At 42.3% G+C, this 60,948-nt stretch overlaps 1 protein-coding gene and 1 long non-coding RNA gene across 2 annotated transcripts in view; one reads left to right on the forward strand and one right to left on the reverse strand.

Moving 5' to 3' along the window:
* LOC309515824 overlaps positions 1-10,022 on the reverse strand; it is a 13,537-nt gene extending 3,515 nt beyond the window's left edge. The window contains exon 1 of the long non-coding RNA XR_014212678.1: positions 9,798-10,022. This is a non-coding gene — a long non-coding RNA (uncharacterized lncRNA). The remainder of the gene's footprint in view (positions 1-9,797) is intronic.
* A 21,048-nt stretch (positions 10,023-31,070) lies between these two features.
* On the forward strand, positions 31,071-60,720 carry MACC1 (MET transcriptional regulator MACC1). The gene is made up of 5 exons (XM_082193911.1): positions 31,071-31,218; positions 41,487-41,594; positions 41,921-43,971; positions 50,238-50,426; positions 57,231-60,720. Exons 2-5 carry the CDS (start codon positions 41,495-41,497, stop codon positions 57,441-57,443), a joined length of 2,553 nt encoding a protein of 850 aa, XP_082050037.1. The 5' UTR covers positions 31,071-31,218; positions 41,487-41,494; the 3' UTR covers positions 57,444-60,720.
* The last annotated feature ends 228 nt before the right edge of the window (positions 60,721-60,948 follow it).

The raw sequence follows: 60,948 nt of genomic DNA on the forward strand, positions 1-60,948 counted from the left end.
GGGCCTTCTATGACTTGTTTCAAACTATACCATTGCTGCTGCTGCTGCTGCTGCTGCTGCTTATTTTTATTGTAAACTGCCTGAGGGCCTTTTGGAAAGGTGGGATAGAACTCTACAAAATAAACAAAAACCACATAATTTTTGTTTCAGGATAGAAAGCTGCTCTTTTTTCTGCACATATATGCGCAGAGAGAACCCCCCTCCCTCTCTCTCTCTCCCTCTCTCTCTAATTTCAAGTGGAAGAGCTGCCATCTGGCCTGCCTTTAAAAATATACTCTGGCCCCCATCCAAAGAAAGTTAGTCATGCTTAAATCCCATTGAAACCACTGGGAGAAGATATTTGCAGCTAACTTGAATCCCATCACTCTCAATAGAGCTCTCCACCCGCTTTTTCCAGCTCTGATGTTTGCTCTCTATTCTTCCATCATCCCACCCTGGCATTAAGGTAAGTTTAAAGACATTTAGTTTGCCTTCAGCAGAAGCTTGCTTTGGATTGCCAAGGTGCCACAAAGTGCTTCAGGGGTCCCTGCTTGGACTCGCTTCATTGTACAGATCCTGCTTCACCTCCAAGAAGCCGAAAATCCCTCTGAGATGCAGTCTTCCACTTCTCCTCAGCAGCTGAGATTCATCCAAACGTAATGCACACTCCCGGCAAATATTCTCATAACTGAAGACCACCAACCCCAGTATTTTATTTTATTTTTTAAAAACTCTACACAGGTATATTATGTAAGAATGTAATCAACATGATCACATTATGATTGCAAGATACAATGATTGTATTTATCACCATGTTACTATCTGGAATAGTTCATCATTGAAAATAGTTCAGTTCTACATACTGCACACTATTCTGCCCAAACATGTTTATCATCACTGGGCCATGGCAGCAGGTGGAGCTTTGAACTATATCTCTACATACAGTAAAAGTACTGCATTTCCTCCTTGTGGTTTTAGCACCTTTTCAACTCAAAATTCAGAACAGGCCTTTGTAAGTTGCACTTCTGGAGTTTTACATGTGAAGCAGCTGCATATGATATTATTATTGGCAATAGTATGGTGGGTAGGAGAAAGAACAGGCCACAGTGATGTCTTGAGCCCCCTTGCCTAATACGAGGCTGGATTACATAACCAGCAAACCTTATATATAATCCTGTTAGATTTACGTGTGTTTTAGTTTATGGATATTTTTATACCTGGGACACGGGTGGCGCTGTGGGTTAGACCAGTGTTCCCCAACCTTGGGCCTCCAGCTGTTTTTGGACTACAACTCCCATCATCCCTCGCTAGCAAGACCAGTGGTCAAGGATGATGGGAATTGTAGTCCAAAAACAGCTGGAGGCCCAAGGTTGGGGAACACTGGGTTAGACCACAGAGCCTAGGACTTGCTGATCAGAAGGTCGGCGGTTTGAATCCCTGCGACGGGGTGAGCTTCCGTTGCTCGGTCCCTGCTCCTGCCAACCTAGCAGTTCGAAAGCATGTCAAAATGCAAGTAGATAAATAAGTACCGCTCCGGTGGGAAGGTAAATGGCGTTTCCGTGCGCTGCTCTGGATAGCCAGAAGCGGCTTAGTCATGCTGTACGCCGGCTCCCTTGGCCAATAAAGCGAGATGAGCGCCACAACCCCAGAATTGGTCATGACTGGACCAAATGGTCAGGGGTCCCTTTACCTTTACCTATATTTATACCTATGACAGATTCATGTTGACACACCTTATTAGAGAAGCATAGAATTGTACAGTTGGAAAGGACTACAACTACTAGCCCAACTCCCTGTAATGTAGGAATCTTTTGCCCATGGGTCTCAAACCCATGACCCTACGATTAAGAGTCTCATGCTCTACCAACTGTACAGGTTTAACATCAGATTTAAATTGCATCCACATCTCTTCCCCACCCATACTTTTCAGATTCGCCCTCCATTCCTTTAATTCTGTTCCTCTTACCAGTCTTCTCCATTTGATTTCCTATTGAGGTGCAATAGCTGCTTGAGCTGCTGCAGTTACCAATACTGTTCTGAGCCAGGCAAAAGGAGGAGAGCGCAATCTGTGTCTGTCCCTTCCTAAGTAACCCCCCTGCTCAGCCCCACTCAGTCTACAAGAGGGTACATGGCTGTACCAGCCAGTGCAGCTCCCAAGAGACCTCTGGCAGGGCAGCAAGCTCGAGGGCATTAGCGCTGCCTTGTTAAATTGTCTCTGAGCTTTACAATCAGATTGAAAGCAGCATGGGCAGAGATAACCTACTTTTAAAACAAGGGACAGTGGAGGAAAAAGTATACAGGAGCAGAAAGGAATAGAAAGTCTAGGATTAGTGGAGCTAGAAACAAACCTAAGGGAAGGATAAGAGGGAGAGAGCAGAGAATGACACTTCTCCAGTTATCTAGTTATTTCATAGCATGATTTAGATATAGTTTCATCATTGTGCACAGTACTTTACGGAGCACAATGGACTTGTCCCTGCCTGGAAGAGCTTACTGTCTATAACATTGAGCACAGAAGAAAAACAGAGGAAAAGAAGGGAAGTGGAGGCAGGGGGAAGCAGGGAAGCAATATGTGGTTCTTTCAGTTACATGCGTTAAGGCTTAGGGATTTAGAGGGCCTGAGACTCAAAGGTGTTGTGTCATAGGCAGTGCCTTTTTCGGGGGGGGGGGGTGCAGGGGTACGAATACCCCTAAGCATTTTGTGAATATTTGTGTTTTTGTCCATTTACTGTATTTATTTTCCCCTATTTGAACTATAAAATGGTGATTTTCCCGAGTCAAAATGAGAGTACCCCTAAAAAAAATTTAAAAGGGAAAAAGCACTGGTCATAGGTGTCGCCAAAAAGGTGAATTTGGAGGAGGGATTGTAAGTAAGGGTGGCACCACACAGGTGTTACTTTGTTTGGATATGGGAAGGTACTGTTGCTACTTCCACGCCATCATTTCCATCCCATTGTCGTTTGCCTAACACCTACCATATAACACCACATAACACATAACAGACCACATAACACCGGTCTTGAAAGACCTACATTGGCTCCCAGTATGTTTCCGAGCACAATTCAAAGTGTTGGTGCTGATCTTTAAAGCCCTAAATGGCCTCCAGTCCAGTATATCTGAAGGAGCGTCTCCACCCCCATCATTCTACCTGGACACTGAGGTCCAGTGAGAAGCCTAATTACAGGGAACCAGGCAGAGGGCCTTCTTGGTAGTGGCACCCACCTGTGGAACGCCCTCCCACCAGATGTCAAAGAGAACAACAACTACGAAACTTTTAGAAGACATCTGAAGGCAGCCCTGTTTAGGGAAGCTTTTAATGTTTGATGTATTACTGTATTTTAATATTTGATTGGAAGCCTCCCAGAGTGGCTGGGGAAGCCCAGCCAGATGGGCGGGGTATAAGTAATAAATAATAATAATAATAATAATAATAATTATTATTATTATTATTATTATTATTATTATTATATTATTATTATTATTATTATTATTATTATTATTATTATTATTATTATTACATACTTGGTGCCTGTAAGGTGCTCTCATTATGTAAAAGGTAAAGGTAAAGGACCCCTGGACAGTTCAGTCAAAGGTGACTATGGGGTGTGGCACTCATCTACAGGTAGCATGACAGCATCCCTTGGTAGATTGCCTCAAGGTGTACCCAGTTCTTCAGGTTTCTGAGCAATTTTAATAGGACATTGTAAGATCCTCATTGGCATATGGCTCAAACTGGAGTTGGTGGCCTGGATTGCTCCCGTTGTTGTGGAAATAGTGGATCTTAATATCACTCATCCTTTTTAGTGGGGCTACTTTTGCTTCATCCAAGTATGTCCACAGGGAACTCCATCCCTGAGTCAAACGCGACATTTTCCCAAATTGGGATAACAGGAAGGCAGTGCGGTATTTACGGGGGTGGAAAGAATCGAAACGTCCTTCATCCCTTGGTAGTTGATGTCTGGCTGAGCTAATTTACGTCCACAGCTTTTAATACAAATGATTCTGAAACAATTTTGATCAAGGGAAAGTACAAAATGTTCTGATGGGTAGTGGAAGAGAGATAAGGAATCCTTTGCTGACTCCTCTGCATCAACAGCCATTTGAAATCTCACACACTACAAAAGAGGAAAATGAAATCTTTTAAGGCCACTAGTTTGCAGTTGGCAAATGCCTTAGATAGATATGGCTTCAGTATGGGAAAATTGCATGTGGATCATGTACTCAGTCATGTGTGGTGAATGCATATTCATCTGTGCATGTTCTAGGGTGGTAAAAATAAAGAGAGATAGTGAAATGTTATAAGCGATCTTTCCCAACTGGGGGAGTGCAAATTAAAATGCAATTGAATGTAAGCAAAGGTAATGTGATGCACCACTGGGGCAATCATCATCATCATCATCATCATCATCCAGGAAGAGGATCTTGGGGTCATGAAGCACAGCTTGGTGAAAATACTGTGCAGCTGTTGTGAAAACAATGAATTCCACATTTGGGGATCGTTAAGAAGAGAAGCAGAAATAAAACTACCAATACCATAACACCTTTCTACCAATCTATGCTGTTGCCACTCATAGGATGCTGCTGTATACTGAGTCGGACCACTGATCAATCTAGAGCAGTCTTGTCTGCACTGACTGGGCAGCAGCATGCCAGCTGTCAGGAAGGATTCTTTCCCTAACCCTAACTGGAGATGCCAGGAATCAAACATAGAAAGAATGTGCTTTACCACTGAGCCACAGAAGTGCAAAGGTTACGACATTTGGCATACTGTTTACAGTTTCAATCGCCACATCTCGAAAATGGTATTGCAGAGGTGGAAGAAGGGCTGGAGCAACTCTCCTGTGAGGAAAAACTATAATGGCTGAGGCTCTTTAGCTTGGAAAAAAAAGGGTGAGTGATGGCAGACATAATAGAGGTTTATAAAATTATTCACGGGTGGAGAAATTGGATAGGAAGATTCATCCCTCTAGCATTTCATAATACTAGAACATTGGGTCATCCATTGAAGCTGAATGGTGGGATATTCAGGAGAGGAAAAGGTATTGCTTCACACAACACATAGTTAAACTATACAAGATGTAAGAATGCTTTATATGGAGAGCAGACAAATTCATGAAGGGCAAAGGTTATGGGGCTACTAATCATGATTGCTGGTGTTATGAGTGTTTGGAGGGGGCTAGATCCCCCTAAATGTGTTATGAGTTTATAAGTTGGAGATCCTCCCCCCCCCAATCCTTCGATTTAATAAATGATAGGAATAAATCAATGTTTGGAGTATTAAGGAAAGCTGCCAGACGCTGAATCTTGCAGTGCCATAAATACAGGCCAAACCTGGTTTCTGGGCTCAGGAGGTCACCTGGGAGAAGATGGGGCATCAGCAACAAACAAAGGGAACAGAGTACTGGGTCATTAAGAATGATTGGCAATGCAAACACTCCAGCTCTCAGTGAGAAGCAGAGGCAAAGGCCAATGGCAGCAGACAAAGGCCAGGCTTTGGGTTTGCACTTTGAATGACATAGCCTGGGGGGAGGGCCTTAGAGTTGATTAGCAGTGGGAAGGAAGGGCAGAACTCCATGGAAGCTGGGGAGGACAAGCTGGAACTAGACACATAAAGTGTCTTTTTGCTGTCCTTTGAATCCAATTCTTCCCTTAAGGAGGAAGCCAGATCCTCATAGGATGTGAATGCTGGAAATTCCTCCATTGTAGACTCAGGTTGTATACATGTGTAAATAAACCATATATTATAAAGACAATACAGTCTCCACTGTGCCTAATTTCTGAAGGAAACATGAAACCTGGGTAAGCGCCTGGAACCCATGGAATCTCACCACTCTGAGATAGGGGTGTGTGTGTAACAATATGTCATATCCAGCATCAGAGGCATTAAGCATCTGAATACAATTGCTGGGAAACAGAAGTGGGAGAGTGCTATTCTTTGGGCTTCTGATAGGCACCTGATCGGTCACTGTGAGGAAAAGGATTCTGGACAAGGTATTTGGATGCATTCAGCATGGCTCTTCCTATATTCCGACGCATGGTACTTCTGAGATGCTGTCATAGTGTACATACCATTTCATGACAGCGCATCTTAGAAGTTTGCTGCAAGGTACTAAATTTTTCTGGTACCACCAGGCAACTGGGGGTGCACGATGATGAAACAGACACATTGTGCTTTCATAAAAGTATCTGTATACAGTTGTACCTTGGAAGTTGAACAGAATCTGTTCTGGAAGTCCGTTCAACTTCCAAAACATTTGGAAACCAAAGCGTGGCTTCTGGTTGGCTGCAAGAAGCTCCCTCAGTGAATCGGAAGGCACAGAAGTCCCGTCGGATGTTCAGCTTCCAAAAATAGTTCACAAACCGGAACACTCACTTCCGAGGTTGCAGTGTTCGGGAGGCAAAACGTTTGAGAACTAAGCTGTTCGAAAACCAAGGTATCATAATATTTGTAGGGTACATACATGCCCCCTCCCAGCAAAGTAATTATCTATGAAAGACATTTGTGTGTGTGAAATAGTCTGCATGGCATGATGATGCAAGGATTGTATCTACATAGGGCACCACTATTATATGTGTTAACTCCCAGTGTGTTGCTGTTTATGTTTTCATTATCCTAATTTTGAATCTGTTGCTACAAGGCCAGAACATCTGCAGATGGGAAGGCTCAGGCATATGTACCTAGTATGACCACCTCTCACTTGCAGTAAAGAGGCTGGATGTTTCTTGTAAAGACAGGAGGTGAAATCATCTTGAACAAAATGTGATATCTATTTTTCAACAGGAGGGTATCCTTTCATAGTGACACTTAAAACCTTTAGGTGGCAGCCAAGGGCTATCGTTTTAACTTCCACATGCACTTTAATGCTCATGTTTTCAAAATGGACCTGCATTCAAAGGAGCCAGCAACTAACAATATACTTGTAAAATTGATTACTTTGTTATCCACGAAAGATACTCAAGACAGCAAGATAGTTAAGAAGGAAGGTGCAATCCATAAACATTTTCTGCTGGGCTGAAGTTGCCTTGTCCTGTCAGTCGCTATATAAAGCAGTGTAGAAAGCAAAGCCCTGACAAACCCCAGACACGGCTTTTGGAAACTGCATGGCCCAGCTATTATGTAGCAACCTCTGATTGGCTGAAACAGTAGCAACAATTAACAGGCTTGTCATGGACTTGCCGTTGTTCCCACTACAGTGGTACCCTGGGTTACAAACACTTCGGGTTACAGATTCCGCTAACTCAGAAGTAGTACCTCGGGTTAAGAACTTTACCTCAGGATGAGAACAGAAATCATTTGGTGGCAGCGGGAGGCCCCATTAGCTAAAGCGGTACCTCAGGTTAAGAACGGTTTCAGGTTAAGAACGGACCTCCGGAACGAATTAAGCCCGTAACCAGAGGTACCACTGTATTGGCTGAGCTCACAAGGGTTTCCTTCTATGATGTAGAAAAAGAAAAAGAAAACACCCTCTCTTTGTTGCTCCCCTCCCTCCCCTCATTCCAACATCCCAATTCATAAAATAAACATTTGAAAAAAAGAAAACAACAACAACAACTTGCCAGAAATTAAGAGAATGGATGGAAGACTGATGAAAGCACTTCCTTTGTTGAAACCTGGCCTTCCCCCAATCTCAGTGGGCTGGGAGGAACAGACAGACAGCCAATAGCCAAAGCATCTAATACGAAGTGACAGGAAGTACAAGAGACTACTTCACACAGCCCACAGTTTAAACTGTGAAGTGTGGTTACGGCAAGATGCAGCCATGGCCATAAACTTGGCACTGGCGAGGAAGAGGGGAGCGGGGGAGCGCACTGCCCCTGGCACCACAATCCTGGTGGGGTGCCATCATGGCTGCCATCGCGGCTGCCCCCCCACGCTGGGCGCCACGCCCCCACAGGCAGTGCACCACGCCCCCGGGACCGCACCAGCCATGCCCCCACCTGCTCTCTGCCCCTGGTGCCAGAGTATGAAGCTCCGCCACTGAAACTTGGGTGGCTTTCAAAGAGGGAAAGAAAAAGATCAAAGAGGCTATGCCTGTTGGTGGCTACCAGCCACAATGGCTATGTTCTAGCTCCACAGCTGGAGGCAGCAGGGGGCTGAATGCCAGTTAGGAAAGCGCTCTTGGGCTCAGGTCCTTGCAGGCTTCCCAGAGGCATCTGGTTGAGCTTCATTAACATGTGACCCCAAAATTCTGGTTCCCCCAAAAAACTGATGCCCAGGTTTAGTGCTAGTTTGGTGTTGTTTTGTGCCATGAACATGTTTTGTGCCACCGCCACCCCAAACCGAGTAATTGACAAAGCAAATCAGGGTCATAAGTAAATGGCCAAAAATCCAACCTTGTCCGATTGACTCCATACAGGTGCCAAAGTGGTATGCTGGTTTGGTGTCATTTTGTGCCTTAAACCCTGGTTGGCTAAGTCCCCTTAGCTTAAGTCCCTGCTTAGCCAACTTAACTCCCCATTTAGCCAGCCTTAGCTAGCTAATGCGCCCACGTAGCCCACTTAAGTTCCCACTTAAGTGCTCACTTATGGCCCCCGGGTTGAGTGTTAATTACTCAGTTTGGGGGATGGCACAGAAAGTGGGACTTGTGGCACAAAATGGCACCAAACTGGCCCATCATTTTGGTACTGGTTTGGAGCCAATCGGACAAGGTTGGGTTTGGGTAGATTTACTTGTGACCCGGTTTTGAGTGACAATTACTCAGTTTGGGCGCCAGCACAAAACATAGTTTGCGGCACAAAACTAGCACCAGATTTTTTGGTGGTGGTGGGACCTGGAATTTCTTTGTTAGAGAACAGGAGGACTGGAAGAGCCTTTCATTTGATCCAGGAAGGCACTTATTACGCTATTATGCAACAGCACTCTGGCTTAGTGGAGAGATCAGTCCACGTGTTTGTTTGTTTTTAAAATCATTTCATGCCCATATCTTCATTTCTCTCAGATCATGTAACTTACAATTATGCGATCAGCAATGACATATCTTGCCACCTCCATAAGCAGAGAATATAGAAGTGTATACAGAGGGCTTCATAGGTTCAGCATGTGGGAATTAGACTCTAGTTCCCATTTCCAGATATAGATGGAAATATGCGTTTGACCCTTTAATTAGTCCCCCCCAAAAAAACTAAATTTAGAATGATGAATAACTTTTCATTAGTGTACTTACAGTTGCAGATTAAGTATACAATGCAGGTTGGTGTTTCTTAAGTTGCTAAAAGCATCTTACCTAGATTATACTGTTACAGACAAACTAACTTTGAGGCAGACAGCACCACAACATAACATACCTGCTGTTCCAACTACTAAGACTATACAACAAACTGAACCAACGGAAATACCTGCCATAACTGCCTCAGGCGCATGACATCACAGAGTTCTACTGCTCTTGCAATTACAGTGATACCTCAGGTTAAGTACTTAATTTGTTCCGGAGGTCCATTCTTAACCTGAAACTGTTCTTAACCTGAAGCACCACTTTAGCTAATGGGGCCTCCTGCTGCTGCCGTGCCGCTGGAGCCCGATTTCTGTTCTTATCCTGAAGCAAAGTTCTTAACCTGAAGCACTATTTCTGGGTTAGCAGTGTAACCTGAAGCGTATGTAACCTGAAGCGTATGTCACCCAAGGTACCACTGTAACCCTTTGCATGTGCATTTTGGATGCTAACATCCCCCCACAAAAAACCCATATAAAATATAATGTTGGTAGGCAAGCTTTAGCCCTTTTCAGGTGTTCATAAATGAACATGCAGAGGGGCATCTGGGGCATTAATATAACACCATTCAGAGACTCAGATATGGCTTAAATAAACATACAGTGGTACCTCGGGTTAAGTACTTAATTCGTTCCGGAGGTCCGTACTTAACCTGAAATTGTTCTTAATCTGAAGCACCACTTTAGCTAATGGGGCTCCTGCTGCCGCTGTGCTGCTGCTGCACGATTTCTGTTCTCATCCTGAAGCAAAGTTCTTAACCTGAAGCACTATTTCTGGGTTAGCGGAGTCTGTAACCTGAAGTGTATGTAACCTGAAGCATATGTAACCCGAGGTACCATTGTATATGGGCTCTTCCCTAAACACTGTTCCAGTTGATGTCCATGGGTTGGAGGCAGACTGTCTACAGCAAGGAAGCATCCTGTTATCAGAGACTGGATGGATGGCAAGGGGTGGCAAGAGGAACTAGCTGGTGAACCCCCTAGGGGAGCCTCAGAGGAGGAAGGCTCAGAGCCTGGTGGGACATTGAATACAGGTCAGAGCTCAGCTCCGTGGCACCTCTTAGGTGGGCACTGTTGCCATTCTAGAAAATGAGCACTGAGTAAACCCCTTGAAATTAATGGGCCTGGCTGAGTTGGGTCCATTAATTTCAGTGGGTCTACAACCCTTTGTGTCCTGTTTCACTCTCCTTTACCAACATTCTCCTTTCTTGCCATGAGTTCCATTATTAACTGTCTTGTAGTTGTGCCACCTACATCTGGAAATAATCCCCCCAGCCCCTTTACCTCATGTTCAGTATTCTAGTATCAAGCGGATTTTAAAAGCATTCCTCATTGCCTCATGATCTAGTACCTAGCATATGAATTAGCGTCCTGAGCTTCAGAGACAAAACAGCATCTCCTCAGAAGTCTTTTGTCTCGAGCTGCCAGCTCAGTCCCTGATACTCATCTTATCCCTTTTCCTTGCTCTGCTCTGGGAAACGTACGGGTGTATCTCGCAGTTATGTAACGCGGGTCCTTGCTTTCTGCGCCTCTCTTGTCAAAGAATGTGCAAGCCAGCAGAAATGCGGAGGGTATCTTCCTTGTGGAAGAATTTGCAGACAGCATTCCTCCTGTTCAGAAGAATATTCAGTTTAAAGATCTTAGAGAATGCAAAAGGGGAATGAGGCAACTCACCACAGAAATAGCGCAGGTTCTGATAGCCCATCTGTAAAAACTCCCCCCACCCCAACATGTCAGATGTTGGACTTGAAGAGTTGGCGCAGAAAACAAAAGCTTCATTACCTCCAGATGAAGCAGATGCGGAGTCTTTTCTTAGACGATTACAAGAGTGTTTGGGCTCTGAAGCAATAATACATTAATAGTGGAAGTAAAGCGCTGAGGTGTCGTCATCCGAGCTGCTTTGATAAGGCTTTATAAAACCTCTGAGAAAGGCCCTCATTGTGCTTTCAAGTTTACAAACAAGACTGTTAAAAGGTAGATTGCACAACACAGGAAGGATGACTGTGATCCAGCGACTTTAAGGTTCTGGGAATTGTTCAGTGAATAGTGAAGTGGCTCATTTATATACAAAGCTTCTAAAAGATCATCAGGGATCAAAGCTCTGCCTCCCAAACCCCAGTGTGGCTGGAGGACAATGATGCAGCAAAAGGCTCTGGTTTAAATGTGTAGCCTCCGTATTTTTTAAAAATTAATATTAAATGCACACAGGAGTCATTTTCATTGGGACCATGATGCATGGGGAGTGGAGAATTAATCCTTCCTTCCTCAGCCATGAAAAATAGAGACTATGTTGGTTCCAAGAGCTTATCCACTGGCAAAGGTTCGATTAGGGATGGGCAAACATGTTCATTTTGGATTATCTTGGTTTTTCATATTTCCAATCTTAAATTCAGTTCTCCACATCAGTTTATTTATTTTATTTTTTTAAAAAAATGTCCTCATGAAAGTTCACCCACATTTTAGTTCAAATTCCTCATAATATTTTCACACACAAGTTTGCCTATAATACACATTTTTGCAAAATAATTTCGCCATATATATTGCATAGTCATACATTAATTTCACTAATATATGCCTTTATAGGCACATTTTACCTTAGTATATGCATTTTTGTGCACATTCCTTGGCTGGAGAAGTACATTGCAAAATTCAAAGAAGTGCAAATTTTGAAGAATGGCTGTTTCGGTCCATTTTGGAAAATGCAAATCAGGCAAGTTTACCTTAGTATAGGAAACAAAACAAATTTCTGCCCTGTTCCTAGGTTGCATTACATCATCAGGGACCATCACTAACCCTCATGTAACATGCTGGGGTGATATTGAAACACTGAAATGGCATTGCTTATAAATGCATAGTGGGTGGGTGGGGAAAATTTTCAGTGGGACCACAGTGCATGGGTTGGTTCAACCTCATGAAAAGTAGCATTAGGAAGGGGGGAAAACCCTGTCCATTGTCTGCCCTCAAAATGGCATCTCTGAATGCATGATACATCAGTCTGCTTGCAACAGGCCACTGTATTAATTTATTCCATTTATATCCCGCCCTTTCCTCCGAGGATGGTGTACATGGCCCCTCCTCCTCATTTAATTTCCCACAACAACCCTATGAGAAGGTTAGGTTGAGAAGCAGTGAGTTTCATTGCCAAGTGGGAATTTGAACCCAGGTCACTCTAACCACCTCACCACACTGGTTCTGCTTCCACACTTAACATGTAAACATGTAAATCAGCGGTTCTCAACCTGTGGGTCCCCAGATGTTGTTGGACTACAACTCCCATCACCCCTCAGCTCTGGCCTTGCTAGCTAGGCGTGAAGGGAGTTGTAGTTCAACAACATCTGGGGACCCACAGGTTGAGAAAGGCTGATGTAAATAAATGAACCTTTCATTCAGAGGATGAAATAATGTCAGATTTTATCCCTGCTGCTACAGTGATCTGGGCGAACAAATGGAAGCACCATATATGAATGTCAAGGAGAAGAAAAGTCAAAGATTGGTCGCCCCCCCTTCAAAAAAACAAACAAAAAAAAATCCAGAAGGAGCTATGTTTTCAAAATATAAGGGGTTTTTTTGTGTGTGGGAAAAAAACCCATCTTCTTTCTCCATGGGAGCAAACAGGTTGCTATGGAGACTGACTGGCGCAGAGGCAAAATATAGACAGATAGAATCTCCCCAGAGCAATGACTTGAGCACATGGCATACGTCAAGTATTCACACTGAAGAGGAACTAACCATAAATGCCTCCTTTTAGATAATTCTTGTCTCCAAGATATAAAAGAGTATAGTTTATGGACATCTATTATAAGAATAAGGCCTGGTATCTTTTAAGTCCCATTGGTGGCATGCTAAGAACCCAGGTTTTATATCTTTTGCTGATGGCTTTGTCAACATTTGAAGAACAGTTATTTATTATTACACAACAGGTAGTATTTACCAGGAGCTGATGCAGCAGTGATACTGCAGCAGTGATTCCTTCTCATGAGTGGTATGGTGGGAATCCACAGAAATTTTTCCGGGGCTGAAGGACACTGGTGGGGGGAAGTAAAATGCAGAAAGTGGAGAGCAGGTGAGTCTCTCTCTCTCTCTCTCTCTCTCTCTCTCTCTCTCTCTCACACACACACACACACACACACACCACCTACTCACAAACACTCAGGTTCCACAAATCTTAGAAACTTTCTTAAAAATGAAAGCTGGGAATCTGGGGGTTATGGTTCATTGGGGTGAGCTGTCTCTTTGCTCCCCACCAGGATTTCCAAGGGTGGTGCTTGATCACCTTTTGGTCACAACTATCAAGTCTGTTTGTTTTTAATCCACCATTTGGAAGTGGTAGTTAAAAGGTAGGGATGGGTGAATCTGTCAATTATTGGCTCTCCAAATTTCTATTTCCCCCCAAACTTAAATTCAGTTTTCCATATTCTCACATCTGTTTGTGATTTTTTTTTAAATCTTCATGAAAATTCACCAGCATTTTAGGATGAGTTTCTTTTAACGTACACATTTGTATGCAATTTTGCCATGTATACTCGTTTTTGTAGAGCAATAACCCCAAATATAATGCATTTTGGCACACATTATTCTAGGATATACACATTTTTCTACCAATTACTTCCTTGGAGAACTGCAGTGTAAAAGTATGGGACTTTCAAAGGATGGCTGTGCTGCTGCTGTACATATAGTTTCGGAAAGAGTGAGTTAGGAAGGTTTGCTTTAAGATGTGAACTGAACTGATTTATTCTTCCATTCCTGTTGAAAGATCCATAAAATCATAAAAATAAAGAGTTTTCTGTAATCCATGGAATGAAGTAATCTTGGGAGAGTTTGTTACTGATTGCTATGAGATTCAAAGATGGCCTGAATAATTTACCTCTCTAAAGTCCTTCTTGGGTGATGCATTTTTCTACTGAACTTTTTTCAAGCGGTTCATAAAAACTAGCTTGGCATGTGAATGAGTAAGAATACTGCAGTGATAGTATGAGATGTGAGGATCAGTAAGGAACGGGAAAGCACTGTAAATAGTAAAGATAAATGCACATCCTGGACTACTGTTCCAGTGATGCCCCCTAGAAATATAAAGCCACAAAAGGTCTAACCACAATTTAGCATACTTTGAACTTTTCTGACATGAAAAGTATCGATGATACTGAATCATTTCGAGAAACATTGCAGTAATATATTAACATATAAAGGCAGCAGGAGGTGATGTGAAGCCAGTAATTTTTAAAGGTTATATTGATGCCTACTAAAGTCTACCAGAATGACTAATGACTGCCATGATAATGGTATCTGATAGTTGTTAAATCGTACCAGTTTGGATGGAGAACCTGCAGCCCTCCAGATTTTGTTGGACTACAAATCCCATCATCTCTGACCATTAGCCACACTGACTGTGACTGATGGGAGTTTGAGTCCAACAACATCTAGAGGGACACATGTTCTCCATTCCCAGATTAGGGGACAGCTGGCCAAACCATTGAACAAGCAGGATTATTGGGTAAGGTAGCAGTGGGGACTCTCTAGACCACAACTTAATTGGGCCTGGACAGTTTTCTAATTTTATTTGGAGGCATCACTGATTATCTGAATTTGCAAAGCCCTGGGCCTTCAAGCAGTCACAGCTGATATTTGGTGCTTGCAAAGCCCAGTTCCTTGGCCTGTGTGGTTTACTTTCAAAATGCATGAGCAGTGAAAAATGTTTCACCTGACATCATGGACCCTTTCACCTGTCAAAATGGTGCACTCGAGTTGGTGGGGATCAGGATCCAGCCTACTGGTCAGATCCAGTTCTCCAGCCCTGGTGTAAGGCACTTATTTGGCAAGACAAATAAGGAGCCAGTGGTGCCAAAATGGTGAGGAGCTTACTTCAAGGCTGGTTCCAGATTTGAGGGGAACCTTGAGTGTCATCTTCTGGCTATTCTTCACATTGGTAGGCCCTGCCAAGCTGACTTTGCCTCAGCTGCAGCGAGACAATTAGCCTAGAAGGCATGAAGCCACCATTGCATTTCCCACAGTGTTCTGGAGCAATGCTAACTTGGTGGCATTGCAGGAGGTTAAAATGGTGGCTCCAAGCTAGCTGGCCCAGAGGGCTTAGGGCAACTCCAGATCTGAGGGGGGCAGGTTGTCAGGTATACATTGCTTCTTTTCAGCTAGGCCTTTGGTTGTGATGGTGGGAAGTAGAAAGGCTATTGAATAGGCAGAGAAGAAGGAGGGAGAATCTCAGCCATGGGAAAGAAGGAAAGAGACGGTCTTTGGGGACTGAGAACAGTGGGAACATGATTAGGACAGAGAGCTAATGGGTTGTATCCAATGTTAGTTATACCCATTGAAATTCATGGACACACAGCTAACTTAGGTTCACTCATTTCAATGGGTCTACTGTAAGTAGAACATAGTTGGCTGCAACCCACAGTCCTGTGCAAGGTACTACAATAGAAGGGTTCTAGTATAGTAATTAAACTCTAAAACGTTTCTAATGAGCCACCAGCATATCTTTTCTAAAGTTGTGGAAGTTATAATAATCAGTGGTGATAATTCATCTGGACAATGTGTCCAATTTTGGGGTACCACATCACAAAAAGCTTTCCCCCTTCCTTCCTTCCTTCCTTCCTTCCTTCCTTCCTTCCTTCCTTTCTTTCTTTCTTTCTTTCTTTCTTTCTTTCTTTCTTCTTTTTACAAAGCAGATATTATTTGGAGATAAGAAAGCCATGATAATGTGCTTAGAACAAAAGCCATAAAGAGCCTGGCCTGGATGTGTCCAGTCTGGAGAAAATAAGATGAAGCACTTACTTACTTACTTACTTTTTTATTTTATTTCCAGACTTCAAGCATTTGAAATGCTGACCAGAATTTGTAGCCACGATCCAGAGGTTCTGGGCACTGTGATGTACACAGAGAGTGACTGCCCATTCATCTCAATGGAGATAACATCCATCACACACACACACACACACACACACACACACACAGAGAGAGAGAGAGAGAGAGAGAGAGAGAGAGAAATCCATGTACTCATTTGCTACTTCTGTTGACAGAAAGGTGTGTGCCAAAGTTACTATTCAAGAACTCACTCAGCTGTGGCAAACGAGTTTAGTTTGTGGTAGCCAAAATTAAGGATGAACATCAGGTTGGACGTAAGCTTGTTAATTGTAATAAAAGCCTGGCAATGGAACAAGTTGTCTAGGGAAGTTGTGGAATTTATACCGCTGCAAATTTAATTAGAGAAAAGAGATTACCTAAGCAGAAGCAAGGATGATTTCAATGTAGAGCTTGCTTCCTCAAGAGAAGTGACCTACATGACCCATGCAATCCTTTCTCATTCTTAATGGCAGAGAATACACCTGCTTTGCCTGTGTGTTGGTAGTGACCCTAGATATGGATCCCTCTTGGCATCAGACACAGCAACCACATTTAGTGGGGATTTCAATGTCTATTTGGATTAGCTGTGTGCATTGAACTCCATTTCTAAATCAAGGCATTTGACTTTAATTTGAGGTGGAAAGTAAGGGAAATGGAGATCAAAGATGCCTTTAAAGCTTGAACAACTGGGCAGTCCTCATCTGGACCTCATCAAAAAATGCCTATTCTAGTTTCTGAACACATCAAGAAATGTACATCAAAAAAGTACACATGAACTATCTGTGCAACACCTATATTGTCCATTTATGGCTTCTTTCAGATATCAGTATTTCATCACAATAAATTAGCTGGCTGCTTTATATGTATATAAATAGACCTTGCCCTAGAAATGAAGAGAATCTTGTTACATTTTAAAGCCTCCTGAATTAGTTTTATTGTTCAGGGGTTTATTATTTGAGTTAGGGAATATGGAAACTAATTATATCTGTTATTAAGTGGGTATCTTTGGCGTTTTGTTTTTTAAAAAAGAGATAAATTTTAAGATGTCAGAAATGATTTTTCAAGTGAAGAATGCATAGTTGTTTTTTGGGAATCAGCAACTCATTATTTGCTATTTCACACTTCTGCCATTGTCCTTAACTATTATATCTATCTATCTACCTATCTATCAATCATCTATCTATCTACTATCTATCTACACACACACATACACACACACACACACACACACACAAAAATCCATGTGATGGGGTGAGCTCCCATTGCTCTGTCCCAGCTCCTGCCAAACTAGCAGTTTGAAAGCAAGCCAGTGCAAGTAGATAAATAGGTACCGCTTCAGCGGGAAGGTAAATGGTGTTCTTTTGCGCTCTGGTTTCCATCATGGTGCTCCGTTGCACCAGAAGCGGTTCAGTCATGATGCCCACATGACCTGGAAAGCTGTCTGTGGACAAACGCCAGCTCCCTCGGCCTGAAAGAGATGAGCACCACAACCCCATAATCGCCTTTGACTGGACCTAACTGTTCGGGGGTCCTTTACCTTTTACACACACACACACACACACACACACACACACACACAGAGAGAGAGAGAGAGAGAGAGAGAGAGAGAGAGAGAGAGATTAGGAGGAGGTGCTGGTTTGAGAATATGGTTGTAAACATGTCAACATAAGAAAACCCACTGGCTCATATCAAATGCCTATCTAGTCTGGCATCCCATTGCACAAAGTGACCAATGAGATGTCTTTGGAAGTCCAGAAGGAGAACCTGAGGGAAATCGGCTCTCCCTCTTGTGTTACCCAGCAATTGGCATTCAAATGTGTATTTGGGACACTGTGTGTATAACTTGTGCAAATCATTCGCAATGATCCTGAGCATGAATTCTACATCATCTTCAGCCCTGAGGATAAGATCTTCCATCTATTAATTTTGATGTGATTTTACTTCTTTACTAGTCAGCTTGAAATATAACTGGGGAATATGTCTGTGCTTGTTAACCTGCCAAATGGAAAGGATGACGTATGGTTTTATCATCAGCTTGTAAAAACAACAAAAGCTCACTTTTCAGTCAATTTTAGATGGCGATAAAGAGTTCTCAGGGTGCTCTACGTTTTGCATATGGAAATTCCCTTCACAAAGTTGTAAGCCAACGACTAAAAATTAAGGTCAAGTATGGGTTCAGCACTTTTGTTTCTAAGCACAGTCAGGCAGCGCTTCAAAATAAAAATGCTGAACCCAGACTTTTCCATTCTAGATTTCATGTTCTGCACTCAGTAAACCCAGTGGTTCTAGAAATAGAGCCTTGTGGATACATAGCAGCCCTTGACAGTACTATATAATTGCACCATATCTGAGGTGTTTTTTTAAAAAAAAAATATAGCATAGAGCAATGGTTTAAAAAAAGAAAAAGGAACTGTGAAACTATTCCCTGATTCAAATGTCACTTCAGCCAAGATCTGACAAGAAGTCCTTAGGAAATCACAAACTTTGAGGATGAACTCCCATCTATAAAATGGGGATACTCATGCTGGTCTGCCTTAATCAGTGCTTTTCTTCTGAGGGGACGCAGGGGGACGCATACCCCTAAACATTTTGTGAATCTAAGTTTGGCCTCATTTCAATATGAGTAGGAAAATGAGAGTACCCCCTAAACATTTTTTTTTTTAAGAAAAAAAGCACTAGCCTTGATGATATATACAGTGGTACCTTGGGTTACAAATGCTTCAGGTTACAGACGCTTCAGGTTAAAGACTCTGCTAACCCAGAAATAGTACCTCGGGTTAAGAACTTTGCTTCAGGATGAGAACAGAAATCGTGCTCCGGTGGCACGGCGGCAGCAGGAGGCCCCATTAGCTAAAGTGGTGCTTCAGGTTAAGAACAGTTTCAGGTTAAGAACGGACCTCCAGAATGAATTAAGTTCTTAACCCAAGGTACCACTGTATATTATTGTTAATTAAATTAATTGCGGGATTGTTGAAAGGATCACTGCAGGGAATGGGAATTTATGGCCCTCTACATGTTGTTGGATTCCAGCTATCATAACCCTCAACCAGCATAGTTAATGGCCAAAGATTATGGGAGTTGTAGTGCAAGAAAATCTACATAGCCGCAGGCTCCCCATCCCTGGATTACTGAGGCGATGCACTGATTCGAGCATTTCATAACAAGTGCTGATCAGTGTTTAGGGACCATGGCCATGACACCCTCAACAAACTGACTCCATGGACCAGAGCACGCCAGGCACTTCTGTCTTCCACTGCCTCCCGCAGTTTGGTCAAACTCATGCTGGTAGCTTCGAGAACACTGTCCAACCATCTCGTCCTCTGTTGTCCCCTTCTCCTTGTGCCCTCCATCTTTCCCAACATCAGGGTCTTTTCCCGGGAGTCGTCTCTTCTCATGAGGTGGCCTCAGTTTCAGGATCTGTCCTTCCAGTGAGCACTCAGGGCTGATTTCCTTCAGAATGGATAGGTTTCATCTTCTTGCAGTCCATGGGACTCTCAAGAGTTTCCTCCAGCACCATAATTCAAAAGCATCAATTCTTCGGTGATCAGCCTTCCCTACTACTGGGAAAACCATAGCTTTAACAATATGGACCTTTGTCGGCAAGGCGATGTCTCTGCTTTTTAAGATGCTGTCTAGGTTTGTCATTGCTTTTCTCCCAAGAAGCAGGCGTCTTTTAATTTCGTGACTGCTGTCACCATCTGCAGTGATCATGGAACCCAAGAAAGTAAAATTTCTCACTGCCTCCATTTCCCCTTCTATTTGCCAGGAGGTGATGGGACCAGTGGCCATGATCTTAGTTTTTTTGATGTTGACCTTCAGACCATATTTTGCACTCTCCTCTTTCACCTTCATTAAAAGGTTCTTTAATTCCTCCTCACTTTCTGCCATCAAGGTTGTGACATCTACATATCTGAGGTTGTTGATATTTCTTCTGGCAATCTTAATTCTGGTTTGGGATTCATCCAGTCCAGCCATTCACATGATGAATTCTGCATATAAGTTAAATAGGCAGGGAGACAATATACAACCTTGTCGTATTCCTTTCCCAATTTTGAACCAATCAGTTGTTCCATATCCAGTTGTTCCATATACATGTCTACTCAGAAGTAAATTCTGCTGATTTCAATGAGGATTACTCCCAGGTAAGTTATTACTGTATTGAAGCCGCAGTTTGCCAGCAACAGAGAAGGCATTTCATTGTGTGTGTGTGTATGTGTGTGGTGGGATTTAGGCCAGTAAGAGAGATCAAGAAAATCATGCTGCTCCAAGATTGTGAAAACCGCAAAACATGGACTGATAATGTGTGAGGAAAAATGAAGCATGCAAGAATATAAAAAGCAAAGTGTTCTGAGAGAATCTGGTTGTAGAAACGCAGTGACAGAGGAGATCAGGTGACTCAAGCGTTCCTAAACTGCCTTCCTAAATCAAGCATTTTAATATTCCCAGTGGCACCCACAAATTGAAAAATCAGCTTCAGTCTCTCTGCTGTACTTTGAAACGGATTAGCCCAGGTTGATCCCTAACTATACTATACGACAACCCATTCCACATGAGAAGAATGCATTTATTATGACTGTGATGACAGATCCAACCTCAGTGGTATTTGTAGTCAGCAGTCCCAAGAGGACCATTGCCTTAATGTTTGGACCCAGATTGTCTTCTGAAGTTACTCCTTGCATTAACCATGCCAGAATTTGTGTGTGCATTCCACAAAGCTAGGTACTGATTTCCCTCTAAATTGCAGCTTTGACCATCTGTTAAACATCTATCATAAGGCCCGTGCAACTGAGGCAGATGAAGCAGGTGTATTGCTCAAGGTACAAATAATTCTGGCACAATTATGTTCCAGGGAGAGTTGAAGCTGAACAGTTGCAGGCTCCCTTGGTACAATGTAAATCACCTTCCATGCATCTAATGAAGGGTGTGTGTGTGTGTGTGTGTGTGTGTGTGTGTGTGTGTGCTGGAAAGTTGGGAAGAGCAGACCTTTCCTGGATTTTGGCAGGCTAGTCCTGTGAAAGTTCTGACATATCTAACTAGCAGTACCTATGCGGAACAACTCTTCTTGGCTTCTGTCAGAGCAAAGACTGTCAATGTGGTTACTGGATCCCACCATCCAGTATTAAATCTTAGTGGAGAGAAGTCTGTACTGCCATGTTCTGCCCAAACAGAGGCCCCTGGAAGTCTGAACCAGTAAGTCAATGCCATTTTTCGTCTCTCTGTGTTTTGACTAACATCCTTTTCCCTGTTGATACTGTTAAATGGTCACCTTATCTTTATCTACAGGCACTGTCCCCAGACTGTCAGTATTTTGCAGGACAGACTCAACCACATAACGAAACTTTAGGTTTGCACGTAAAAAGTGTATTAAAGGGCTCTGTCATGTCGTGCAACTGTGGTGCACCCCCACAATCTCTGACCAGGGATCCCAGCACTTACCTAGGGTTCATTTTCCGTGGATTTGGTGGACCCAGCCTCCCACGTTCTGCTCCTGCCATATTTTTTGACCTCACCACACCCAGAACACTAAGGACAGATTGGCATCATCAAGGGAGCTTTCTGTCTCTGAACTGCAAACAGCTTTCCAGAAAAGGATCCCATTCAGAAATCTTTTAGGAGGCACAATGGGGCCAATATTATTCTTCTTCTTTTTTACTTTCTCACAAAAAACGCATGAGTTTTGTATGGGGGAGGGAACTAGTGTAACACAAGCATTTTAGTAACAAAATCTCTCTTTTTTTTGGAACTGTGACTATTTTTTAATTTTTTTTGCTTTATTGAACGGCTGATTTATTTCATTTCAAACATCCAACAATTATATTTTCAGTCAGACCCTGAAGGATCTTAAGTAATGCTAGCAAGCCTGGTGTAAAAATGGATTTCTGCTCAGTGACGTCACAGCTCCACTTAGCCTCTAGGATTTCTGTCAAAACAAATACATCTTCCTCTCCCATACTTCCCCCCCCTCACCCCTCTGCAGGGTTTACACTTCCTTCTTCGACAATCATTTTTTAAAATGCCAGTGATAATTTTTCTCTGTCTGGTATTAAATTCCCTGAAACGATTCCCTAAAACTATTCATGCCTTTTACAGAAAATTCAGTGGATCCAATTAGTTATTTCTCAACCTTTGTTTCGAAGATGTGATTAATCTCACCGAAAAATAAACATGTGCACAGCAACTAGTTTGAATTCAGGGAGAAAATTTTAAGAGGTGCCTTCTCTCTTAGCAACATTTCCAAAGTCAACAGCATTCAGCGGATCTGGACCTGAGCTTCTTGGCTGAGGCTAGGGGTAAGCAGCTTAAAACACAGATATCAATTCTTCCTGCTGAATTCCAGTTTCATTTGCATGTTGCTGTACACACCAGTGGGGATGCATGCGATGTGGATTAGCTGTTTGGTTTCCCCGCACCAACAACTGTCCCCTCCAACTCCTCTTCACGAAGCTACCACCTGCACATGTGCAACAGCGACCTCAAATGTACACACCTCAGCTGAACTATGAAGTTGAATGGGGCTTATGTTTTCCAATCAGATGGAAGCTGGTTTGAGGGGAAAAGATCAAACAGTAGCATTTCTCAAGAAACTACAGCATGGGTAGGCAAACTAAGGCCTGGGGGCCGGATCCAGCCCAATCGCCTTCTAAATCTGGCCCACGGACGGTCTGGGAATTAGTGTGTTTTTACATGAGTAGAATGTGTCCTTTTATTTAAAAGGCATCTCTGGGTTATTTGTGGGGCCTGCCTGGTGTTTTTACATGAGTAGGATGTGTGCTTTTACAGTGGTACATTGGGTTACAGACACTTCAGGTTACAGACTCCGCTAACCCAGATATAGTACCTCAGGTTAAGAACTTTGCTTCAGGATGAGAACAGAAATCGTGCAGCAGTGGCGCAGTGGCAGCAAGAGGCCCCATTAGCTAAAGTGGTGCTTCAGGTTAAGAACAGTTTCAGGTTAAGAACGGACCTCCGGAATGAATTAAGTTCTTAAACTGAGGTACCACTGTATTTAAAATGCATCTCTGGGTTATTTGTGGGGCAGAGGAATTTGTTCATTTCCCCCCCCCAAAAAAAAAATATAGTCTGGTCTGAGGGACAGTGGACCGGCCCCCTGCTGAAAAAAGTTTGCTGACCCCTGAACTGCGGGATAGATACGGATTGTGGCCAGTACACTGGAGCCAGAGTACATGGTGATATGTACAGAGTCAGAGCCTTGGTGGGAGGAGTGTGGGGAGGGGAGTGAGAATCTCTTTCCATAGTTAATAAGACCCTGTTTCACACAGATAAAGCAATTATTTTGTAACAGTTTTGAATATGCACTCTGGGCTTGTTGCCAGCCCACTGCCTAATATAAATCAGTGCTGCTCCACTAACTTCATGACCTACATACAGATGTGCAGTTACTTCAGTTCTTGAATCACATCATCTTAATATCAAGCAGCTCTGTACATTTAGTTTAGCTTTAAAAAAAGGTGTGTCAAGTTAGGGAACTACTGAGAGGTTGGTAATAAGGATACAACAAGTGGGACCTCCAACAAAATGTTGCAGTATATCTTCACCTCCTAACAGGTGCATTGCTCTTCAGGATATCAGACATACAGCCATGGCTTTCTCCTTGATATGAAAGTATAGTATAAGTTGTCAGAAGCTCAATCATTCACATTTAGGATCAATAGTGGTGTATTATTTAGAACAATTGAGGCTTTGGAGATTTTATGGCTAAGGTATGAATCCCTAGTAAGCGCTCTCTCTCTCTCTTTCTCTTTTAATACTCCAAGATTTTTGTTTGTTTGCCATAGCTAGGTAAAAAGTGTCTATGATAACTTGATTTTGGGATATGTGTGTTAAAGAATTTTTGGACTTCTTTATGTTAACCCTTTACAGTACGTTTCAATTTCCTTTTTGTAAGTTATATTTTTAAGAGCCACTATTAATGTTGTCTGTTGTTTAGAACTCCTGAAGATGGGTCTTTTTTTATTTGGAAATGTGTTGAGGTACAATGAAGAGTTCTGCATTACTGAGCATAGGAGCCTGTTCTCCTTTGTTCATTTGTTCCCCTTTCCCCCTTTTCCCCTGTGCAGAGGGGTCCAAGCAGGACAGTTCACCCCACATCTCACAGGTTTTCTGATACAGTGGATAAGCAATACCCCAGTCTCCCAATGACCACCAACCATATTCAGGGGCACTTTCAGAGCATCACTATTTTCAGGTGGGATTCAATGACACATTGGCAAATTGATGCCATATGCCGAAAGCCAATTTGGGGCTCTTGCACAATGGGCCTGCTTCCTCCAAAGACGTGACTTTTTGTGAGTGACGGGAAGATGCTGTGGAAAGTGTGGGATAATGCTTTCTTTGATGCTACATCGTCTATCCCCCTCCTCCAACAAACCAGAGTGGATGCTTATTAAACAGCAACATTGTCCAGTCTCCCTGCAAAGAAATTGGCATAGATGCTCAATAAACAGATAATCCAGAAGCACTCTCCATCTTAAATGGACTGCTTGAGGGGCTTATCTCCTTTGTTTTTAGTCCCCCGCCCCCTTGGTACTTCTGCAAACCGCAGAGCTCCCCTGAGGATGCTGAGACTTCCATTTCTCCATAGCCTCGTTTTGTTTCTAGTCTTGTTGGCATGGGTGCTCTGAGTTTGCATGCTCGAATATATGTGTCTGTGACATAGTTAGGCTATGAATAGACAACTGTTTCACATGTATAATATGATAGCTGCTTTCAAAGAATGTAGATCAGCTACTTTAAACTTTGCACACTGGACTAATTCTGGTGCCACTTCACTTTGATTAGATTCCAAATGCACAATGGAGTACTATATAAAGAATCATTTTACATGACAGCATTGCAAGCTAAATTCTTTTCACTGTCACTCACGGGAGCCTTTGCAAGAGAATCACGTTACATTACAAAGTCACCGCTCCTTATTTAATAGGGAAGAAAGGCTGCCAATCCACACTTTTCAAAGTAAGTCACATTGAAATCAGTCAGAATTACCCCAACTAAAGGACTCTAAGATCAGATTCTCAGGCTGTGCGCATACTCTGCATCCAGTCTACTTCCACCACTGGATTGGAACACACGTCAGTCACAATCCATATCTAACAGGGATCTATCATGCCGTTTCTTAGGAAATACTGCATTTTGATGAGCTCTTCCCAAAACCATCCTCAATCTGAATGGAGAAAAAGAACTTTAAAATGGCAATGTGTACACATAGTCAGACATAAATGATTGTCAAAGAAGAGCTTCCTCACTACAACAGCTCCAACTTGTGGACTTGCCTTGAAACTACAGAATTTATTAGGTTTGACCAAGTTAGCACTTATGGATGCCTTTTAGTGCATAAGACGAGAGTGGCTGGATCGGAACAAACAGCTATCTAGTTCAGCATCCTTTTGCACACAGGGGCCAGCCAATAGGAAGGCCACAAGCAGGACATGAGCCCCAAAGCACCCTCCTACTGCTGTTCCCCAGGGACTGCTATTCAGAGGCATGGAGCCTTTGAACCTGAAGAGTGTATACAAACCGAACATTTAAAAACAGCACAAAGCGCTTACGTGCAATACAAATCAGTGCAAAAACTCGACTACCACCACCTGAACACATAAACCCAGGTAGCATAAAATCAACGACAACAATGTGAAGGGGAAAGAAATTGGTTCAAGAATTTAAGAAGCACCCAAGCTGTATTACTGAGGAGCTGGGATAGCTCAGTCAGTACAGCATGAGACTCTTAATCTCGAGGTTGTGGGTTTGAGCCCCACATTGGGCAAAATATTCCTGCATTGTAAGGGGTTGGACTAGATGCCCCCTGTGGTCCTTTCCAACTCTACAATTCTACATGCCTGCTGCAAATTAAAGGTTAACAGTTTTGGGAGAATAAAAAAAAGTCTTCCGTTTGTGCCTAACATTCCATAATGTAGGCACCAGGTGATCTTCTCCAGGGAGAATCTTCTGTACATAGGCATAGAAGACCCCAAACTGGTTGCTGAATGCCAACATATTAATTTTGACCTAAAGAAAAAAGTGCTTTTTTAAAAAAAAATCTTATGAGTAAATCTCCCTGAGATGGTGGTTTAGGAGGCAATAAATAAATAAATGACAATGATGACAATATTAATATTAAAGATGAGGGAAGATAGTCCTTTGGGTATCCTGCCAACCTAGCAGTGCACGTCAAAGTGCAAGTAGATAAATAGGTACCACTCCGGTGGGAAGGTAAACGGCGTTTCCGTGCGCTGGTCTGGTTCGCCAGAAGCAGCTTAGTCATGCTGGCCACATGACCCGGAAGCTGTACGCCGGCTCCCTTGGCCAATAAAGCGAGATGAGCGCCACAACCCCAGAGTCGGTCACGACTGGACCTAATGGTCAGGGGTCCCTTTACATTTACCTAGTCCTTTGGGTAACTCAGCCCCAAGCCAATTAAGCCCTTAAACGTTAAAAACAGCACTATGTAGTTGGTCTGCATACCACTCTATGTCATCAAAGTGACTTTGGATCCACATAATTTGCCAGATTCAGTCCCTGGCACCTTCAAAGTTCTCCAATGGCAAAACTGGAAAAGAGCTCTGCTTGTTTCTTCGATTAGTTGCTGCCAGTCAGGGCCAGACTGATAGCACAACTCAGCATTTGGCAGCGTTATATGTTCAGATATATACCCTGTATCGCTGCTGTGCATCTCACATGCTGGGCAAACCCCTGCTATGTTTTGTTTGCAGTTCAGGCCTCACCTTGTTAGTCAAGGTGACTGCTCCTTTCTAATTATTAAGTCCTAACCACAAACTGTGCAATAACAGTGACACAGTAGCCAAAACTCGCCTGATTGTCCAACCAATGAAACTGTGGAATGATTCTTGCCACGTGAATCAGAAGGCAGCTTGTTTTCCTTTCCCTGTATGGCATATGGGTTCCTTTGTCCACAGAAACTCTGATTAAAAGGTCCCCTCAAGACTGTCACTGTTTTGCAGGAGGGATTCAACTGCACACCAGGAAATTCAGATGTGCACAATTAAAGTGCTCTTGTGGAACAAAACCCACTTAAAGGGAAAAAAGAAAGGGAAAAAAGAACTTTGTACAGTAAGGAAAGTGACTGGAAAATGCACTAGAAAGGGCAGGGTAACAACCGATTGATGGGAAGTTGCATAACGTCTGTTTAGTTCATTTATATACCACTTCATATTTCAGCAGAAATCTCTAAGTGGTTTACATATCCTAATAAAGAGGAAGGAGAAGGAGAAGGAGAAGGAGAAGAAGAAGAAGAAGAAGAAGAAGAAGAAGAAGAAGAAATACAAATTCCACAAATTCTGCACAATGATGTCAGGCTGAATTCTCATAAACACACAGCTGCCATAAAACCTCCACACAAACAAATCATAATTATTGCTAAACAAACAGTGCCTCTGTGCATATAAACTCTGTGCAAGCTTTTTGCAAACAAATCAGAATGAGCACTCAATAAACTGGTTGTCTGGAGGCAAAATTACTTCTCAGTAACACCACTACATCGAACATTCAAAGCAGCTATTAATGGACTCATCTAAATGTGAATGCCTCACACTTAGGGACAAGGCTTTTGGTCATTGTGGAAACATCTCATCAACTAGAATTTTTTTAAAAAGGTGATTTGGAAAACCATTTCCCAACATTTTGTATGTACAATAGCTCTCCTTTCAGAAATATCATAGGCCTGAAATTATTGAAATGTGCATCCTAATTTAAGCTTCCATTATAGAAAAGCCCTAGCACAATGAATCAATGCCAGAGATTAATTAAGAGGTAATACAATAAGTTGGTCCATATACAACGCCTGGAGCTGCTAGTAGTCAGCTTGGCACTTTAGGAAAAACCATTTTAGCTGTCATCTCTTTAGACTGCCAGCACATTTATGAGCAGCATTTGGAAAGCCAGTCCTTGCTGCATTGTGTCTAAGGTGAAATAGTCACTGTCAGTTTATTTAAATGCCACATTTTCCACAAGTGCACCTGTGCTCATTTTTTAAAAAAACAAAAGTTTAAGCACAGTAGTACATGACAATCCATAATAAAAGGTACAGATAACACAGGGCAGGAATTCTAATTTCAGAAGGCATGGGGCATCCAACACATTTTGCAGTGACAATAAAGGGCACTTCCGGACCCCCTTTACATTGAGCATTCATCCTGGTTTGTTTGCAGGGAGATCAGAAGATGTTGCCATTCATTCCGATTTATTTACGGGGAGGTTAGATAGATGACATTGTGTGAAAGCAGCTGCTATCCCACACTTTCCAATGCATTTCTCGGTTGCTTTTTAAAATTTGATCTTTTGGGGAAGTGCTATGGTTTGATCAACATAAAGTGCTACAGTTCCAAGAGAGTCCCTGTGTCAAATTGTGCCTGGTCTGATGATTTAGTGCAGTATTAAGCACACAGGCCAGGAGCTATTGCAAACTGAGGTCTTCTGAGGGCTGCTATTCAATACATACGCATTGATTAAAATAACAGGGTGTGGGTGGGGAATTGAAGGTAAGAGTTCTATACATTTGTTTTCTGTTCACTAAATACAATTGAACCACCAAATGACAAGACCCCAATATATGGTAGTAACAATTGGGTAGGCTGAAGTCCACTCCTGGACTCTAGAGAGCACCAGGCAGGAACAGCTCCAGAAAAACTAGTTACGTTATTATGGGCCCAAGGATTCCATAGAATCATAGAATTTAAGAGTTGGAAGGGATCCCAAGGGTCATCTAGTCCAACTCCTTGCAATGCAGGAATCTTAACCACAGCATCCATGACAGATATCCACCCAACCTCTGCTTAAAAACCTCCAAGGAGGAGAGTCTACCACCTCTTGTGGGAGTCTGTTCCACTGCCATAAAGCTCTTACTGTTATAAAGTACTTCCTGATGTTTAGTCAGAATCTCCTTTCTTGTAACTTGAATTCATTGGATTGGGTCCTAGACTCTGGAGCAGGAGAAACAAGCTCCATGTGACAGCCTTTCAGATATTTGAAGATGGCTATCATATCTCCTCTCAGTTTCTGTTTTACCAGGCCAAACATATCCAGCTCCTTCAACCATTCCTCATAAAGCTTGGTTTCCAGACCCTTGGTCAACTTGGTCACTCTACTCTGCACATGTCCATAACCTTCTTAAACTATGGTGCTGAGAACTGGACCCAGTACTCCAGGTGTGGTCTGACCAAGGCAGAATGGAGCGGGACTATTACAGTGGTATCCTGGTTTAAGAACAGCTTAGTTTATGAACAACCTGGATTAAGAACACTGCAGAGAGCCAGTGTGGTGTAGTGGTTAAGAGCGGTAGTCACATAATCTGGGTAACCGGGTTCGCGTCTCCGCTCCTCCACATGCAGCTGCTGGGTGACCTTGGGCCAGTCACACTTCTGTGAAGTCTCTCAGCCCCACTCACCTCACAGAGTGTTTGTTGTGGGGGAGGAAGGGAAAGGAGATTGTTAGCCGCTTTGAGACTCCTGAAGGGGAGTGAAAGGCGGGATATCAAATCCAAACTCCTCCTCCTCCTCCTGCAAACCCGGAAGTAGGTGTTTTGGTTCGTGAACTTTGCCTTAGAAGCAGAACATGTTTCGCTTCCTGTTGAGTGTGTTCCATTTGTAAATTGAGTCCCCCGATGCTATGGGAAAGCACGCCTTGGTTTAAGAACACTTTGGTTTAAGAACAGACTTCCAGAACGGATTACGTTCATAAACCAAGGTACCACTGTACTTCCCTTGATCAGAACACTATACTTCTGCTGATGCAGCCTATTAAAAACATTAATATATTGCAGCTGGGGGAGTGAATGGGATAGCAGGAAATTTGGGGGGGAGCATCCACTACACAGAATAAACTTTGCCACTAGGGCAGAAGTCAAGTAATCACAGCAGGCACAGTGCAAATAAAAACAAAGGTCTAAAATCAAGATAGGCTACTTCAATCAAGATTAGGATTGTTGTCTTCTCTTGAGAACCCAGCCAGAATAAAAACTGACTGCGAGACACATAGCACTCGCACCTTAATGAAAAGTGCATTGTGCGGGTAGCATATCTGCCATTTTGGATGCCACACTCTCATGCTGCACTCTTGCCCTGGAAAAAGGCCCTTTTTGAGGCGACAGTGAGATGTGAATCATGTGAGTTATCCAGGAGCAGGCCTCAGAAGAGACATGCCCTGCTTTTCGGCCTCCAAAAGCTGGGATAGTATGGGGTAGTGCAAAGTTGTGGCTAAGGGGGTCAGACTCGGACCTGGGAGTTCCGAGTTCAAATCCCCACTCAGCCATACTGTATGACCTTGGGCTGCTCACAGTCTTTCAGCCTGAAGCTACCTCACAGGGTCATTGTGTAGATAAAACAGAAAGGTGGAAAACCATGAGCACTACGTTGAGCACCTTGGAGAAAAAGAGGGATATAAATATTAGAATGAATGAAATAATGATTTATTTATTTATTTTGCAACCACCAGCCCCAGTCATGTCTCCAACCTCTCCTGCACCACCTCTTAAGACGTCACCTGTTCTTTTGTTTTCCTTTAGTGGCATTTCCCTATTTCTTCTATAGCCAACAACTAAAACATTCGTGCCACCCCAGCTTATCTGCCTGGCGACAGCTCAGAGTTTCTCCTATCCATAATCCGGTCTTTCAGGTTTCGAGGCTATTTTTAAAGCTCTCGCAGCTTTGAAATCTAAAAAGCAAAGAATTCGCCCCAGCATTCCTCGGCTCTGTTATTTCCTCTCTACTCTTTAATTCCCATTCGGCCACAGCAGGGCCAAGCCGAGCAAAACTCCGAAGAAAACAAAATCCAGAGCCCGACTCCCCCTCTTTCTTACTCTCTCTCCCGCCCTCAGGTGAAACTTCAGTGGCCGGACCAGCTTTCCTAGTTTCAGGTGGAGGCCCAGGTGAGTCGAATGGACTTATGGGTAATGTAGTTCATTTTTTCTTCCAGTAGGAGTTACTAGGCGGCATCGGAACTCAGAGTTCCAGAAAGCCTTGCGGCCTCCAACCCACAAACAGAAGGTGTGTCTTCTAATTAGAATTCCTAACCTGTTCACTTTTTCTTTTCTTTTTTTTAATTTCAAGCCAGCATGGGATCCCCAAGAGCGCTTTAGAACACGCTTGTCTCCAAAGCAATGCCCTTAGGATAAGCAGCTGCTGCGGATTTGAAGGGAGAAAGGACCAAAGGTACGTGGGTTTTGTTTCACCTTAAAGTTTCAAAGTTCAGGTGAGGGGGAGATGGGCGGAATGGGTTTGGGGAGGCAACATGGATATGGACAGATTTGCATGCGGAGTGGATCCGCTTCCTGATCGCGCTCTGCGACCATCTCTTCTCTTTTCTTTTCTTTTACAAATCGGCAGCCTCAGCATCCGAGCCGCATTTTACCCTCAACTAAGAAGGAGCTTTCGCTGCCATCGCGCCCCTAAGTTTTGGACAAGTTTATCCTGCTGTTTCCATGTAGAAAGCACCTGTGGGCATTGGAGCCGACTCCTAGGTGCCGAGGTCCCTTCGTCCCACCCACCCACTCATAAAATATACGAGGGGACCGTTCTCCCCAAAGCTGATGGGCACTGCCATTCAAATAGTGTGCATGCACCGCATCATGTGATCGATTATCCAGTGCTGTGATCGGTCATGTGATCAATAATGTGAGGTGGGGAATACCCCAATATTTTACTCAAGTTGGCTCCCCTGCCTGTGGGCATCACTCCCCATTTTATAAAACCATTACTGATGTTTGTATCAATAGGAGAACTAATTTTTAAACCTAGAGCAATTTACAAGGTTTCATACACTCCCAGGGCACTTTTGCTTTTTAGTCCATTAGCTTCTCGGCTTGAATCTTTTCTCGTTACAGGGCCCTTGGTCCATGTAAGCTGTGGAGCCATTTCAGAGATGAAGTAGTCCCTGCTGGCTTCCAGCATAAGACATTGGGTGATAACCTACAAATGTGGTTAAGAGCCCCCTGGCATGTTAAACATCGATTCTGTGGAAGGGTTAGCTTAAAAGCTGATCGAAACAATGCCCCGATAACTCCTTTTATGAGGAGTCAACACTACTCAGTCCTGGGTAAAATGACAGTTCTGAGGTCTGCTATTCTTTGCCTCGCATCACAAAAGAAGGAAACATTCAATTATACATCTTATTCCTAATCCTAGTGATATCTTTTACTCAATCCAAATGGCATGGTAGTGCATTATATATGACCTATTATAGCATAAAGAACAGAAAGTGTGTGTGGCTAAAAGGTTTTACTGATGTAATGTAAGACTTTTGACTAATGAGATAATTTGAACTGGTTGATTGATGAGCCAGAATCTGAAGTATGAGGATACAGTAGGTGTTTGTAGCACTGTTGTACTTTTTGGCCCAAAGCTTTAAAATGATGAATCACTTGAAACTGGAGATACAATTATTTACATCCAATTCAGTGTGAGTTGAGTTCCATTTGTGGGATGGTTCTTTTTTTTTTTTTAAACCACCGCTTGTGTCCTGTGAAAAACCACATTTATGTGTTGGGAAACCTATGAGAGCAGTGTGGGGTATAGAAGGATGTCACTGGGGGAGGTAGAAGAAACTGAGAGCTTCCCCTTGGTGATGGCCATAGATCAATGGTAGACTATCTGCTTTGGGCTGGGAACGTCCCTTGTTTAAAACCCTGGAGAGCTGCTGTCAGCTTGCATAGTCTGAGCTGGATGAACCAGTTGGCATAAGGCAGCCTCTTCTGTTCCCTGCCCAAGATGAAGTGCCTTCCACTTGTGATTGGGCCACTTTGGAACCAACCCGCTGGAATATAATAGAATTCAACATTGTCTAGATATAAAGGATAGCTTGCAACTTGCAAGCCAGACTCTAGCTGGGCAGTCACCATTGCTTATGCTGTTTTTACTGTTCACTCTGCCAGGGGTGGAGGGCAGTACATTCAGAGAATTCTGGGCTGGCTCAGTCCTGCAAACTGCCTTTGGGAGCTTTCTTTGAGTTACCACTAGCTGGGATCCTGCCAGTGGTAGGATACGTGTGGTCTTATGTGGTATCCATCACTGCAACTGTTTCAGGCACTGAAATGTTGGTGGCTTGAACTGCTGGTGGGTCTGGGCTCCCAATCTTCTTCAGCAGCTGTCAGATGCACCCGATTGGGATTATCTAGCTAAATTTGGAAGCCTCTGGACCAGATGCAGCAAGTTGGTTATAACTGTACACAGCCTTTCTCACTGTGATATACAAACTGCATTAGAGCTTGTGCACAAAATTATGTCGAACCACAGTTTACCCTGAGGCTAAATGATGACTGGCCTTGAAGTTTACCTCATAGCTATTTAAAATTGGATGGACACCGCTGCATTTGCTAAGCTAACTCGACAGTATCCTGTAGCAGTTTGCTCAAAATACTAATTAGATGCTGTGTTAGTCTTCGTATTGAACATAGCTTTCTCTTCTTTATAATGATGGAGAGGCTATTAATTCACTGTAAGAAAAGCTGGTGAGGGAAGAGATGGGGGAAAAATACAGTTAAGCTAGCATAGTTCTTTCTTGACAGGTTTTTGTCTTCCAAAATAAATGGCCCTATTCTCACTCATATTTGCAGGTTTTTCTGCTTAGCACTTTAGAAACCTTACTGCTTTCTACGTTTCCTGTAATCCCTTTCCTTCTGCCAGTTACTTGTAAAATATTATCTTGTAATAAATACATTAACGGGTCAAAATGGGATTATATTATCAATTTATAAACCGTAATAGACACAAAACTTTCATATTTAAAAGCCATCCCCTCCTTTAATCGCTTCTCTGCCTGAGCTTTGCACTCAATAGACACCCTCATTAAATTGCCCATTACGATGCTTGAGTTTTCAGAGAAGCTTTGGTTAATTCCCAGCTCTTCAGTGTCTGCCTTGCATTTGAGTTATTTCTTCCCTAAGTGCTTTATTCTGCATTTTAGTTATAGCAATTTTAATTGGCTTCTGCTATGCATTTCAGGCTTTTAGACTTTTCTCATAATCCTATCAAACTTAGATTTATTAATGGTTTTTCTTCAGTCTTGGTTTTGACACATACCCAGTGGCGTAGCGTGGGTTGTCAGCACCCGGGGCAAGGCAAGTAATTTGCGCCCCCTAACCCGTGGATTTGCACCCCCTAACCCGTGGATTTGCGCCCCTAACCCTAACCCCCAGATGTTGCACCCGGTGCGGCCGACCCCCCCTGCACCCCCCACACTATGCCACTGCACATACCTTCTTTGGGTTAAGTCGCACAACCCTCTTGGCACAGTACTTGCTCCAGAGAAAACTTGATCAGCATGTGTGTGTGTGTGTGTGTGTGTGGAGCTCTGCATGGGTAGACTGATTATTTCTAGTTTTGGTGTTATGTTAAAAAAAGGATATCTGTTTGGTAAAGTAGATGTGTGATTCATCTCTTTCACATAGGTATTTGTATGGTTTTAACAGATATTATTGTGTGTGTGTGTGTGTGTGTGTATATAGAGAGAGAGAGAGTGTGTCTTAATTCTACCAATGTTTGATTGTTTTTTAATTATTGTTTCCCCCAATTTTTCTAGCTGTTCTTATTTTTATCTGTAAGCTGCCTTGTGCTCCTTTCAGGAAAAAGGCAGGGCAAATAATAATAATAATAATAATAATAATAATAATAATAATAATAATAATACAACCCTGGGGTAGATTATTTGAATCTCTGTGTCAGTTCTTCATAGTTCTGGGAGTTTGTGGGAAGCCTCTTGAGATTCTAATTACCTAATGAAGTTATTCTTCACTCCTGAGAAAGTTGTTGATAGTTTCTCTTCAGTTCCAAGGTCATGTCATGACCTTACCCTTAAGAAAATAATTGCCAATTCATACCTTGATTTTTATATGATGAAATTTATGCATGTGATGAAATTGTGAATGTTTGTCATGAACGTACCCTGTGTGGCAACAAGTGAGATTTACCAATAGTATTTATCGGTACCTTTTCTACTGAAAGGAACCTGGACTAGATAACTGAGTGGCCTTTCAAAATAATAGTGTAGGGGATCCTGTGCCTCATCCCCTCAGATGCCAGACTCCAACTCCCATCAGCCCCTGCCATCATGGCCAATCATCAGGGCTGATGGGAGCTGGAGTTCAACATTTGGAGAGCCATAAGGTCCCCATCGCTGCCTTAAGGCAACCCACCCACTGCATGCATATTTCGAATTGTTTAATATGTACAGTCAGGTCTTTCCTCATCTCAGACTTTAGTAGAACTGTCTTAGTTTCATTACACAACCATATTCCTCCAAATTTCAGCACGGCACAGCATATTTAATGGCAGACTGTGTTTTACTCTTTCTGTATGACTGATTGTGCAGGCATGTACTGAACTTGCACTTATGATATACATTGCTATCGGCAAGGAAGATTGGTTCTCAGCCAGGGAATGTTTCTCTTAGTTTTCACTGTTGTGACAAAATATGAGTTGGTGTCCTTTTGCTCAAAGTGGAAGGCTTGTTAGGTTCCTGTGAGTTCAGAACACCCAGGGTGACCAACCGGCATCCTCAAGACTTTTTCAAAAGATTCTATATATTTCTGAAATATGAAGCATTAACGGGAAATAGACTGTAAAAGCAGATCCAAATCACGCTCAACTGTCCATTTTTGTGTGAAGATAAATTTACTCTACAAAAAGCCTTGATAGAGTGCAGGTGGCTGTGGGATTGTCAGCGACTGGCTTTAAAGCTACTGAGCTGTAGCACTCCTGTTCAATTTATATTTAAGAGGCAATGATTTTCAGTTCTAATGAAAAGCAATAAAGGTTTAAAAGCAATGAAAGAACCGGTGGGTTGTGTTGCCAGAACTTCCTGAAGTAGCTAGGGGAAGAACAGTGATATGGGACAGAATTTTCCATGGAAATTTTGCCAGTGCTGTATTTTTCCAGGAGTACTTTTCGATTTCATAAGTTTGTCATTAACAACGAATGGGTGCCGATTGCAAATACCATGTGAGGCAAGCTTGGCAGTTTCAGAGTTGTTAGCTTTGTTCATTAAAGGCAAGTAAAATAAGCATGCCAAGTTAGATCCCTCCCCATGGCATTAAAAAAAAAAAAATCCAATGCAAATTAGCCCACTTGGCCTAGGGAATTTTCTAGTCAGAAAATTTTCAAGAAGATCCACGTCACTGGGGAGAAAGAGAGTCAAGAAGTGGAGTGTGGGGCGGGACTATTCAGTAAGTGGGGTTGCCATATATCTTTTTGCGGTATGTTTGTTTGTGACAGGTGAAAATTAAACAGGTATAACTCTTCATTGTATCTCCATCCCAGGAAAGACCATAATGTTCATATTTTTTATTGAAAGGAGTCCTGCCAGCTGATATAGTTGACATCCCTAGAAGATGGTGGAGGAGGAACTCGCCATATCCCCCTCCTCCAGTCATCCCCAATTCCACAAATGGAAAAAAGTGGTCTACATTTATGGATCTGCTTAGGGCAGGGATGGAGAACCTGTGACCTTCCAGGTGTTGCTGGACTCTCAACTCTGATTAACCGTCACAAGCATGGCCAACAGTCAGGGATGGTGGGTGTTGGAGTCCTAGCAACATCTGTAAGGGCCCAGGGTTCACATCTCTGACTTGGGGACACAAGAAGGAAGATGAGGCAAAGATGAGGAGTAAGGACCAAATCCTCTTCTTCTCCAGCTCTTAATTCCACATGCCTCCCTTCATCTGAACTATTCTAAACTGTTAATAAATAGAGAGGAGGAGGTCAACTGGCCTCAACACATGCAGCAGAATGAGGAAGAAAAATCCCGAGATGATAGAACAGATGAACTGGAGGTGTGGAATTGCATTATCAGCCTTTCCCAACCTTCAGACCCCAGTTGTAGTCCAACAACGTATGGGGGACCCAAGGATGGGAAAAGCACATACAAAGAAATTCATGCAAATCCAGTGCTAGCATTGTAGAGAGTGCAACTGGAGTAGAACTTTTCTTCATTTTATTTTGTTTGCAGTATTTTAGGGTTTTAACACGGCACACCTCCACCTGTATGCAACTCAACACCTCAGCATGTCTAGACCAGGAGTCTCTTTGGAGGTCAGGGCTGGGCTGTCTCCTTGCTGCAAGGCTCCTATATTTTAAGGCTGCATTTAGTGTGCCAGCTTTGAATCCGTCAGAGTAAATGCTAACTTGTCAGTTGTAAATGCTTACTTAAGCAATGTCTTTATTAGGAACATATTGGCAGAGACGCAAAATAATATCATTAGTTACCAAGTGCAACATTTGCAGTATTCTACTCAATCTTGTACTCAATCTTATGGTGGTTTTTGAAATGATGTTGGCTTCTCTTGCCATGTCATCAGGAATTATTGGGGCGGACTGAGTTTTGTTTCTTGGTATCCTGTAGTTTTATGCACTTTGTGGTCAATACTTGCTTGCTCTTGTCCAATCAACATCCATCCATTTCTGCTTTGGGCAAAATCAGAAATCCTGATACAGGAACTCGAAGGGAATTTGCTACCTGGAGAAATTAGAACAAGCCTAACGGCTATCTAGGCTCCTGAAGCAGAACAGCTAAGAATGGAAAAGTCAATCACCAGATAAATTTAGTGTTGAAAAACAGGTGCATGTATCTGCCTCCCATGGTCTGGGCACCTTAGTCAGAACAATATGTAGCAATACCTCAGGCTGCATTGTTGCTGGGGAAAACAAAGATTATTTTGTAATGCACTGGAGGATTTTGCTGCTGTGGTGGCAAAGTCTGGCTTCACTCGTTAGAGCTGAAATATATTTCACTAAGAGACGTTTTTCTTTCCCTTGTGTTTTTTAGCAGGCTTGTCAGCCCAGTAGTACCCGTCAAACCGAAAAGTTCAGTGCTTAAATCCTCTCTTTGGGTAATGCGTTCCTGAAACTATTGATGCCCATTTTTTCCCTGTCAATCCCTTCAGGAGTTTTGTTTATTAGGTCAATATGTTTATTGAATGTCAAGCAGTATAATATTAGAAACATTTGTGTAAAACATAAAGGTGATACGAAAGCAAATATATATATATATATATATAATCACCCAGGATACTGAAATAGAGCATTTAAAATTGCTGTGTGTTTTAAAAGTTCACCAAGGAGCCAGAAAACAAGCTGAGCAGTGTGCCCAGCTTTCTGAGGTAAACTCTTTAAATGTCATGCTAGCTAGTCTCCCAAGAAATGCCCTAAGGATGCTCTCAAGTGCTTAAATAGTGTAAAAAGCTCTCTTTTTTTGGGTCTGCCACAAGCAGTTTAAATTGGCATTTATTACTTTTATAGAGCATGTAGCTCAGTCTCCTGTAAAGAGACTAGCTAATAACTGGCTGCTTTCTCACACTAAAAGAAACGAGGAGAAAACAGTTGTGCCACAGAGAAATATGGGGGCACCCCCCCTTCAAGCTCTTGACTTTATTTCCTCCTGCCCCCAACACTACTTCCTTCAAATGCCATTTTATGGAAGTAAACAGCTGAGTAGGGAAAATCAAGGCCCAGAAAAAAATTGGGGAAAACCATGTTGTGTTATAAGCCAGATTGTGTTTTAAGTCAGTAATGTGTACACTGCCTGAGTTGCTGTGAGTTGGGGGTGCAAATTGAGCAGAACTCTGATCTGAAGCTCTTTTTCTCCTCTCCCATATTCACAATGACTGCCTGCTCCTTTTTCTATTTTACAGAAATTATGCAGGTTATTTTCTTAGAGGCACTTCTATGACATATGCCATTTTCATACTAAAGCCATCACCTACACAACCAGAAGGAAGGAAGCCAATCCCTTTTAATTCTCAACCCCGGTCAACTTTAAAAATGTCTAGCACAAAAAAAATCCCTGCATCTATATACTTCAGAAATATTGAAGGTTTCTTACCTAGAATCATAGAATTGTGGGGTTGGAAGGGACCCTGAGGGTAATCTACCTGTAATAAATGATACCTAGTGGTGTCTCTCTAATATATGCAATTTTCATCTAAATTGCTTCACAAAACAATAGAGGGGTATTAAGTGATTAAAATAAATAAATAAATCCCAAACTGGCAAAGGCTGTTCTTGCAGAAGAAACTACTGCTAGTGTCCTTCAGAAATTTGGCTTTGTTCCTTCCCTCAGAGGGGGCTGCCATTTATGAAAGTTTTGCCCAGTTCAGCTAAAAAAGAAGAGAGTTATTGATTACAGTATTATCTAAAAGACAACAACTGCATTTTTAAGGGGCCCAGCAACAACAGCAACAAGCCATTGCATTGTTCTTCTGGAATTTCTTAGGTGTTATGCAATATAACAAACAAACAAACAAACAAACAATTTCAGCTATTTTCATCAAATTCTATCAAAAAGGGGGGAAATGTAGCCATTTTTTATTTCTCCATAATGGTAAATGGGGGATCATAAATGTCTTGTTCTGCCAAACTGAGTTTCGAACCTGAGCTGAATCAGGCAACCTTCAAATGGATCTGAGGTGAATTGATCTGTTTTTCAAAGCACTTAATCAAATCCTGAGGTAAATAATGTAGTTGGTGCATACTCCCAGCTCAAATGGAAGCTGGTGTCTCCAAGTCATAAGACATGTTTCAATATATTGGGATGCTGTAGTTGGCAACGTATCTATCACAGTTACTGTATACAGGTAGGCAGAGTTCCTTCTCAACTGTAGCAACCCAAAAAGCATATTCCTGCTGCCTATATTGTAGGGTATCTGTAATACCCTTTTTAAAATGCTCCCTGGCTTTTAAACCACTTTTTACATATATCTAAAATACTGTTAGTGTTTTTGGGGCACTTTTAGTGCATTTCTAATTGTTTTGCTGTGTTTTATTGTAAACTATCCTGGTATACATATTATGCAGGGCAGTTAGTATATATAAATCCCTGAAATAATAATAATAATAAAAACATACTGAAATGCCAGTATGTGGAACTAGTTTCTGTTTCATCTATGATTGTATGTTTTAAACACAAACCTATGAAAGATCACATTGTACAGTGTATGTTGCAAAATTTGTCAGATAAAACAAAGAGTGCATTTCTCCCCCTGCTTACTGACCTGCATTCGGATTAAACAAAATGCCCTTGTGCCACCCTTCTTGGCTGTGTTATAAAATACACACCTTTTCTGGCATGGATATGAAGTTCTGTGTTAAGTTCTAGAGAACTTAAATGATAGCCTTATCTCAGTGTTTTGGAATCTTTGAGTGCCCCTTTATAAGAGTATCACTCTTAAGAGGCTGGAATTATTTGCCTAGTCTAGTGCTTACATTTCCAGACAAAGATGTATTGAAAAATCAAAAATCAGTTCTTTTGGGGGAATAGCATTCTCTGTTTGTTTCCGTAAATTTTGCAAGCAGGCAGTATCCAAGAGAATCAATATACCGTAACTGGGCTGCCATTATACTCTCTCTCAGGGGTCAGCAAACTTTTTCAGCAGGGGGCCGGTCCACTGTCCCTCAGACCTTGGGGGGGGGCAGACTATATTTTGAAAAACCCCCCACAAATAACCCAGAGATGCATTTTAAATAAAAGGACACATTCTACTCATGTAAAAACACACTGATTCCTGGACCACCTGCAGGCCGGATTTAGAAAGCATTGGGCCAGATCCGGCCCCCGGGCCATAGTTTACCTACCCATGCTCTACACGCAATATTTACTTTGGATGCTAAAACTGAATTGGCAAATCAGGTCCCTTCTTCTTTCTCTGTGGCAGCAGGAACATGTACCCAGGGTCGTCTTTACTCAGGGGTGCAAGGGATGTGGGGCACGCGGGTGCCAAATTTGGGGGGGCGCAAGGTGCCCGCCGCTGAACCCACCTAAGCTCTTAACTATCTTCCTGTTATGAAATAATAAATAATTTTGATCAAGCTAGAAAAACAAAATACATATATACCTAGGTATTACTGAAATGTATACCTACTGTTTCACTAAAGGACTTTTGACTTTGTGCGCTCATTTACCAAAGATGTGCCGCACCAGCAATGGCGCTTGTCATTCTCAACGGTGCCGTGCACATGAAATTAACTAAATTTGGGGGCTCTGGGTGGGTCTTTGCATCCTGGCGGTGCATATGCTAAAGACGCCCCTGCACGTACCTATGGGACTTTATAAGCACAGACCCTGTGCAGACATTAAGCAAGTGGGAAATCTAGCACAGGGAAGGAGAGCAAAATCTGCTTCTGTTATTGTAATTCCTCCCTCTGTGCATGGAGAAGAAATTACTTTGAAAGACTGCGCAGGGATAAACAGCCCACACAACATGACTTGCAGTCTTAACCAATGTCTGCTGAGGTGTAAGTCCTGTTGAATTCAATGGGGCTTCCTCCCAGGTAAGTGAGCCTAAACTCAAATAGGCAACTATCCATTCCTCCCCATTGTGAAGTTAATGTGAGGAATTCCTAAGCCATTTCTTTCTGGACTTTGATTACGATTTATGCCTTGTGGTTCTAAAACATTTATTGGTTAGTAAAGCAACTTGTCTTAAATCTGTTAGGAAGAAAGATGTCTGCATCCTGTCATATAAAGGAGATTTCATGGAGTAAGTCAGAGGGATGTCTGGTTGACTTGGATGACGGCAGCCCTGCAAGAAATGATTGGACAGGTATGTTGCTAGCATCCTACCTTCTTAAGCAGAGTTCTGATCGGAACCTACATTTGCTTGATAAATGCTTGGTTAATTTAATTTTATTTTATTATATTTATTGAATTTATATAGTGTCCTATACCCGGAGGTCTCAGGGTGGTTCAGAGAACAAAATCAAAATATAAAACCACAAAATATATAATCAAAATAAAAACAACATATTGCAGCTGGTATTTTTAGTTAATGTAAGGGAAACTGAAGTATCTTGACAAATGCAGAATATTAGGTAGAAGACAATAAATATAAAGTCGCCATACTTAACTTCATTTTCTTCTTTTTAACAGATGACAGAGAAAATGAACTGGAGCTGAAGTCTCATTGGTCTGAGGAATTTAAGCAACGTGTCCCTGGAGCATTTAAGACCAATCCTTTTTGGAATGTACTGTCAGCATCCAATCCCTTTTTAGACGATGTAGCTCAGTCAAACAACAGAGAAAAAAGTGACAAGCGCATATCTATCTTAAAAGAAGATCCCTATTTATTTTTTAGAGATCTAAATAACAGAGACTCTACTGCTTCATCTGGAGACGAACTGAATCTTGATTATCTTTTTCTTCGCAAATCTTCCAGGAGATCGGCAAAATCTCGGAGTGTTTCAGATCTTTTGGATATTGTAGGGACTAAGACATTTGAACTCCCTAGCACGGCACCGTCCAACCATATCCTGCCTCCAAACAGTGAACCTCTTCAGAATGATCGTGAGGCCTATAAGACAGCATGGTTGAATCAAAGGCAGCTGGCCCGATCTTGCCTGGATTTGAATGCAATAAACCAGAGTCCAGGATGGGCCCAAACCCAGTCTGTAGAAACCCATATAGCTTGCAAAGTGAGTCATGAAGGCGGCTCAGTGCAGCTTCCTGACTCGGAGATTGCGGTTCATTTCCCCGATGGCCACGTAGCCTTTGGAGAATACCAAGAAGTTGGCTTACAGGCAATCCTTGACTCCCCACCATCGCTCAACCATGAGTTTTCAACCACGGTGAGCCCACTGATTGAACTGACATTAAGTAACCTCAATACCACAGAAGCCATTTTGCTCGAAATGAAAATTGCAGCTGAGGTGAAGAAGGACCCTTTCAGTCAGGTTATGACTGAAATTGTATGTCTCTGTGGTTTCACCAAAGAGGGCCCGTTTGAAAGAATAAACAACTGTTACATCTATAAAGATACTATCCAAGTCAAGCTGACGGACCTAAGTCATTTGATGTACATTGTGGCTGTAGCCCAAACCAATACAATTAATTCACCAGCAAGCGCTTGGGAGTATATACACAGAAAGCTCTCAGTTGGGATTTATGGACCCAAACATATCCACCCTTCTTTCACAGTTGTATTTGCCCTGTTTGGCCACAACTATGTTCCAGAGAAACTTACAGTATGTGACATTAAAAAGGGTGGAAAGAGCATGCCCCCTGTGGTTTTCCAGCTCTGGGGAAAGCATACATTTGCACTTGAGAAGCCACAAGATCTCAATATTTTTGTGGCCTCTTGTGACCCTGATTTTGAAGTGAAGGAAGAGGATCAGAGGAAAGAAATTAAAGAAGGGATACTGAAAGGGGGCGGCGAAGTTATTCACCAACACTTCCCATTTTCTATAATCGACAGAAGGAAAATACATCTATTTGTCTTCCGCGTCCAGGTGAAAGTCCCAAGCAACAACGTGGTGTGCCAGTTTTACATCACAACCCCTGAGCCAGCTCCAAAGCCATTAACCGGGGTGTTCAACAAGCCAAACCGATTAGAAAGACGCAAGGCGGTCAACTCTGCCCCACTGCTGTCGACGCCAACAATTAAATATCCAGTTTTTCAGGACAAAGCTTTACACGTTGCCAGCTATGGTGTAGCTTTGAAGACAGTATTGCGTCAGAATAAAATTGACTATTTGCTAGAATATTTTAAAGGCGACACAATAGCGCTTCTTGGCGAAGATAAGGTGAAAGCCATCGGACAGGCTAAAGTAAAAGAATGGTACGTGGGCATTCTTAGAAGAAAGGTTGGCCTCGTACACTGCAAAAATGTCAAAGTGATAGCCAAAGACCAAGCTATGGATATTGATGATAGCACAATCACAACCAAAAGCCTTCTTGAGCAAATCGCTTTGCCTTTTAGAAAGCTGACTTATATCTACGCAGCAATCTTATCCACGGTATCAGAGAAAATGAACGATTGGAAAGCTTTAGCTGATGCCCTTGGATTTTCAAACATGTCTTTGGATGCTTTCAGTGATGTACAAGCTGACAAAGAATCAGAAAAAGTAGCCTACGTTGTGAAGAAGCTCAAGGAAGTCTGCCACGATAACAGAAATACAAGGCGTTTCCTGTACGAGCTGTCTGTTGTAAGTACTGCTTGGATGTGTGCCCTGTTAGGCCACATTCACACCAAACATTTGACCCCTATTCTCACAGAGCTACTGTACATTTCCCAGAGTTCCCTGGGAGGGAGGATTGACAGTTAAATCCCTCTGGAAATTGTAGTTCTGTGAGGAAAATGGGGGTCTCCTAGCAACTCTCACCACCCTTAACAAACGATAGTTCCCAGAATTCTTTGGGGGAAGCCATGACATGCTTTAAATGCATGGTGGGGATGTGGTCTTTGTTTATGTGAGGCCCAAATGAGCAATAATTGACTTAGCTAATTTGTTGGGATTATGGTTATCCTTCTCCACCTCAAGGCCTGTAGGCAGGTGACATGACGGTGATCCAGCAAAGCTATTTTAGTCGGAAAAATGGCTTTGTTAGCTGTGCGAGCTGCAGCTGCAATGGAAACATTTAAAGCAGTTCCTGGCTCTGTACGTAGTTCTCTCACATGCTCCTTTATAGGTTTGTTGGATCCTGACCAAGATGTCTGAAAAAAGCTGGTTGTGAAAATGTTCACTTAATGTTGAAATTATGTAGAAGCTGTGGGGCAAAAACACACTGTTGATCACTGGGCTCTTTAGTTTTTTTATCAACTTATAAGAGCCTGCCTAGTTCCTTATGAAAGCCTGGAAGTGTGGGAGCCAACAGAGTGTACTTCAGTTGTTGTTCTCCCATCATCCCTGACTGTAATTCCCGTCATCCCTGACCATTGGCCATGTTGTCTGGCTGGGGCTGATGAGAGTTTGAATCCAGTACACTGGGGAACCCAGCGTGGTGTAGAAGTTAGGGCAGGCATAGGCAAACTTGGCCCTCCAGATGTTTTGAGACTACAGTTCCCATCATCCCCGACCACTGGTCCTGTTAGCTAGGGATGATGGGAGTTGTAGTCCCAAAACAACTGGAGGCCTGAGTTTGCCTATGCCTGAGTTAGGGTGTTGGAATAGGATCTAGGAAACAGAGGTTCAAGTCTCCACTCAGCCATAAAGCTCACTGGGTGACCTTGGGCCAATCACCAACTTTCAGCCTGTCTCACAGCGTTGTTGTGAGGATAACATGGAGCCATGTATGCTACCTTGAACTCCTTGATATAAATGCAGTAATGGAGAACATGATGTTGGCTACCTCTGGTGCAGTCTGCCTCCCATCTCTGGAAAACATAAATGCCAGACAACTTTTCCTTTATCCCTATGGTAGAATTCCTGCCATAACCCTTCAGAATCATAGGTGGAATTATTTGGGGGACGTTAAAGATAGGTGTGCGACCTGATGATCAGCTGATGGGTGAGACACCTCGCCCCTTTGTAATGAGCCAGAACCCCTTCATCCTGTGATCTCACCTCTCAGCAGCCCTGGCATTGCGAATGCTTTCTAGCTGGAACTGAAGTTCTTCCTGCATCTCAGCACTTCGCTCAATGTAGAGCAGCATTTCCCAACCCAGTGCTCTCCGGACATTGTTGGGCTCAAGCTCCTCTTCACCCCAACCAGCATAGCCGGTAGTCTAGCTGCACCAGGAAGCCTGAATGCAGAGTGCTGTTCCCCCTGAAAGTTGTTTTGAAGGTGTCTCCCCTTACAGTGGTACCTCGGGTTACAGATGCTTCAGGTTAAATACGCTTCAGGTTACAGACTCCACTAACCCAGAAATAGTACCTTGGGGTTAAGAACTTTGCTTCAGGATGAGAACAGAAATCGTGCTCTGGCGGCACGGTGGCAGCGGGAGGCCCCATTAGCTAAAGTGGTGCTTCAGGTTAAGAACAGTTTCAGGTTAAGAACGGACCTCCGGAACAAATTAAGTACTTAACCCGAGGTACCACTGTATCTGGGTTTCCCCTGACTTTCCTCATTGCGCAATTGTAGCTGCAAGCAATCTTCCTCCATAATGAAGATTTCTCCTTAAATTTTCAGTATCAGCCTGATAATTGCATTCAGTTAATGTATTTATTGGTAGAGAAACAAGAATCGTTACTGTAGCACTTTGGTTTGCAAGGAAGTGTACTTAAATGGTTTGCCTGGCAGTGTTGCAATGGCTTTATGGTACTTTCTTCTACTTGAAAAGTGTAATAGCTAGAGGGACTATTCTTTCTCTGTTGACTAAGGGAGAAATCCTATTTTGTTTATTTGTTTGCTTATTAAATTTGTATACATAATATGCAAGAAGCTAGCATAAAGCAAGCCAGATTGAAAACTCTGTTCAAGAGCAGGGCTACTGCTGGCTGAGCCTGACAGAGGGAAAGGAAGCCTTTAGAAAAGGATTTGAGTTATCCCATCCTTTTTGCTGGCTTAAGGGTAAAGGTAAAGGACCCCTGGATGGTTAAGTCCAGTCAAAGGTGACTATGGGGTTGTGGCGCTCATCTCGCTTTCAGGCCAAGGGAGCCAGCGTTTGTCCACAGACAGCTTTCTGGTTCATGTGGCCAGCATGACTAAACCACTTCTGGTGCAATGGAACATCGTGACAGAAACTAGAGCGCACGGAAACACCGTTTACCTTCCCGCTGCAGCGGTACCTATTTATCTACTTGCACTGGCGTGCTTTCGAATTGCTACGTTGGCAGGAGCTGGGACAGAGCAATGGGAGCTCACTCCGTTGCAGGGATTCGAACCGATCGGCAAGCCCAAGAGGCTCAGTGGTTTAGACCACAGCGCAACCCACACTGGGTTGCCATGTCATGTGACAAAGCGAATAGGCTTAGGATCCAGCTCTGGCCCCGCCCCCAGAATGCCCCTTCCTTAGGCCCTAGGCTGGCAAAAGGTATGTTGGGTTGGGCCCCGGCAGAGACAGGATGAGACATGCCCTTATTTAAATATACACTCTCCCCAGCTCTCACACACTACGGTCCTTTCACAGTGGCTCGCTATCAAAGTCATAACAAAACACAACACAACACTGTCAATACACACCCTTAAAAAAAAGCTTGAAAACAAAAAACCACAGGAAGCCAGACAGAAACACTGTGACACATAGATCTGCAGTCTTCACACCCGACTAAAATTCAACAAATAGGGATCCAAACCTAACTTTAGCAGGAGGGAGTTCCACAGATGAGGTGCCACAACTGAGAAGGCCCTTTCCTTGGATCACTGCCTGTGGTGGTATCTCAAGGAGCGCCTTCCCAGTAGATCTTAAAGTACAGGCTGGTGGATAATGGGACAGGCGCCCCTACAGGGATCCAAGTCATTCAGGGTACTGTAAGTTATCAACAGGACCTTGAATGGGGCCCAGTACTGTACTGTCAGTCAATGCTGAACCATTGTTACATGGTTCAGAAAAGAAGCATAGCTCCAGCATGGTCAATGGTTCCAGTATTTCATTATTGTGTGTCCCACCCCCTTGTTTTTAGCTGTTCTTATTTTACCTGTAAGCCACCTAGCATTGGGAAATGCTGGTTTTGGACAGAAGCCTTTCAAATCTTAGTCCTTTTTCTGTGATGACATGTTGCTCATTAGCAAGTTGCCCAAATTAACAGAAGCCCTTTAGCTTAAAAATAGCAAGCACTGGAAGTCATGGGTTTCGTCATTGTCAGGATATATATACTACCGATTAAGGACTTCTCACTAGTTCTCTGCAGCTGCAATTTTAAACATGGACTTGCAGGTAAAAGTTATGTCTCTTGCCTCCAGCTTCTTCCCCAAGGCTATATTTTCAGGCTCATTATACAGGTGTAGTTCTTGGTAAAACTTAAGTACCTTTTTGTTTTCTTTTTTTACAATGGCAGCTTTCTGCCAAAGAGCTGCAGCATCTTAAAGGCCTGAGAATATAATTGATGCATATGATTGTACAGTGGTACCTCGGATTACATACACTTCAGGTTGCATACGCTTCAGGTTACAGACTCCGCTAACCCAGAAATAGTACCTCAGGTTAAGAACTTTGCTTCAGGATGAGAACAGAAATCGTGCTCCCGCAGCGCGGCGGCAGCAGGAGACCCCATTAGCTAAAGTGGTGCTTCAGGTTAAGAACAGTTTCAGGTTAAGAACGGACCTCCGGAATGAATTAAGTACTTAACCCAAGGTACCACTGTACATAGGATGGAGATGGTGTGGAGATGCTGCGTAGGATCAGGCCAGCATATGATCTGTTATGGTCGGTCTGTGCAGTGCCCACATTCAACCTATGCAGACACACTTTTTGGGTGGCCTCCTTGTGAGGAAAGCAATGTTAAAATGGAGCAGCCTCTATTTCTTCCAAAGATCTTCTATGAATCCAGTGTTTCTGTGTTTCTTCCTGAAATAACCACATTAGCGGATCAAGTTTCCATCTTGGTGTGGGATATGCAGCTGTCCCATTCTGGATCGAACCTGCAACCTTGGTGTTATCAGCACCCCGCTCTAACCAACTGAGGAAATGGGAGTTTCAACCTCTGGAGAGCCAGAGATTCCTACTTAAACCTTGCATAATTGGTTAGTCGTAAGCTGCTGTGATTTTTTAAAAAATGATAGTACAGTCATACCTTGGTTTTCAAACAACTTAGTTCTTGAATATTTTGGCTCCCGAACGCTGCAAACCTGGAAGTGAGTGTTCCAGTTTGCGAACTATTTTTGGAAGCCAAACGTCCGACGGGGCTTTCCAACATTTTGGAAGTCAAACAGACTTCCGGAACGGATTCCATTTGACTTCCAAGGTACAGCTGTATATAAATATTGTAAATAAAACAACATTTTAAGGGCAAAACAGAAGAGATATTTTCTTGTCTCAGACGGAATGCCATTTGTTTTGTTCAGTTTTGGGCCAGCAGAGCAAAGCGATTGCAATTACATAAACCTGAGCATTTTAAAAGGACGCTCAAGTAAAAAGGGCTGAGAGCAAGAAGTCATCAGTTCCTGGCTTCTCTTCTGTGAAAAATGATTATACAAATGGCCACAATACCCATATACATTTCTTTTCCTAAGCAGATTTTATCCTCCTGCAGCCTAGTTTTAAAGTAATTGCTCAGGAGAGAACTTTCAGTAATTTCAGCCGGTCTTTTCCCTGGCTAATGACTATAGGCAGGACTGTCCTAAATATCTGTAATCAGGAATAATGAGTAAACTCTATTATTGATTATGTGATCCTAAGACTGACATTTATATAAAACCATACTCTTCTTTCTGGGAACAGTATGCCATTTTTGGCAGTATAGGAATAAATCTGGAAAAAACAACCGTAATTAGTTCAGATTTCCTTTTAAATCTGGCTCCTAGGCTATTTTTTCTAGGGAAAGAGAATTGATACAGATTCACCAGGGGTTAGTGAAATTGGTAACAATTATTCCAGTGTATCTATTGTTTTGCTGTCAGACGCAAGATTCACAAAGCCCTACTCAACTTGGAGCCAAAAGTACCTTGAAGACCACCAGATTACTTATACAGTGGTACCTTGGGTTACATACGCTTCAGGTTACATACGCTTCAGGTTACATACGCTTCAGGTTACAGACTCCGCTAACCCAGAAATAGTACCTCAGGTTAAGAACTTTGCTTCAGGATGAGAACAGAAATCGTGCTCCGGAGGCACGGCAGCAGCAGGAGGCCCCATTAGCTAAAGTGGTGCTTCAGGTTGAGAACAGTTTCAGGTTAAGTACGGACCTCCGGAATGAATTAAGTACTTAACCTGAGGTACCACTGTACTCTGCTTTGATCACTGAAGCCTTCAGATGGGGCACATTTTGTGCCCCCGCCCCTTAGATTTAACAGCCCTTTACCAGGGACCAAGACTTCTGTGTGGGCAGACCCTGCTCTGTGGAACTCCTTGCCCCATGATCTTTGTTTGACAGGAGTCACCTCTGCTTTCTTTCAAACGTCTTTTAAAAACTGTTCAATCAGGTCTTCAGAATCTTTTTTTTTTTTAACCAACTAATTTTTAATGATATGTTCTTTTCGCTTTGGCTATTTGGGCGTATTTTGTTTTTAATCTCACTCCTTGCCTTGTTATAATTTCTACAGGAGTGTGGCTTATAAATATTTAAATAACTATATGTATGTGACTAAGTAAAACATACTGTAAAGGAGGATCCGTTGAAATCAATGGACTTAAGACTGCATTCAAGTAGCATTTCATTCAGTTTTCATGATGATCCCTTACCTAATCATTTCCACATTTCATGTGATCTTTCTCCACATGTAAAAAAGCCACTTCTGGAACACTAGTGGAATATTTAGCATAAGTTTAAGTGCTCGTTTCCGTATTGCTTCAAACAGTTGCACAAGCTGGCTATACTTAATTGTTATTCATGGTTGCTTGAGAACATAATCATTGAACTTGTGGTTGCAGGCCCTGCTGAAGCTGGATTGCCAAGGACTACTTGCACGCATCACGCAAGACACAGTCATTTTTACGTCTGCTGTGAAGCTTGGGAAAGGCTGGAGAGAGCTGGCAGAAAAATTAGCACGACTCACAAAGCAACAAATCGAAGCTTATGAAACTCCCCACCGGGGCACGAATGGAGATGTCCCTCCCGAGGTAAAACTTCTCTCACTTTCTTTCACTGTGCTCTTTTGCCACCAAAGCTTTTTAGGTTGAATACAGACCATTGTTTTTATAAGTGACGTATAAAATGGCATTGCTTGCCATGGGATGTATGTGTACAAATTCCTTTTGTGAATCATAGAATCATAGAGTTGGAAGAGACCACAAGGGCCATCGAGTCCAACCCCCTGTGCCACCATTGCTTCTAGTCAAACAGGTTGCATAGTTTTTCTGAGCACAATTCAAAGTGTTGGTGCTGACCTTTAAAGCCCTAAATGGCTTCGGCCCAGTATAATCGGAGGAGCGTCTCCAACCCCATTATTCAGCTCGGATACTGAGGTCCAGCTCCGTGGACCTTCTAGTAGTTCCCTGACTGCGAGAAGTGAAGTTACAGGGAACCAGGCAGAGGGCCTTCTTGGTAGTGGCACCCGCCCTGTGGAATGCCCTCCCATCAGATGTCAAAGAGATAAGTAACCATACAACCTTTAGAAGACATCTAAAGGCAGCCCTGCTCAGGGAAGTTTCTAATGCTTGATGTTTTATCATGTTTTTAATATTAATATTGTAATATTTTATTATAATATTATAATATGTTGGGGGAACCCATCTGGAGGGGGGGTATAAATAATAAATTATTATTACTATTATTATTTCTTAAATGATATAATACCCATCAAACATGGTGAAAACAGAATTGGTATATACACTCTTGAAACTGTCTCTCTTCAGTCCTAAACATCTCTCTCTCTCTCTCTCTCTCTCTCTCTCTCTCTCTCTGTCTTACTGTTATGTGTCCAAACTTTCAACTCTAATAATTCTTGTCTGTGTTATAATAGCATGACACAAAAATTGCTCAAAGCCATTTCTTAAAGCCCACCCAAAGAGACGAGGCTCATCAAGTTGATGGAGACCAAATATTGAATTAAACATTTAAATGGCTGCTCTAGAAAATTTAAATGGAGACATCCTGAGGGTGTAAGTGTATAAAGATTCATTCTGCAATGCAAAGTACCTAAGCCTGCAGTCCTGTGCATATTTTATTTAGGATATATTATTTAGGATTATATTTTATTTAGATAAGGTACACTGAGCTCTGCTGAGTTCTGAGTAAACGTGTTTTGGATTGTTCCGCATCTGTCAATGAAGCTATATAAAAATTTCCATTAACATTGGCCTTTATCAGCAGATGATTTTGGCTTGGTATCCCAATCAAAGGTTGGGATGAAAATGTGTAGATATTGTTGGAGGACAATGACAGCTAAACTAACAAGTCACATGAACGTACAGCGGTACCTCGGGTTACAGGTGCTTCAGGTTACAGACTCTGCTAACCCAGAAATAGTACCTTGGGTTAAGAACGGCGGCGGCGTGGTGGCAGCAGGAGGCCCCATTAGCTAAAGTGGTACCTCAGGTTAAGAACAGTTTCAGGTTAAGAATGAACCTCCAGAACGAATTAAGTTCTTAACCCGAGGCACCACTGTATAATGCAGTGAATAATCCAAACAGGAAGCAATGCAAAACTTTGAGCATTTCAGTATACTTTGGCTTTCAAATTTTTGTCTGTATGTTGCTCAGCATACCCACTACAACCCACTAGTTCCCATAATAGAAAAGAGGTCAGAATATTATTCACCGTGTTTTTTGAATCTATTTCTTTTGGCTTGTATTTAATTTTGATTGTTGTCCACTTTGGCTTGTTCTTTGAGTTACCAGATTTTTCATGTAGTTCTCTGATATGCGACTTGGACTTGCACATAAATAAGACAAAATAATAAATCCTATAAGCAAAGATAATCTAGGTGAAATCTTGCATAAAGTACTGTTTGTCAAAAAGGGGGGAAAAGGTACTTGATTTTGCAGTGGTCGTATCCTCCTCTCTCTTTTTCTTATGGTTATGTTTTTATTTGGAATCATTCATCATGAGCAGCCTTAGAAATCTTGTATCAGCTGCCACAGTGATATTAAGCTGTCAAGTTAGAAGTTAAATGAAATATTCACAACAACCAAATAGCTGCCTCTTTGTCTGTCAGCATGCAGCGTGCAGGAATTTGATAACTCTGTGCGCAGTGTTTTCATTTTTCCTGTGTTTATTTATAGCTTGGTCTTTCCCAAAGGAGGGTCAGGTTCTGTAATAGCACTTCTTTCCTTATTCAGTTCTTACAGCAGCCTTGTGTGGCAGATCCCACTTTGCAGACGAGATACTCACTCTGACATTTTTTAATTTTTGTATTAGTTTCACCTGTAGGCTGCTTTCCCACATAAATGTGGCCAAAGCGGCTCGCAGTGCTGCAAAAATAAAATAAAATAAAATGCATATTATTACAATAATAGTTTAATGTGCATTGATTTCAAAACATACATAGTATGATAATCCAGCACACAGTGCTTTAAAAGAGTCTCATCCTCCATGAATACTGTCTTCTAACTCCACTGATGGAGGCCTTATAGCCCTGAATACCAGTTGCAGGGAATCACAAGTGAACAGAGTGCTGTTCTCTCTTGGGTCCTCCTTGAAGGCTTCCCAGAGGCATAGCCACTGTGAGAATGAGATGCTGGACTAGATAGAATGTTGGCCTGATCTAGCAACACTATTCATTTGTTCCTAGATAATTCATTTTTATATTACTATGAATGAATTAAATTTGTATACTCGCCCCCCCTTCATCTGTAGAACTCAGGGCAGTTCACAACATAAATCTGCTTCACAGCAGATGACGATTCCACCTAGCTGGGGCTTCTTCTGCAGCCAATCAGGGCTGGGTGGAGTGTCCACCAATCAGGAGGGAGTGGACAGTTAAATGCTCCATTTGAGCTTAGCTTGGTCATGGCTAGAGATTAGCTGGGCATTGGAGCGGTTTGCTAGGCACGGCAGCCCCAATTATTTCTCTGAGGGCAAGGATAAAATTCTAAAATGGGCCTGAAAGTGTTTTCTTGGTTTAGGTAGGAGAACAAAAAGCCATTCTGGGAGGAATCAGCTTAATTAGAAACCGGTTTAAAGTCCAATTTTAAATAAAGTTCTTAATTACTTCTGTAAAAGGTTTTTGGCTTATCAGCTTAACCATCAAGCTTAAACCCTCATCATTGTGTTTAAATTAAATTCCAGTTTTGTTTCCAACATGGCTCATCCTTACTTTGATCCTCTGGGTGAGAGAAAAGTGGTCACAGGTTTTTCCTTTCACATTATTAAGCGTCCTTGCTCCTGGATATTAGCAGTTGCTACCACATACAGAGAATCTCAGACCTCAACAGGTTGTTTTAAAGCACCCCAAACTCTGTCACGTTCCCTATCTTTATTGAGGAAGTTTACCACAACCATGCCTTCCAACACTCCAATGTCTTTACGGTTCCTGCTTGCCGGTTACACCTGGAGTAGCCAAACTGGTTCCCTCCTGTTGCTGTTGGACTCCATCTCCCATCATCCCCAGCTAGCAGGTATCATGGTTAGTGCTGATGGGACCTGTAGTCCACCTGAGGGCACAGTGCTGGCTACTACTGTGCTGCACAGCAGTACATAACACTGGCCAGGTTTGAGGCATAGCAGGGCAAATTTCCCTTCTGCCTTGGTAAGCCCCATAAGCTTAGCAGGCAGCACTGGAACAGCAGGAGTTTCTTTTGGACAGGTTTCTCATGCAAGCAAATCTGATCTTGAGCATCGTTCATGTAGTAAGCAGAAAAATACAAATTCAGGTTCTTCATTCAGGTTTTCCAAACATCGCTAGCTGTGATCACTAGCTCACAAGCATTCTGAGACTTTAAAAATAGCACTTGCTTATTCAGTCAATCTATATGAGCGGACACTCCTATTACACGACTTCTTGCCATTCTGCATCTCCTAATTGCTGTTAAGTAAAACAGTGGTAAGAATGAATTGCACTCCACCCTGTCTCAAGTTCTTGACTTTCATGGGCCAGGCTGAGTTTGCAGAACTGACATCTAGGAAGTCCCCTTTGTCTCTCTTTAATTTGCAAATTGAGCTTAATTGAGAACATTTGATCCCAAAGCTGCAGGTTCAAGGTTATTTTCACAGTATCTATCTGCATTTTGAGAGCTTGACAGTAAGACTGGCGTTCTGGCTTCTTTACTGTCAGTGCTAAACTTACTCTCCATCTGTGGTTTTCAGATTTACTTTAAGGTGGTATGTTTTTAAAATAGAAGTTTCTGATGGAGCATCATTTTAAAAAATGACTTCCATAATTATCCATTGTTTTCTGCTGTTCTGATTTGCCAGTGTTTATGTTTGAAATTTTTAAACATAAATGACCCCCTCCAAGAATAATACAGCTTTCTGTTTGCCTTTTTGCTATCTTCTGTGCTCATTTTGTTTTGTTTTTTACTTTGCTGTTGCATCTTCCAGTAGACACCTACAAAACGGGAATAAAATTAATTTCCACTAGGAATTCCTAAAAGTTTTGTCTGTGCAAGGCTGCCGTGACCCAGTGCTCATTATGAATAACTGCTAATTCCTAAAATTGTTCTTCCCTATTATCAAAGATAATTTCTGGGTTGCCAGAGCTTGTGATGTCCTATGTTTTTAGTGTTGCTAAAAAGTAGTAGCAAGCCCCCTCAACTGGTTCCTGTACTTTACGTGAGATACATGTTGAGAAGTTTAAAGTACTCCTTTGCATGAGTCAGAATGTTGATCTTTTTAGCCCAGTAATGTTACTGCCTCCCAAGTTCTTCCTTGATGAGATCTTATCTAGAGATACTTGTGGGTGAACTTGGGACCTTATTATCGCTCTCCTTTCCAGTTCAGCTTCTTTTAAATTTTCCACAAGGAGTGATGACCTACTTTGGGAAACTGCACTAGAATTTGAGCTGCTCGAGTAAAATGTTAAGATTCATTGATCAATGACCATATTTGGAGTTTAGAAAATTAGCTGCTCAGCGATCCAGGTCCAACTCAGGGGGATTTCATGATCGATTCCATTTCATTAATTTCATCATTGAGTACAATTTAATTTAAAGCATTTTTATCCCTCTTTTTCCGTTAAAATGTTCAAGATAGCTTACAATTTTTTTTAAAAAAAAGCAGAACAGTTAACGAGACCCGCAAAAAAACCACACCAGATCAAATATACCATATTTTTTGCTCTATAAGACTCACTCCCCCCCAAAAAAGTAAGGGGAAATGTGTGTGTGTGTTATGGAGCAAATGCAGGCTGCGCAGCTATCCCAGAAGCCAGAACAGCAAGAGGGATTGCTGCTTTCACTGCGCAGCAATCCCTCTTGCTGTTCTGGCTTCTGAGATTCAGAATATTTTTTTTCTTGTTTTCCTCCTCCAAAAACTAGGTGTGTCTTGTGGTCTGGTGCGTCTTTTAGAGCAAAAAATACAGTAAATGCTTTACACAGCATTCAAAGTTTGTCTCTTGCCAGACATATTCTGCACCTGGCTACCAGCAACTTGCGACCAAGTGAAGATGCCTGAGCGCTTGATTTCTCCACCACCTGGGTCTTGACTGTTTTCACACACCAACAGCAAAGCCTGTAGAATTCTATCCATGATATTTCATCTGCATGATCTGAACAAATTTCAGGAACCAGAAAGTTGTATTGCAAAATACAACTTTCGAGCTGTCCAGCCTCCAAATGGCAACTAGGAATTCTGTTTTGGTGATTGTAACCTTGGTTTAAGGAGCCATTTGGTGCCTAGCTTATATATCTGAATTTATAACACTGCCTTTACATTAATCGACTTAAAATATAATGGCAAGCAGCTTAAATTATAAAAGAGGAGCCTAAAAAACAAACAAACAGACCACAAATTTAATAACTTCATAATATATGACGTTCACACAAAATGTTTTTCAAGACAGAAGCAAGGATAAAATAGCCTCCCAACCATAAAGCTCCTAATCTGAGGCAAAAGGCTACCAGAGAGAGGAAGAAACTAATTTTGTGATGTGTAAAAGCAAAATGCTAACGAGAGAGTGGAGAATGGGATGTGGGGACTAGGTTCATCAGCAGAATCTTTTGGAGGGGATCTCAACTTAGAACAGAAATCCAACCAACCATAAATGTTATCTCCAGATATTCATCTGCTTTCTGAATGCCCCTCAGACCCAAACAGTCCTTATAAAAAGAGGAAGAAAGAATTGTCTTGGGGCTGATGATTTCATTAGGGATTTAATGACTGGTAAAAATGAATCCATTAATTCCTTTCAACATGCTGGGGGTGGGGGGTGGAGATACTTTTTTTTAAAAAAAGTTACCTACTTAATGATATGAGGACATGTTTGTTTAGAGTTGACTGTATGTTTAGAGTTATAGTAATACAGTGGTACCTCAGGTTACATACGCTTCAGATTACATATGCTTCAGGTTACAGACTCCGCTAACACAGAAATAGTGCTTCAGGTTAAGAAATTTGCTTCAGGATGAGAACAGAAATTATGCTCCGGTAGCATGGCAGCAGCAGGAGGCTCCATTAGCTAAAGTGGTTCTTCAGGTTAAGAACAGTTTCAGGTTAAGAACGGACCTCCGGAACGAATTAAGTACTTAACCAGAGGTACCACTATATGATAATAAGTATGGGGTATGAATGAGAATAGTTAACTGGGGTATGGCTAAGTTATTACTGTTTAAAGCTGGTGACTTTAATGTTATTGTTCCTGCCTATGGATTTTAAAGGGTTATGTATTTTACCATGAATCTGTATTTCAAAATATAGTAAGCCACTTTGCTTTTTGTGGAATGCCCTCCCCAGGGAGGTTTGTTGGGTGCCTCCATGATATATTTTTAAGTGCCAGGCAGCAAGATGTAAATGATAATAATTGATCCCCGGTATGTTTTCAACTTCAGATGATGTGGAAACCAGCGTATGATTTCCTGTACACCTGGGGAGCTCACTATGGAGACAGTTACAGAGATATGTTGCAAGACCTGCAGTCTGCACTGGACAAAATGAAGAATCCTGTGACCAAACAGTGGCGAGAATTAACCGGAGCTCTGATTCTAGTCAACTGCATGGAGGTTCTCCAGGCAAGTGCTTTCTCTAAGATGGATGAAGACTAGAAGTCATCTAATTTAGAAAGGCGCCGTGGAAATTATCTTCCTGAAACACAAAGCAGTTAAATGAGAGCATTTGCATCAAGAACCGTTTAGCTCCTCTGCCTGTGAAAATTATGCCTATTGCTTCTGGCTTTTATGGGCTTAAGCTTTTTTAAATGAAAAAATCAAGTCATTTATTTTTCAAGCAGGACCAGTTTTCCCTTGCTTTCCTTCATACCTGTGTCCCTACAACAACATGTCTCGAAAGGTATTCGTGTACAGCTGTCGGAAGCTGAACAGCCTTGCAGTGGGCTACACATTTTGGGGGGAAGTTTAGCACAGGAGGAATTTGAGCTGGGCAGCATAGTTACATTACTTATTCAGAGCGTTTTACCTAGAAATTGTTCCCTATGCCTGCTATTGTCATTCCTGAGAGAACCAGTTAGGGAAACTTTGTGCACTCCTGTGAATACATGGTTGCTCTGAGGTAATTGGGAAAGCTGTTTCATCACATGTAGAAGGTAAATATATCCTCGATTACTTTACTACAGTAGCACCTCAGCTTACGTTACCCTTGAGTAATGTAAACTTCGACTTGCGAAAGTGGCAAACCCGGAAGTGTTTTGCCACACGCACATGCGCAGAAGCGCTCTACTGCACCGTGTGCATGCGCAGAAGCAGTCTGCCGCCACTCGCACACATGTGCAGAAGCAGTTCCTCTGGTTATGGAAACCTCGGGATCCAACCAGAGCTCTGGAACGGACCCCACCCGCAACCAGAGATACTACTGTATTCATTGGGTGTTTGGATTCTAGTGGAAAAGGACTGTCTGAAGGTCTCTCTGCCAGGTATCTGTATTATTGACCCATGTTTCTTCATGAAAAAGTGGTCTGTCCCCTTTGTGGATGTCTTGTGGTATTCATTTCCCCCAGCGCACCAGCCTTATCTCTCATCCCCAGGTAATGGGTACCCCACCTCCATCTGGCTGTGACCTTGCCTTCTTATTTGGCTCTAAAGCAGATCCAGAATTGACATTCTGTGACAGTGGTGACATATTCGTAGGGTCAGTTCTTTGCTCATTTCTCCACTCCTCAGGGCAAATGAAATGTACGGTCAGCGCATGATTGTTATGGAAACTTCCCACTGGCATAGGAACCACAAAGCAATCTGCTCTGCTGCTGTCATAGTTTCCGAACTTGTATCCATAACATGGTGGTTCCAACATCCACTTCCGACTATCAGGCTCTGCTTGATACCCTTTACATCATGATGACAAATGAAACTGTTTTTAATGATTAAAAAAAAAAGTTGTCTGCATCCACCCAGGTACGTCCAAAGATAGATATTATTGTTGCACCATTGCATGTGTCAAACGTTTAATGTACAGATACAATTTATTCACATTTTTTTAACCTGCTGTGTTTTATTTGTGTGGGCTCTTAAGTTGGGCAGTCCTAGCTTACAAGGGCCAATGGCAGCTGTTGAATCTCTGACTGCCCTGTTAGCCACTACCTCTTCTGTTTTTTGTTTTTTTTTTAATTCAAGAGGTACACAGCAGGGCATTATGGACCAAATGTATTTGCCATTATTATAGGTTTGTGTGTTCTTTGATAAAAAACCTGTTCCACTTTTTGTTTCACTGTAGTAAGAGTATTTTTTTTGGGGGGGGGGTATGCATTGAGAACATGTGTGGATAAGATGGCCACAGGCAATCATTAGTTTCTCACTACCTGTGGATGTCTATAAAAAGAGACTTGAGAAAAACAAATAGGCTCTAAACCTCAGTGCCATTTGTGCCTTGACAATCTTACCACGATCTCAGCAAAAATCTTAGTAGTGTGAATTAATGTTGCAAGAAATGTGGCAGTTAATCACACCTAATAGTTCTAATATGTCACACCCAAAACTGCAAAGAGAGAAAAATTAAGAGTTCATTTTATTTAGTGGGGGGCTCTCTGCATAGGCCCTGTTCAGACATAGCAATCTCAGACCATTACACCGTGGTTTATCAGCCAATGAAAAGCCTGTGCCTGTGTGGTTGCTCTTTGAATCTCCGCTCCCCTCATGGTCCTGGCTTTGTAGTTTAAGATCACGGCTTCTTTGAACCACAGTTTCCTATTACATCTGGTCTCGGAATTGCTGATTTAATCTCTGCTTGTCATGGTTATCAAATCACAGTTTCCTGGTGCAGATGTATCTGGAAACTATGGTTTAGATCAGCCAAGCATGAAGAGAAGGATAGGGAGGGAGTGTACAGGTTAATGGCTCATTCTCATACTGGTGAGCCATGGTTTGTGGGACCAAGATTGCTGGTTGAAGCTTGCCCATAAAAGTCAACAATTCAGCCACTAAGACTGTTACTCTATGGTAAGGTTATAGGACATGATTATATGCTCAGTTACTGAAATCCAGTGTCTTGTGTTCATGAAGTTCCCTGAATCTAGGGAGCTGGATTCCTTGACAGTAAAACAGATGTAGCTTTGTATTGGGGCATTGTGATTGGACTCCCTCACACATTAATAGATTCCTTTGTGGAGGGTTCCACCTCCATTTAGGATGCAGGCATAAGCAGCCAACATAGGAACATGGTACTCTGTGAAGTGGCTGCAAGTGATACTTTCTTATATGATATTGGAAATAGTCCTGTCAATGCCCGAAGAAAAGACTATGGCTTGACAAAATCTTAACAGAGGTTACTGTTCCAGACCCTACTTCAGCAAGCATGTTGAAGAACAGAAGGAGGTGTTTGGTACCTAATGAAGCAAAATAGGATGAAGGGTATTCTCACCTCCTGTCTGCATTTACTATGCATTTCCATGTATGTGTACTCAGAAGTGAGTTCTGCTGTTCCCAGAGGTAGGATTGCACAAGACTGTCGTCTTCCTTTGGATAGGGGTTGGGGAGTTACCATCATTCTTAAAGGGACTGGGTTTCATTTGGTCTTCCTGCTTTTTTATATGAGCATTGCTAAATTTTATTTTGCTTGACCGAAAATACAAAGGCCTGATGTGAAGAATTCTAATGGTCTTTGTATAACAGATGAGGAAAATTGCCAACATTTTGATTTTATGGAAGGGATTCCAGATATAGCTTCAGGTTTTTGACTACAAGGGCACCTTAAGCAAGGAAACGAGGGGCTGAGCCAATCCTCTACGAAGGCAGCTCGTATTCTGTTTATTTTCAAAGTGCAGTTTTTGGAACTGATGTTGTAATGTTATTTTCTGATATATTGGTTTAATACTTTATTTAAAAAATATATAAGTTTTGTGTATTTTGATTAAACTGACTGTTTTAATTCTGATTTGGGACATGCCACATCTGTCACAAGTGCAAAATCTCCACCACTGGACCTGCCATTGTATTATTGTTTTTATTTATTAAATTTGTATACCGCCCTTCATCCGAAGATGAACCAGGGTGATTCACGGCAGAAAAATACAAAAGGAGAATACAAAACACAAAACAAAACAAAAACCAATAGCAAGAAAATGTAATAGCAAGAGGGAAAACATCCAACCTGTATTAGATA

Source organism: Podarcis vaucheri (genome assembly GCF_965113315.1).
Source record: "Podarcis vaucheri genome assembly, chromosome: 12".
Taxonomy (NCBI): domain Eukaryota; kingdom Metazoa; phylum Chordata; class Lepidosauria; order Squamata; family Lacertidae; genus Podarcis; species Podarcis vaucheri.

Excerpts from the sequence above, each read along its gene's own strand:
- MACC1 (XM_082193911.1), top strand. The coding sequence starts at position 41,495 with ATGTCTGCATCCTGTCATATAAAGGAGATTTCATGGAGTAAGTCAGAG. Across the intron at positions 43,972-50,237 it reads TCCTGTACGAGCTGTCTGTT|GCCCTGCTGAAGCTGGATTG; the intron begins GTAAGTACTGCT and ends TTGTGGTTGCAG. Across the intron at positions 50,427-57,230 it reads ATGGAGATGTCCCTCCCGAG|ATGATGTGGAAACCAGCGTA; the intron begins GTAAAACTTCTC and ends TTTCAACTTCAG.